The following is a 72,089-nucleotide window of genomic DNA, read 5'->3' as shown; positions in this document are numbered from 1 at the left end:
CAGAACGCTGGGAGGAAGAGGAAGTGAGCTCAGAGACTCCACAGCTCTGCTCTCCGGAGCAGATACCTCAGCAGAGACGCCATGCCCTGCTCCCGGGCAGACACACGCCATGAAGCTCCGACCCAGGATGGACTAGGATAGAATCTCCCCGGTAAGCGCACCTTGGGGTGCCATACACAGATGATTAGAAATGGGCTAAATTAATATGTGAGAATTAGCCTAGAAGAGAATGGGCCAAGCAGTGATCAAATGAATACAGTTTGTGTGTTGTTATTTCGGGGCATAAGCTAGCCGAGCAGGCAGCCGGGGTGCTGGGGATGCAGCCCCGCCGCTCCTATTACTACATTCTCCCTGCAACTTCACAACAAACCGTTTCCTTGTGAAAAATCTATTTGGTTGTCCATACATGCCTGCTCCCAGGAGAAAGCGTAGGAATGTTCTCCCTTAGGAAGTAGACATTGCAGGAGAATAGAGCATGAGGGAGGAGACCGAGTCCCGGCAATTTGTCTTTACCCTGGTTCCTTCTCCATGGAGCTGACCACCTCCTGTCTCCCTCCCTTCCATCCTTCCCTAGGCCAGTGCAGGTGTTAGCTTTCCTCCCAAACAGAAAGAATCAGGTGCCGGAGCTATCGGGTCAGGACCAACCCTTGGCCCAGCAGTGCCTCAACTGTATAAAACCAAGAGTCTTTGAAATAAGTACACACTAGCTTGTGGGACACTCTAGGAGTTAGCATTTTCTTGCCTGCAGACAACAAAGCAGCTCAGATCAAAGAAGGCGGGGAGATCCTGGCTCAGATTCCCAAATACTGGGACTAGCAATGCTGAATGGGGCCAAGACTGGCTTTAAAAAAGGACAAACTGAAAGTTTTAAATCCATGCCAGTTGTGGGTGGGGGTGCAGAATTTTTACACATCTCTTCGGCCTTCCTTCACACCGAAGACCACAGGCTGGTTCATACATTCGCATCCCACATTCCTGGCAGGAAGAACCCTGGTTTTTCTTCCTGAGCTCTATTTTAAGAAAGCATGAGAGTCTTCCTCCACACTGCTTAGAAAGATTGATTGTTTCTCCATTTACAAAACAAAATTAGGACAATTTAAATTTTTAAATTTTGCATTTGCTTTTTTATGTAGGAGGACACTCTTGCCAGCTTCTTCTATACACAATCAAGTATACAATATTACATGAAGAAAAGAACAGCTGAGCTGAAGTTAGAAAAACATCAAGTACACAGAAACCAAAGCTCCTTTACTGGGAAAAGAAGAAACGACTAGAAGGCTAGTTGTTTAGCTTCCATACGCTGCACTTACTCCTTTCTTCGTGTACAGCTGCTTCTAGACTAGTGCTCTGTGCCGTTTTGGTATATCTGAGTCCATGGTTACACAGTGTCCTTCCTTTGACTAGTTGGGTTTTTCATAAGTACCCTAGTTCATGTACATCTGAATGCTAACTAATTCTGTGTTTAAATTTCGTGTTGCAAGAACAAATGGAATAAACTTGGATTATGCTACAAAAAAAAAAAAACAAGAGGAGACTGATTGGACAATCCTTAGTGACATGTTCATGCATGGACCAATCACAGCAGCCAGAGAATGGGCTACTGTCATTGGCTCATTTGCATTAGAGAACCACCCATCAGACCACTGAGGTTAGATGTGCTTCTGCCTCTGATGAAACTACTAAAGAAAGCGGGAAACCAGGAGGAAGAGTCCCCATGAATTGTCCCTAGATACCATTGTGGTACTGGTTAACCCTAACATCAAAGAAAACTGTTAGAAAGGAACACGTTTTCGGCTGGAACCCCCAGCTCACAACTGCTTGATCCAGAAAGCCCCATTCCGCTCGCTCCAAACCCTGCCGGTTTAGAGAATCTCCAGGAAAGAAAAGGCGCCAACAAGCCCAGTTCAGCATTCTTGGCTCCTCCCCTGAGGTTGCCCATGTCCCCAGTGCTCAGCTCTTGACCTTACTTGGGCACCATCCCGGCTAGTGGTAGACAGTCAGTCACCACCCCTCACCTACCGCATCCTGCTTTCGTTCCTAGTTCTGGCGGGCATGTGACTTTTTCTGCCTCCACCTCAGGGTCTGGAGAACTCACCAGGGAGCCCTTTGCTCAAATAAACATGTTCTTTTACTTTTTCAGTTAGGCTTGATCTGGCTTACTGCGTCAGCCGAGAAACCTATTATCGTGTTACAAAAAAACCTATTAACAAGAACAAGAGGACAGTAAAGAAAATTTAAAAATAAGAAATATCTGGCATTTACATTGTTTGCAGTAATGAACCATTCTTTTTTTTTAAAGATTTATTTATTTATTGTGTACACAGTGTTCAGCCTCCTTGTATGCCTACAAGCCAGAAGAGGGTACCAGATCTCATTTCAGATGGTTGTGAGCCACCATGTGGTTGCTGGGAATTGAACTCAGGACCTCCTGAAGATCAACCAGTGTTCTTAATCTCTGAGCCATCTCTCCAGCCCAGTAATGAACCATTCTCTACCAAGTATTTCTACCAGTACTATGGGGGTGTCTTTACAAATTAGTGACCCTAGGGCCAAGATAAAGAAAGCATCCCACTTATCCAGGTTGCCGAATTAACAAGTAACCTCACTGCAACTCTGGGCATGCCAACTTCATTATCCCACCACCTCCTGTGGTTTACTTAAGACACTACACAAGGGCTGAGAAACCCACCACGGCCATTCTGAGCCCCACCACTCAGACGCTTAGCTTTCCATTACTGTAACAAACACCTGAGGGGGAAAATCAACTTAAAATGAAGAAAGGTTTACACGGGATGAACATTTTGACCATTTCAGTCCATGACTGATTGGACCCGTTGCTATGGTCCTACAACAGGAAATCACAGCATGGGTTTGTAGTGGAGGAAGCTGCTCACTTCACAACAGACAGGAAATGAAAAGTAGAGTAGTTAGTGTCCCACGATCCCCTTCTAGAGAAATCTAAATCTCCCAGAAGGCTCCACCTCTTAAAGGTTCCAGAACCCCCCAACAGCACAGAGCTAGAAATAAATTTAACATGTGAGAGTCCATGTGGGAGGATCCCCAGGCCCTCCACATACAGTAGTGGCCGCACGTACAGCGCCCGCACTTACGGCGTCCCCACATACAGCGTCTCCACGTACAGCATCCCCACATACAGCGTCCCCACGTACAGCGCCCCCACACAGAGCAGAGCACTCGTGAACTGCAATGGAAACACGGCCCCTGTAGTTAGTCAGCTCCCATTTATAGTGGTTTAAGACAATATAAAGAGGGAAAGTGTGAGGTTTTCTCTCCACTCAAGTAGAAAAGAAGTCTTGTGAGTAGTGTGTCAGTCCCCAGAAAAGGACAACAAACACCATGTTCTGCTCTTAGTAACTTCCCAAAATCACTGGACAAGAGAAAAGCCAACCCCTGCTCTTCCGACTTTGGCCTTCCAGTATTTTTTCTCTCTGCTCAGATTTCTTCGCAGCATATTTTGGAATACCGATGCGTTCTTCTCTAGCATCTCTCTTCCCATATCCCTGTGCTCGTGGGATGCTGCCATGCTTGAGGACGTGTTTCTTACCTCCACTGTTGCTGCCCCGCGGCTTTCAGCACTAGGGCTCCGCCAACACTCCCCTTCCCTCATCACACAGGAGTTCTGTTATTCTCTGTGTGCCTAGTTCCAGCGCAGCTGAAAACATGGCTGTGAGCGCCCCAGACTCTTGCTTATTTATCAAGGCTTTCTGTTCCGAGCAGGGCCTTTGCCCTTTCCACCTGCATAGATTTCTCACAGCCCATGCAATATACATAGCCTTACATAAGTAATTCATAGAGAGAGAAATTCCGTTGCCTCTGAATATGAACACAGCCATAAAGATTCTGCATGTAGGCGTGCATGTAAGAGCACACACACTCCACTCCCTGATCCCTCTTTTTCTTAAGCTGTAGCTTTAACCTTTTCAGGATATTTGTGAGTGTGAATTTGGGAGAAAGAAGAGCTTTTAGATGTGCATGCGTCAGTGAGGAACAGGGAAAAGGGAGATACACCCACAGGGTGTACCAAATAGACAGTCTTTAAATAGAGCGACAGGGGACCTACAGGTCCCAGACCAGAAATGTCATCTCGGCAGTCTTTGGAAGCAGGCAAAACAGATCATGATGGATACAGGAAGTTCATTGTGGCTCCTTCCTGTGAACAAAAGTGTTCCCTCCTGGATGGAAGTGAGAGCGCCTAAGACTCCCAAATCTGGGGAAGCTCACAAACTCAGGAAGCCATAAGCATCCATAGCCCCCTTCCTGGGGCTAGTATATAAGCCGTGAACATCATTCTGAGGGAGAAGGGAGTCTCCAGGGGAGCTGCCTGCAGGCTGGGCAGAAAACCCAGGGGTGTAGCTTTTGTGAGTCGTCAGGCATGTCTAAAAGGGTGGAAGGGGGATTCTCCGGGATACAGCTCCCTTTGGGTCACCTGTGCTCTCGTAAGTAAACCCAATAAACTCATTGGGTTACAAAGCTAGGCTCAGATAGAACCTTTTCTTCGGCCTGTCACAGGTATACCACTGTGCTTCTTTGTGCATCTCTTCCCAGGTCACATGATAGAGGGCAAAGGAAGGTGCTGGACATTTGTTCCTATAAAGATGATACTGCAGGTTATTATTGTGTCTTATAAGCAAAATGCACAGCAAATTATGAAAAGTCATTACCCACAGGAAATGGGATGATGGACATTTAACTTTTGAGATTTTATATTTTATAATACTTTAAGATATTTGTATAGGAATGTGTCAATATTTTTTCTAATATGTTCCATCAAGCTCAGAGTCCACTGAGGCCTCAACCAGAAAAGAAGGAAGGATAAAGAAAGAAGGAGAGTAACAGGAGGAGGAGAAGGGGAGATGGAGGTAGAGGAACAAAGAAGCAGGCACCACCCTTCCTTAGAGAATCTTTATTTCCCAGGACCCATCTGATAGGAGAGAATTGTCTCCCACCAGTTGTCCTACAGCCTCCGTATGTACACTGTGGTACATGCATTAGCATGCACACTCGTGTATCACATACACACTATGTATACTCGCACACAAACCACACACGCACACACACAATGATGGCATTTGGGTCCTGGGGATCAAACTCAGGTTGTCAGGTTTGGTCTCAAGTCCCTTAACCTGCTGAGTCATCTTACCAACTATGATGTGTGTGTCATTTTTAACTTGAAAACGTTAGTCTTTGGTTGCTTTAGTTTAATTACTTAATTTCTCTCTGTAGCACAGGCTAGCCTCAAACTCACTCTCCTACCTCAGTCTCCAAGTGTTTGACTAATGCAGCTTATGCGGGTAGTTGGCCATATCCTTCAGGGGTTCAAAGTGCTTAGAGTTCTGGGTTGGACCAGGATATAGCTCAGAGGCTTAGCATGTGATAGAAGAAAATTAATTACCGAAGGTAACTTTTTCACAAACTGAACTATATCAAAGCCCTGAAGTAAACAGCCTTCACTCCTGGGCTCCATGGGAGCCACATCCCTGGTACAGCCTCGCCAACCTGCAGCACAAGGACCATGAGCATCACCTGTGCACATCACAGACCACTACTCTGAGCCCCTCTGACTCAATACAGCTCATCTCTCTTTGGAACTTGCATCCCCTAGGAATGACAGCGAACTCTCCTGCTCCTGCGGCCCTGCTACTGGCTCCTAAGTCCCATACTGGGCTCCAAGCATTTAAACTCACATGGAAATGTCCTTCGTGGAACCTTTTTTTGTTTGTTTTGGGGGTTTTGGGGGGTTGGGTTTTCTTTTCTGTTTTAACTTTTTTGTTTTGTTCTGTTTGCTACAAATGAATTATCCTTTAATGCCCCTCACGCCACCGGACCCCATCCATCCTGGCTTCACCTTGAGCTGCTGCCATCTCCAGCCACAATCTCCTTGCGGCCATTTGTTTGTCACGTTTTCAGACAGGGCAGAATGTTTTCATTTCATGTGGACTCTTTATTTGCCGCCGCAAATTAGCTCCCGGCTCCGCTCATCCAGGTCCCCGCTGTGTTATTGCTCTGACATGTGCATCCCTCCGGTTGAAGGTGGCATTTCATGGTTTTCTTAGAAACCTTGGTTTGCTACAATTTACGCCTTGATTAAAAATGTGCTGTCGGGTGAAACACCCCATCCAGGGGAGAGATATTTGTTAATTAGTAAAACAAATCAGGTCAAATGCTTCTCATAAAAGATTTTGCGCATTTGCAATCCTGGAATGGCTTAAATTTGGCTTCCTAAGTGATTTTGTTTGACAGAGAATAAAGCCAAGAGGAAATCTACATTGTTATAGGAAAGTTCTAGAAGTAGCAAGAGAGACATTTTTTTTTTCCTGGCACTTAAGTTTTTTTCATAAAATCATAATATAAGGTCTAAATGATGACAATTCTGACGCTACAGACTTTGGTTAAATTTACAGTAACAGAAACCCAGAGAGTGGGTTTGTGACCAACACTTTTCCTTCGGTAGCATTTATTTCTCTGAGACAGGCCATCCAAGACGCAATCAAATGAGGGTTATTCTCCAAAGTATGCCCCTCAAGCCCAGGTCAACTCTGTGGATATGATGCCCCTCTGCCTGTTCCCAATATCAATGGGCAAGTTCTTCATCTCCCTCATTCACCCTGAGTGAGGACAAAGATTGAGGTTCTTTCTTCTAAAAGGCAGGACAAGACTCAGAAAGCTAAGGAAACTTACAAGGTACAGAAAGCTCCAAGACTCACAAGGCCCTGCACTGAGATTAGAGAAGTAAGCATTTGGGACAGGAGAGAGGGCTCAGCAGGTAAGAGAAAGTGTGTAATACCTGAGTTTGGGTCCTGAGTTCTCACAACAGCCTGTAACTCCAGCTCCTAGGAATCCAGACACCCTGTTCTGGCCTCTTACACACACACACAAAAAAAAAAAAACACAACACACACATGCATACAACACACACACAACACACACAACATGCACACACAACACACACATACACACAACACACATACACACATACACACAACACACACAAAACACACAACATGCACACACACATACACACAACACACGCACATATACATATAACACATAACACACACGCGCACACATGCATACACACACGCACACACAATACACACATACACGTTCACACACATAACACACGTACGCGCAAACATGCGTATACAGACACACGCACACACACACACACACACAATGGTGCTTTTTCAGCAGTGGGACAGGGAGCTCTGTTGTTATCCATGTTGGGGCAGGGCTTTATGGCAAAGCAACTGCCTCCAAGTTCCCCATTCTCCAGTAAAGTCACCAAAATAAACCCAGTGCTTCCCCAATCTGGAATTGGGTGAAATGATATCTTAGGTCTGTCACCGATGCTGGAGTAAACAGACATTTGTTTACATCTCCCCAAGAAAAGACACCAAACAGAGGTCTCCCTATTTCTGGTCCCGAGAGCTTTCCAACACGCTCCCAGAACAGCCCCTGTGAAGCATGGGCTGTGTTAAGGAACTAACCCTGTATGATTTCAGGTATAGTCACCTCTTGCTCTTGGTGGCTCTTTAAGCCAATGATGGCTCCTACTAACCCTGAGGAACCACAGGGTCATGATATCTTATTCCTCTTCTGATTCCTAGAATCAGAGAGCAGCCCTTAATACTTTCTTTTAAAATTTTCCCAACTTCCGTCTGCATGGCAAGCATATGGAATCACAAAGAAAAGAAGAAAGCAGGCTTACATCCTGCCATCATCCTGCATGTATTAATAGTAACTGATAAAAATAAGCACAACTTGAACGTTCCACGTGGACCATTCCTTCGCTGCTTTTCTATCCTCTCGACAGTTCTGTGGCTGCACTGGAGATCGAACCTTGGTCCTCACCTGTGTCAGGAAAACATACCCTACTGCTGAGCTTCAGTCATAGCCCAGTGCAACAGACCTGTGAGGTTGGGTTTCTATTTCTATTGTACAAGTGAGGAACCTGAGGCTCTGAGGGATTTGGGGACTTATGCCTTGCTCATAGCAGAAAAAGGTCAGAGCAAAGTGGAGACCTGGGAAGTCAGACACGGTAACTGTTCAACAAGTCTACAGTTCTCTGTGACAGACACAGGAAGCCAGCTTGGAGTGGCCGTGGAAACAAAGGAACCAGGGGCTCCTCACAGGGAGAAATTGTGGGATGCATCGTGGCTAGACCCAGCTGCTCCCACAGTGTCAGTAGCCTGGTCCCCAAGTCTAGGGTCTGCTGTCCTCCGGGTGCCTTGCCAGGTGGGCATCTGCTCTGACCATGCCACAGATGTCCCCAGCTCCAGGAACACACGGAACAGCTTGGCACCTTCTGCCAAAACCCAAGGCATCACAGCCAGGAACTCCAGCCAAGTCTTGAGCCCACCCCCCACCCTTGTGCCAAGCCCTGTGTGTCTGCCCCGACGGTCCACTGTGCCTGTCCCAGCTGCTGAGAAGAGAGCTGTGGGGAAGCCACACTGGCTCCAAGAGTGGAACAGGCATGACCTCAGAGGACGGGCTGTGCCAACCATGACCATCGCCTTTGTTCGTCACCCCTCTCAGCACAAGAAAATAATAACATAAAGCCAAAATCAAATGCAGATTTCAATTAATAAAAGGAATCGAATTACAAATTAAATGGCAAAAAATTAAATTGCACCCATTTGAAATAAGCAAACTATACAAATGTAAATTTTAAATAAATAAAAAAAAATTGGTAAGAGACAAGAGCATCTTTGGGGTTGCGCAGCTCTGAGATGGATGGGGAAAGGAGAGAAGGCTGCTAGAAATTTTTCCTTTGTCCAGGAAAACAAAGGGAGAAGCATGGGTGGACGCCGGCTGTGCTCTGGAAGACCCCCACATCTTCTTAAACAGCCGGGGGTTGGGAAGTTAAGCCCCAAGTCTGTACAAATGAGACCCTAAAACAATAACTTGACAGCATGCATAGTGTTGAGATATTTATTTTATTTGTTCCTTGAGGATTTCACGCATGCATTCGATATTTTGATGATATTTATCCCTGTTTTCCCCTGGGACTCCTCTAAGGCCCCCTCCCCACTGTGTCCCCCTCTCCAACTTCTTGTCCTCTTTGGTTTTTTTTTATATGCAACTCACTGAGTCCTATTAGCTCTGCCCATGGGTTTGGAGCCACCCACTAGAGCATGGGCAACCTACCATGGGCCACACCCCTGAAGAAAACTGACTCTTTCTCACCCAGGAGCCATCAACTGCCAATCATTCCTCAGCTTGGGGTAGGGGAGCTTTGTGGCCCTTCCTCCCCGTTCACGCTGGAAATTTGGCCACTTGACCTCCTCTTGGTCATGTGCAAGCAGCCACAGATGCCATGGATTCATGAGCATGGTGACTACCGTGGTCCAGAAGACACAGTATCACCCAAAGTCTGTCCACCCCCTCTTCCTCAATGCTCCCCGAGCCTTGGGAAGGGAGAGTGTGGTAGAGAGGTGAGGACCTCCAGTCACTAGTTCTCTGCACTTAGACCAGACAAGTATCTTATTAAGCACTCATGCGTAGAATTTTTGAGTTAACTCTTTTCAAAAGATTTGGGACCTACAGGACAATTTCTCCACAGGACAGAGCTGAGCAATCCCTTATTATAAGCATCTGACATTATCACTGTGAACTTCTCAAGAGCAAGCTGGTATTGGCCAATCTTATTCATTAAATTCCAGACTCCCTTTGAATTTCCCTAGTACTTTTTTTCCTGGTGGTATTGGGACTCTAACCACTGATCTTCTAGGTTTTTGAGGCAGGGTAACCCTATGTAACCCAGGCCAACCCTAAACTCAAGTTCCTCCCACTTCCGCCTCCCAGAGGGATTATAGGCCCAGACCACCGTGCCTGGCTAAATTCACCATTTTTTTTATTAATGCCCTTCTTGTAGCATGTCCTTCCTAGCACATGCACTCAGCTTCCGTGTCCACCTCCCTGAGTCTCCTATGCACTGTGAGAGTTCCCCCCATCACTCTTCTTCTTCAAGATCTTGACAGCACTCAGAGTACTAGCCAGGTACACTGTAAACTCTCCCACACAGTAGGCTTGACTAATGCATTCCTTGTACTACACTGCATCATACACAGACCAATGAATTTTCACTTACAGTGAACAGAAGTGCCAGTACTAGCCAACATCTTGATGAATGGGTCCCCTAATTGATGGTAACTAGTGCCCTTAAGGATGAGTCCCCTAGTTGATAGTAACCAGCACCTTTGGGGATGGGTCCCCTAGTTGATGGTAACCAGTGTTTATAAGGATGGGTCCCCTAGTTGATGGTAACCAGTGTTTATAAGGATGGGTCCCCTAGTTGATGGTAACCAGTGTCTATAAGGATGGGTCCCTAGCTGATGGTAACCAGTGCCTTTGGGGATGGGTCCCCTAGTTGATGGTAACCAGTGTCTTTGGGAATGAGTCCCCAAGGTGATGGTAACCAGCACCTCTGGAGATGGATCCCATAGTTGAAGCTGTTCATCATATTTATTGCATAAACCATACCCATAAAATACCACCTGGGAATTGTGAAATCAAATTCTCAGAAGAGGCAATATATATTAGGAATGTTTTGGGTTTCAAGTATCAATGGCTTAAGTGATATAAATATTTAACTTGTAAATCCAATAGACAGATACTTCTACCTCAGTGCTTTGTATCTGCGACATTGCAGAAGACCCAAGCATGTCTCTCTTACATCAGCAGAGGATCTGTAGCTTTGTGGTGACAAAATGGTTGCTGAGTCTCCAGTTGCCACATCTACTCTCAAGACTGGGAGGAGGTAGCATGTCTGTAACTTAACACAACAATTTTTCTCATAACTGTTCCCTGTGCCCACAGGACTTTGACCTGTCGTCGGCAAAAACTGGATCACAGGTACAGCCACCTCTGCAGAAAGCAGGCAATGCAACCTAGGTGCTTTCCAAAGCCCAGAGCAAAGGCAGATGAGGAAGGAGTGAGAGACAGGTGGCAAGATGCCCAGACAACACAATCCACCAAAGGAGACAGAACCTAAAAGCATTTCCAGGCACGTGAGTGCAGAGCTCTAAAGGTCCTTAAGTGCTCGTCTTCACTGTCTGAGAAATGACCACGTTTGTATTTGTATCTAATTAGACACCCTTCACTTCACCCTCTCATCCACTCAGTTGACTTTATTTGAAATGAGTAGGTTTGAGCACAGGCCAGGACACTCTCAGCAACTTCTTCGCTCATCCTTGAGCAGCACAGGAAGCAGGGATTGCAGCGCATACTCGGTGGATCTCTGACGTCCCAGTGTTCAGTGCTTTGCTGAGGACTATACCACAGAGAGCCTGAGCATCACTCTGGATCAACCAGGAAAGCAACGATCAAAAACAACTGATCTTGCCAGGCAGTAGTGGTGTATGCCTTTAATCCCAGCACTCGGGAGGTAGAGGCAGATGGATCTCTGTGAGTTCGAGGTCAGCCTGGCCTACAAGAGCTAGTTCCAGGACAGGCATCAAGGCTACACAGAGAAACCCTGTCGAGACAAAGGGAAAAAAAAAGAAAAAGAAACAATAAATAAATAAATAAACTCTGTCAGAAGTTAGAGCAATGCCTTTAATCCCAGCAGTCAGGAGGCAGAGGCAGGTGGATCTTTGTGAGTTTGAGGCCAGCCTGGTCTACAAGAGCTAGTTCCAGGACAAGCTCCAAAGGTACAGAGAAACCCTGTCTCAAAAAACCAAAAAAAAAGAAAAAGAGGAAGAGGAGGAGGAGGAGGAGGAGGAGGAGGAGGAGGAGGAAGAGGAGGAGGAAGAGGAGGAGGAGGAGGAGAAGGAGGAGAAGAGGAAGAGGAAGAGGAAGAAGAGGAAGAAGAAAAGAAGAAGAAGAAGTTGTTAGAGCAAAACTGAGCCACTCTTTCCTGATAAGGGATGGGGTGTGATGTCCTACAGGATTCTCGAAGGTGGAGAGCAGGGAGTGGATTGGGACTGCTGGGCACTCATGCACACAGCAGATGGTACAGCCAGGGTGCCCACATCTGCTGAGCTGCCCAGTGCCCGGCTTGAGGGCTCACACAAACCACAACTGCTGTGCCAGAGGGCTCTCTGACGCCTTAATGGGAGCATCAAGACTCTCCCTCTACCCTAGATGAGCCCTCCATGGATGACAGCAGAGTTTGGGACTAGACGCTCAGTCCTTGGCCGCCTAGTGAGACATTGGGAGATGCGCCCAGCAGGTCCCCAGGAATGGGAGCTGGATAACCCAATCAGCTGGGCTCTGTCCCTTTCTGAATCTTACCTCCCAAGATGATTCTTCAGGATTGCTTCCCAAATAAACTTGAGGCAAATCCCTACCAAAGGGTCTACTTCTGAGAAACACTAAATTAAGACAAAATATCATCAGTGACACTTGTGGATGCTACTGACACTTTCAATATGGACCTGGACAGGTACCAGAGGATAACACGCGACCGCACTCCTCTCCGCTAGGAGAGAGGTACTGCTACCGATTACAAGCCTGAGGCTCAAAGAGCCTGGGAAAGTCGCTCAACCACACACAGTGAAAAACGTCAGATGTGAACAAGAGAATGGACAGATTATGCTGCCTGTGTCTATGAGTGTGTGGTACTGTGGGCTGAACCCAGGACCTCACATCCGCTAGGAAGTGCTCTCCCACTGAGCCACACCCTAGCTCTGTAGAGGCCCCATCTAAAGCGCCAAGGACCTTCAGCTCCTAAAGCAGGGTGCTGCGGTCTTTGGACACTTTAGAGATCACAATGTGCAATGGTACCTTAAAGGTCATGAGAAGGCCTGCGGCACGAAGCCTGTGTGAGGTTAGCAGAACACAGCAGCTCTGCAGCCAGCGTCTCTGAGTTCAAATCCTGAACCAGCACAAGCTGTGTGACTGCAGAGAACTTAGGCGTGTTCTCTGGTGCTTCTTTTGTTTCTTCACTCAAATAAGGACTAATTAGGTTTATGGAAATGCGACAGGAATCCAGTGGATCAATCAACTAAATATATAATTTAATATATGATACATTGTACATACATAGTATATTATATGTATATATAATATATATTATATATATATACACATGCCCTCAGCGCTTACCAAATAAATGTTAGATGCATATTACAGTTTATAAAGGTCTTCATTGGTTTAATACAACATATTACAGAACTTAAATTCTGATCACAATTTTATATGTGTTTAGAGCATATGCATGTGTTCCTATGTATGTGCTTGCTGAGCCCAGAGGTCAACATCAGATGTCTTCTTCAATCTCCCCCTGACTTATTTTGGGGGCCTGGATCTCACGGAGCCTCCCAATCCAGCTAGACTGACCGGCCAGCAAGCTCCAGCAGTACTCCCATCTCTACCTCCCCAACGGCTGGGATTATAGACACACAGCACCATGCCTGGCTTTCGTATGGACACTGGGGATCGAACTCAGATCCTCATGCTTGCACAGAGAGCAGTTTACCAGCTGAGCCAGGTCTGTAGCCTCTGAGGGAAAAGTAGGAAACTAACACACACTCCCTTTGTCTTAATGCTGAAAGGGGAAAGATGAGCTTTTCTTCGTCAACAAAACATCACAGCTGCCTGTCCCTTTAACCACCTCCTGGAGAGTAGGCAGCGTGATTGTACCCCTAACTGCAGCTGGAGCCCTTCACCTACAGACCCATTCTTCCATCTTCTGAGCTGACTCCTCTGCATACAGAGTCCCTTGGAAATGGTCCCCAAATGATGTGTAATGGAGACTTTGAATCTAACTCCTTAGGCCAAATATGACATCAGACCCTTGTTTTAATGGCTGCTGGATAATCCATGATACTAAGAAATCAGAATTCAGCTGGCCAGTTCCTGGTCGTGGACAGCTGAGCGGCCCGCCCCGGCACAACATCAGGGATGGACATGGTTTACCCGGCAGCAGCCTCCACTGCCACCTCACCTGGCCCACTTCTCTATGGTGTGACCACCCCAAAGGCCTGGCCTGCCCTTGAACCGAGGTCGGTCAGAGCTCGGCAGGTTAAACAAGATGTAGGGCTTGAAGGGCCGAGGCTGCCGGTGCCAGCTTCTACCAGGGCCCAGAGCAGATGGAGGAAGCCAGAGGGAGATTATAATAAAGAGGGAGCTGGCAGCTGGGCCTTCCTTTGGGAACCAGGGAGGCCAGCAAGGATGAATTAAATGCTTCTTCTTTTTTTTTTTTTTGAGAAAAAAAAAAGGTGACAGGAGCTGGAATCCAGCCACGGGCTTGTCTTGTGTCTGACAGCAACCGCACATACGCCGGGCAGAGACGGACTCATGGGCAGGCAATTTGGGGAGCCCATGGGATGACATGAGGGACACCAGTCCTCAAAGCGCAGTCTCGTGTGCCTGGTTTTGTTGAGGGTTTTTTTTCTCACATAGTTCGCCCACCCAGCCCATTTCAGGGCCTTTGCACAGGCTGGATTCTGCTTCAGGGAAGCTCTTCCCATGGAGGAAACGGTCTCCTTGGGCATAGTTTAGCCAACCCCTCTCCTCGATGCAGCCCTAGACACCCTCTGAAGGCAGCCTTTCTCCCCGGCACCCACTATACTGCCTGTCCAAGCCCCTATGTGATTCTCTTACACAGCCCTCCAAAGTCTCGGAGCTGGGTATAGCTCAGCTGTGCTGTGCTTGCCCAGGGTGATAGCTAATACAGCCAGCCTGATGGACCTAGAAGCCTCAGGACAAGAGAGCCTGTGAGGGATGGGTTAACAGAGGGGAGGACTCGTGTAAATGTGGGCAGCATCCTTTGGGCTGGGGTCCTAGACTCAATAAAAAGAAGGGAATGAGCTACGTGCCAGCATTGATGGTTCTCTGCTTGCTGACTGAGGATGCAGTGTGATCAGCCGCTTCATGACCCAGCTTCTGTGACTTCCCAGTCCTGATGAACTGGACCTCAAGAGTGAAACACATCTTCCCTTTAAGTCACTTCCTTTCCGTTTGTTTGTTTGTTTGTTTGTTGAGACAGGGTCTCCCTTTGTAGCTCTGGCTCTCCTGAAACTCTGTATGTAGCCCAGGCTGGCCTCGAACTCACAGAGATCTGCCTGCCTCTGCCTCCCGAGCTGGGATTAAAGGCGTGCGCCACCACCGCCATGCTGAAAGCCTTGCTCCAGACAGGTTCAATGACCAGAGATGGATGTGTGACAGTGGCACCATTGTGACCACCTGTTATCCAAACAAGTGACCTGCAACCGCCTGGGCTGTTTTTATTCATGCAATTTCAATAACAGTTCTTCATCCGTTGTTTTTTTAAGTTTCTAAAAATGGTTATAATAATTGCCACTTTGTTCCTCTGCCTCTTTCCCCTTCCATCCCCCAACTCTCCCGCTGGTAACCATTACCTATTTGATCACCATTTGAAGCATAAGCGGTGTCACGAGCCACAAAGGGAGTTTTCTAACTAGGCTCACCTACTCGTCGAAGAGTGCGCCCAGGTGGCGCATTTGCGGTTACAGCATCACACAAGGTGAGAAACACTTTTGTCTCTCGTGGTTCATATTTGCATCCGCTAGGGGCTGGGTTCTCATGATGAACTCACCGAAGCTGGACCAATTCATTCTCCATCTGGACCACTCCATCTCCTCTGGGGATATTCCAGGTTTTTCCTTTGATCGATAAGCACCACAACTTGAAAACCTATACTTGCTTGCTGGCATTGTTTAACCCCTGTTCTCGCAGCTTTCTCCCTTAAGTTCTTGGGGTATGGGCGCAGCTATTCCATATGAGGGAACTGTGGGTTTCTACGATTTTGCTTCATCCCATTCCCAGACTGTTCCCGTTCACTCCTGATATCTATTTAGTAGCATTTCTCCAAGACTCTTCTGGCTAAAGTCATTCTTCCCAGGACAGTTATGCAAATATGTAATATTAAACCTTATGACCGACTATGACTCATCCAAGCCAGCAGTGTGGCTACCATGGTAAAAACAAGGAGAGCAGGTAGCACACAGGCTGCCAGGGTCACACAGCGGACTGTCCCACAGGTCTTTGCCAACTGGGTCAGTGTCTCCAGGGTCTTGCCACAAGGAGAGCCGTTCGTGCTATTCTCAGGGCTTGTCCCCTATAGAAGTCACTTGACTCCCGCCACTTCCCAGCCTTTAAGCTACTTTCATTGGGTATTCTGTCACACCAACAGAAGGGTAACTATACACCAACCGAGTGCAAGGCCACAGAAAAGTCCCTTTTGCTTACTTTTTTATTTATTTATGTCATGTAGGAGTGCTCTACCTGCATGTGTGCCTTTATGCAGAAGAGGGCATCAGATCCCACTATAGAAACGAACTCGGGACCTCTGGAAGAGCAGCCAGTGCTCTTAACCACTGAGCCATCTCTCCAGCACCCTCTCACTTTCTTAACACTGACCCTGACTATAGTATAAACTCCATGAAGACAGGGATTTTTTTTCTTTCCTTGTCCCTGCCTTGCCCCATCCCCACCTTATTTATTGCATAGAACAGAGATGGAGCCACGGTGCACAAGGATCAAACCAGAGCTCTGGCACTAAAAAACCTGAGCAAAAAAAAATTCAGCTGTTCTACACCCATTCCTTTCTCTAAAAAGGAGAATGAGGACTTGAGCCGTGGCTCCATGGATACTGGATGCTCTTGCAGTTCCCAGCAACTGCAGGAAGAGTTTTGGATGTTAACACCAGGTCCAAGGAATCTGGTGCTCTCTTCTGGCATCAGTGGGTACCGCACCCTTGTAGAGCAGTTCCGTACATAAAGAAAAAGCTCATACATATAAAATAAGAATCTCAATTAAAAATAAGTAGATAGTGGGAATGGTAAAACCTCTCGCCTTGCCAAAATATCACAAACCTTAAGCAGCACCCTTGAACACTCTATGCAGTGTGCAAGATCCCATAAGTCTCTCCAAAGGAGTCCCAACAATGGCAGGCACCGCTGCCCCCTTCAGTCCTTCCCGGATTTCCAAACCCATAATTCTATCCTGAAAGATCCGGCCCAGATCCCTTTACTGCTGCTGCAGGCCGCTAAAGATAACTATCACACGAGTTCTGGGGACCAAAATGTTATTAATCCGCACTTCTTTACAGCCCAGCTCAAAGGTCAGTTCTTAACAATTAAGGTGTCTGGGGGGCAGATTCTGACTTACTCATTAAGGTAGAAAACCAGCCTCTAGCCACTGTCCACTTAGAGTTTTAAATGCCAGTGATTACAGCTTGCACGGTCCACACCCACCTGCTGACCAGCGGTATTAATTATTTAAAGAACGACACTAGTGGCCGCGTCTCTCCTTGAATTCTCAAATTCCCTGCAACAATCTCTGCTTGTATCGCTCATTAGCGGCTCCGCATAGCAACAACCTGCTTCGGAGGGTTGGGGGTTGGGGGGCGCTTGCTACAAAACAGGTTTCCCTTTGCCAGGAAATTGAGGAAAATCCAGGCGGTTTTCAAAGCATCGTGCTCCCTCTCGTGGCCATAGTGTGAACTGCAATGCCAGGATCCAGGGACTCAGGATGCCGCAACTGGCTTTGGAGACATGCAGATGAACTTTAACCCGACGAGGGTTAACCCGACACATGACTTTTATTAAGTTCTTTGTGGGAAGGGGGTAATGTGCATAAACTCTTAAAATAACAAGAATTAGGGTTTGTGCCAAAATAAGGCTACACCTAAACCCTTTCCCTTGGATTTCAAAGCCAACTTGTGCCTCCAGGGGAAGGGGAGGTAGTGGGGGAGTATTGGGGTTTGTTTACGCTGGGGAAGAAAGGTTTTCCTGCTGTAGCAGACCGGATCTAAGCTCCGAGCCTCCTCTGGCTGCCAACATTTTCTTAAGCAACCTCCTTTGATGAGGCTGCCGCCAATTAATGGAAACACACGGAACACACGGGGGTGATTTCCAGAGAAATCCACCAGGCCTGAGAACCAAGGGAAGCTTGGCGCTTGGGGCAGAAAACAGAGGCTGCCAAGTTGAAGAGAGACAGCCTCAGTTCCATGTGTGCGTGGGCAACCACCTAGGGCCGGGGGTCATTAGGAAGGAAGAGGCTCCTAGGGAGACCCACTAAATTTGAGACCCTCCACAACTTTTTCAATGAACCTGTGTCCCACCGAAACGCCGCCCCTCCCATCTTCCTTGCTAACGTTGTTTCCAAGACTTAAAATTCCCCAGCTCTCTTTGGGAGCAGCAGCTGGGTTCCTGGGTTCAACTCTCTGGCGTCCCTTACAGTGCAAAGGGACACCCTGCTGACACTAAGTAGCGGTAAAACCAGCAGTGAGCAGAGTGAGCAGAGTGAGCAGAGTGAGTGGAGAAGAGTGTAAGGACAGGCCACACCACAGCCTGGAGGAATGGCCATGGGTACAATGGAGGGTGGGGAGGAGGAAATGGAATTGTGGGAGGACTCCCCAATCCCCTCTTCCATCATTCCACTCCCACAAGTGGGTATTTGGTTTGTAATATAAACACAAAGAGAAACGTTCACTCGAACAGTTAATAGTCGCTGCTTCAGGAGGCTGGTGGGGAAGCTTGGCGCTTTCTCCTCCCACTTGTAGGTTAAGAAGTTGGGACGGGTGGCTGAGCACCCTGCAATCTCACAGGAGTGTGAGCAGCGTTTGTTCTCTTGTGTGCTGTGATTCAGAGAAGCTTTGTCTGTCCTGGGCCCTGCCTGTTGCTTCGGGGAAAATGGCTGCCTCTTTTAGCCCCTCTGAGAAATGTGAGCCCGGAACAGGAAGGCTGATCATTGGAGCCACTAAATGGGGTGCCAGATCCTCTTCATGACTGAGTCACCTTTGCCTGGAAATACCTAAAATTGTTAAGTGTATATTCATTTATTCAAGGAATAGTTACTCAGAGACCACTGTCATTGTCTGTCTTCCCAACATTAAGTCCTCCAATCCTGGATATTAAACTTCATCTGTTCTGACTGCCAAAAAAAAAAAAAGAAGTTGGGACGGTAGCTCAGTGGTGGAGCCCTTGTCTAGTGGGCTCAAAGTCCTGGTTTTGATGCCCAGAACCGCCACAATGAATTAATTAATTAATCAATAACTGCAAGAAGAGGCAGTCCTTGTGTGGGGCGCCTTCTGGAAGCCACTCTCTCTTCCCTGTGTTTAGCCCCATAGCTTGGTCACTAGTGTGGATGACGCTCAGCTCTTACTCGTTCCTAGATTTTGACCCCATGTAAGGAAGGAAGACATGTCTGTAGTTGCTAGACTCTCTTAGAAGCTCAGAAATAGGGGGATTCACTTCCCCAAGGATCGAAGGACAAATTCCTCACAGCCGGAAACGGGAAGTGAAGGAACAGTTCAAACTCCAGGTGAATGGAAGGGTTCCGTGTACAGAACAGAAACGGCAGCACAGCAATAGCTTCTCACACCGTGGCCAACAGCAGGCGCCTCTGGAGGGCTTGTTAATCACAGGACACAGGGCCGCCGGGGATGGCTTACTCAGTGGGGCTTCACTGGGACCTAGGAAAAGGGGTCTCACATCCTGTAGGCACCTACAGGATGAAGCTGAAGATAACATTTCCATTCTGGAACTACACACTGGACCAGTCACCACTGATTCTGCAGTACCTACTGCACTTCAGATAAAGGAGGAAACTGAACACGGAAGAGAGATGGGTTCAATAGATCCCAGACTGTTGGGAGCTGTGAACCCCCCAGATCCTGAATTTCTGGTAAACAACTTGTAATGCTTTCAGCTGCTCTGAGCATGAGACTCTCAGGAGTTCCTGATGGCAGGGGAGTGGTTTCTGGTGCTTTTGGCTGGGGCGTGGCTATCAGTTAAGGTTCCCTATATAAGCTGCCCCTGGCCACAATAAAGAGGGCATCCTGACATCAAGGATGACCCGTGTCTCTGTCTGTGAGTCTTTGTGTGTTTCAATCTCCAGCCCCTTGCCCGGTTCACGAACTGTATGGTAGCGCACAGAGCACAGCCGGGCGTGGTGCCCTACACCAGACCATGCGCCCTGATTGTTAGGATGTGGGTTCCCAGCCGGGTGGTGGTGGCCCTCACCTTAAATCCCAGGACTCAGCAGGCAGAGGCAGGCGGGTCTCTGTGAGTTCGAGGCCAGCCTGGGCTGTGCAGTAAGAGTCTATCTTAAAACTAAAGGGGGCGGGGTGCAGTAGAAAGCCCAGTGGCCAGTCAGCTTAAAAAGCTGCTCAAGGTTAAGAGCGCCCTCTGGCGGAAGGGACACGAGCCCACTGTAGCATGGGGCTCTGGCAGGCCTTGCCCTTCTCCCCCATTTTCCCTGCCTTGCTAAAAACATTCCTAAAGCCAGCCACCAAGGTCTGCTCCCTTATTTGGCCACTTCCTCCTCCTGAGGCTGACTACCAAAGTCCAACAGCCAAAATTCCCCTTTGGCTCACCTAATTAACACACCCAATTAAAATTAAACACCTCACCCTAACACAGGGTTTCTCCCTTTACCTTTATAAACCGCCATTTTCCTGTGGGCCACATCTGTCCCCCGTTTATCCAGAGCTGCCCTTTGTCCCTCTGAGACAAATATCCCTGCCACCTTTCCTTTGTCCCCTTCTTCCTGGTCCCCTATCTCCTTTACCACCACATCCTAGCGTATTCTCACACAGACCTCCCCTTTTTCTCTCTCTCTCTTTTTTTTTTTTTTTTGTTTTTTGTTTTTTGTTTTGTTTTGTTTTGTTTTTTTGAGACAGGGTTTCTCTGTGGCTTTGGAGCCTGTCCTAGAACTAGCTCTGTAGACCAGGCCCTTTTTCTCTTCTTAAGAATGACACCACAAGGTCCTTTGCTGCTGGTTTTCTGCCTAAGTCAGAAATCAGCCACTTCAACTTTTCTTCCCCTCTTCATAAAGGGTCTCTCCATGCAAACAGGGTGTGGTTTGTGCCATCTGGGATCTGGAAGGGAGCCCCAAGCTAAGCCGGAGTCCACTTTGTCTGCTGCTCTTCCTGATACCTGGGTTCAGTCACCAGCACCCACATAACAGCTAGCTCACAGCAGTCTATTAACTCACTTATAGAGGATGCAGCACACGCCTCTGGTGTCCTTGGGCACTGCATGTTATCATTCATAACCCTGTGACCCGAGGCCTTGCGTAAGAGACAGACAGATACACCATGCAGAGACAGCTTGAGTATAATGTTTATTTAGTGGGTAATGGCGGGGAGCAGGGGAAGGGAGGAAGAGAGAGGCAGACGCTGCCTCTCCAGAAGAAGGGTGTGGGGGGAGAGCAAGGGAGATTTTCTTGCCTGGGGTGAGGGGCTTGGGGGAGGCTTGGCTTGTCTCTTAAAAGGGACAGGATACCCAGGTGACAAGCCAAGCCAGCAGATTGCAACACTGAATTCATACGCTGTCACAGAATCCTGTAGGCAAAACACTTGTGTATTTTTGTTTTTGATTTTTTTTTGGTTTTCTTTTTTTTTTATTTTTAAAAATTAAAATTTTAATATAAAAATTGTATTTTAATGTAACATAATTAAATATAGTTTGTAATAAAATTAGTATTTTTTTAATTTATTTATTTATTAAGGATTTCTGCCTCCTCCCTGCAACCGCTTCCCATTTCCCTCCCCCTTCCCCTTCAAGTCCCCCTCCCTCATCTGCTCGAAGAGCAATCAGGGTTCCCTGACCTGTGGGAAGCCCAAGGACTGCCCACCTCTATCCAGGTCTCATCAGGTGAGCATCCAAACTGCCTAGGCTCCCACATAGCCAGTACGTGCAGTAGGATCGAAAACCCACTGCGATTGTTCTTGAATTCTCAGTATTCCTCATTGTCCGCTATGTTCAGCTAGTCCGGATTTATCCCATGCTTTTTCAGACCTAGGCCAGCTGGCCTTGGTGAGTTCCCGATAGAACATCCCCATTGTCTTAGTGTGTGGGTGCACCCCTCGTGGTCCTGAGTTCCTTGCTCGTGCTCCGTCTCCTTCTGCTCCTGATTTGGACCTTGAGATTTCTGTCCGGTGCTCCCATGTGGGTCTCTGTCTCTGTCTCCTTTCATCGCCTGATGAAGGTTAATATTCATGAGGATGCCTATGTGTTTGTCTTTGGATTCACCTTCTTATTTAGCTTCTCTAGGAACATGAATTATAAGCTCAATGTCCTTTATTTATGGCTAGAGACCAAATATGAGTGAGTACATCCCATGTTCCTCTTTTTTTGGTTTTCTAAGACAAGGTTTCTCTATGTAGCCCTGGTTTTCCTAGAACTCGCTCTGTAGACCATACTGTCTTAAACTCACAGAAATCTGCCTGCCTCTGCCTCCTGAGTGCTGGGATAAAAGGCAACACTCTTAAAACATAAAATTAAATAAATATTTAGAGGCTGGGGAAATGGCTCAGCGCTGGCAGCTCTTTCTAAGGTCCTGAATTCAATGCCCAGCACCCTCATGGTGGCTCACAACCATCTGTAATGAGATCTGGTGCCCTCTTCTGGTGTGCAGGGATACATGCAGGCAGAACACTGTATACATAATAAATAAATCTTTTAAATAAATGATCAAATATTTAAAGAGCTGCTCAAATGTTTAAAAAAAAACCTGGATTTCCCCCAGAGTGAGATAGAAAACAATTTCCAAAAACAATTGCTCAATCCCGGCCACTACAGGTTACTCACGAGCGCCTCTGGGACACTCACAGGGGAATGTCCTAATCCGGTAGTTCCTAGAGGGCCTCTCCCTCACCCACACGTGGTCCTCGCACCGTTTCTGGACCTGCCTCTGCCTGCCCCCACCAGCTTCCTCAATACTCCTGTGCTGATGGCACTAACAACCCACCTGGTGTGTCATTCCACCACCATGAGAAAGCGCTCCTCCCTGGGGAAAAAGAAGCTTGGGACAGCTTACAAGGTAACAGCAAGTGGCAGAGCCACAAGGGAACTCCGGGCCACGAGGCACAGATTGCCCCTCACACCAACCACACTGGGTCTCACAGCCCAGGACAGCCTGGAGCTCACAGTCTAATCCAGACTAGCCTCAAACTCTCCATCCTCCTGCTCCAGACGGCCGCTGTATAAGAACTCCACTTTCTCCTCTGTACTGGAAACAGCGCCTATGAGAGTAGAGCTTCAGACCCAGCTTGGGCCCTTCCTCCTGAGAACAGGAGCTCTTCTGCCATGTCCAGTCCCTGTTGGCGCAAATGCAAATGCGGGCTGTGGATGGACCCCCACACAGCACTGTGGGTTCACGATCCCCGCATGCTTCAAACTCTCGAGGGACGCCATCACCCCCGCTTGGCAACGTGCAAGCGATCAGGAGCTACTGGCCCTGCCCGGGTCATGCCCAGTGAAGATGTCAGTGAAGATGTTTTCCCGCTGAGGTCTCCAGGCCTTCTGAAACAAAAGCTGGGATTTCACCCCTGATGTAACTCCAGATCTGGAGTTACCCTGCTCCACATGCTAAGAGTGAAATCCCTGAAGGTTCCACTTTATTAACAAAGTCTGTTCTGCCGCTGTGGGGACAGCCATGAGCAGGTATATGTGGAGCCCATGGCCAAAGGAACCTGGGCAGGAGCTGTGCCTTCCCACCGGGCAGCCGCTCAAACTCCTGGGAAGCCGCCTCTGTGCCCAGGTGTGTTGGCTGAAGGCGTGAGAAAGCAGAAGGCAGATTGGCACAGCAGGCGGGGGAACTCATCCACAGACCTTCAGAAAGCTCCAGGCAGGCCCAGCACACGCCTAGCTAGGGTCGCCTGACTGAAGCACACTTTCTCGTACCTGGGCACAGGATACTGAGGAAAATCCAAAGTTCATACAGATAAGGTGTTGGTTCGGTTTTGTGTTTTGTTTGCTTGATTTTGTCTTTTTAAACAGGGTTTCTCTGTGTAAACCCTGGCAATCCTGGAACTAGCTGTGTAAACCAGGCAAGGTTAACTCCTCACTTAACGTCCTTCACATTCCAATACTCGGTCGCTCACATCAATCATCTTAGGGTCGGGGATGGCTCAGTGGTTAAGAACACTTACTACTCTTGCAGAGGACCTGGGCCTGGTTCCCAGCACCCACTAGACTGCCTACAACTGTCTATAACTCCAGTTCCAGGGCATCCACCCTTTCCTGACACTCCTGCATTGCTGGTGAGAATGCAAGCTGGTACAGCCCCTTTGGATGTCAGTGTGGCAATTTTTCACAAAGTTAGGAAACAACCTTCATCAAGACCCAGTAATGCCACTTTTTGGTATATATCCAAAGGATGCTCAATTGTGCCACAAGGACATGTGCTCAACTATGTTCATAGCAGCTTTGTTTGTCATACCCAGAACCTGGAAACAACCTAAATGCCCCTCAACCGAAGAATGGATAAGGAAAATGTGGTCCATTTACACAATGGAGTACTACACAGCAGAAAATATAACGACAGCTTGAATTTTGCAGGTAAATGGATGGAACTAGAAAACATCATTTTGAGTGAGGTAACACAGACACAGAAGGACAATTATCACATGTACTCACTCATAGGTGGTTTTTAAACATAAAGCAAAGAAAACCAGCCTACAAATCACAATCCCAGAGAACCTAGACAATAATTAGGACACTAAGAGAGACATACATAGATCTAATCTACATGGGAAGTAGGCAAGATTTCCTGAGTAAATTGGGAGCATGGGGACTTTGGGAGAGGGTTGAAGGGAAGGGAGAGGCAGGGAGGGGAGCAGAGAAAATGTAGAGCTCAATAAAAATCAATATAAATAAATAAATGAATGAATGAAATAATACTCTTTCCTGGCCTCCTCAGGCACCACGCACACATATATTCAGGTACACGTAATTTTTTTTCTTAATTTAATATGTCTTCATTATGGTCACGGCTGGGAGTACGACTCTGTTGGTAGAGAGCTTGCTTGCCCAGCATGTAAGAAGCCCTGGAAGTCTTCACTGTATAAACCTTAGACATGCTGGTACATGCCTGTCACCTCAGCACTAATAGAGAGAGGTTCAGGAGTTTGGACCCATCCTAGACTACATAGTGAATTTGAAGCCAACCAGGGCTACATGAGACCCAAAACAACAACACCAAAAAATGGGGCCACCTTGATTCATTGTTCCCTCGTGGTCCATCACCATGGGGGCTTGAATGGACTCACCTCTTCTGTGGAGACCTCTCCTCTCCCACTCTACCCATCAGTAACTCCACCCATTGTCACCGCTTCGGTGTGCCCGATCATCTCCACGGCATGTGCCCTCCTGAAACTGTCATTATTCTCTGTGTTTTGCCTACCTGTGTCCCGCTCCCTTTGACATCGGCTCCCTGTGGCAGCAGAGGCCCTGTGCGCTGTCTCCACCTCCCCTCTGGCGCCCCGGGTCCAGGCTCGCACAGGTTCTCACAGGGGAACACAGGATTTACCCAGCTTCCCTTCCCTGGCTCATCGTTGCCTTTCAAAATGTTTTGGCATCTCCCGCTGTCAGGCCGGTGGAGGAGGCCGAGGAATGTGTCCACATTTCATGCAATGGTTACTTTACATTTTGATGGATTGTGTTGTTTTGGCAGCACTGACACATCTTCAAACGTGCTAACTGAAAACGTGTGCTGGTCCTCGGTTCCCTCCCTCCCTCTTTCCTTCCTTCCTTCCTTCCTTCCATCCTTCCTTCCTTCCCTCCTTCTTTCCTTCCCTCCTTCCTTCCCTCCTTCCTTCCTTCCTCCCTTCCTTCCTTCCTTCCATCCTTCCTTCCTTCCCTCCTCTCTCCTCTCTCCTCTTTCTCTCTCTCTCTTTCAGAAAAACAGCCACCACCCACTTGCAAATAAGCTTATGACCACAAGGGGGCACCGCCAGGCCGTGCGTCTGCTCCATCTGAGCAATGTGGTCTGGCCAACAGGCGATTTTTAAAGTCATTTCAGTCTGAGACTCGAAGTGGGAACATATCTATATGGAGAGGCAAGCCAGGAAGTTACATTCGGGGCAGTGATAATAATAACAAAGATGTATGATTTTTTTTTCTGGTGGCTGAGGCTCTGTGAAGACTATTCTTTGTCCTAAGTTTTTAAAGTCACAGTTGGATGAGCAACAGCAGTGCACAGCAGTTGAAGAAACCGAACATCTTGTTACCTATGGCCCCCAGAAGGTCTTTCTTCATAACAGGGTCTTCAGGAGTCTGAAGGCGGGCTGTGCTCATGTGTGCTTGAGCATTGGTAAACACCCACGGGGAAAGCACAGCACCTGAGATGAGATCCCCAGCACCTCAGTAAACACAGGCGCGGCACCTGTCATGCCAGCTCTGGGACCAGGCAGAGAGAGGAAAATCCCTGGGTTTGACTTCAAGGCATCGCAGCAAGCGCCAGGTACTGAGAGAGAGACAGAGACGACAGAGACAGAGACAGACAGAGGAGTGGAGAGACATCGAAACTCCACCCACTTTTACATACTGATTACTTCCAAGGGGATTTCGCTTAATGCCGTCAGTTGAATGAATTTAGCAGTAAGGAAAAAAGACTGGAAAGGAATTGTAATGACCATGTCATTGCTACAAATATCCCTTGTACAGACAAGGGGAATTAGGCAAAAGGGAAAATTGAGCCTTTGACATAAAAATCCTATTCAGTGTTCACACAGCTGTGTCATTAAAGAACTGAACCAACCTCTCTGGTTGTCTTTTTGGGGATTTTTTTTCTTTTGGTTTCTTTTTTGTTGTTGTTGTTTCGTTTTGTTTTGTTTTTCGAGGCAGTCGCTTTAGAGCCTGTCTTGGAACTCACTCTATAGACCAGGCTGGCCTCAAACTCTCAGAGATAGGCTTGCCTCAGCCTCCCGAGTCCTGGGATTAAAGGCGTGCGCCACCACCACCTCCATCTGCTGTTGTCTTTCTTATCTCTGCAATAGAGACAAGAGACACTGGCATCTACTTCCTGAAGCTGAGGCGGTGAGGTGTAGGAAATGGTTGCCTCACCCTGCTCCTGCAAAATAGCTGCTGTGTGACCTTTCTTTCAGGCTCCGTGACTTGCTGTCAGTTATAAAAGTGAGATGACCCCCTGTCTGTGGACTATAAAAGGTCCTTTCATATTCCTCAAAAGATGCTGGGAAAACTTGCAGATGTTTTGCTACCTTTGTGACGGGGTCTCCCTACAGAGCCCAGGCTGACCTCGAACTATCAACCTTCCTGCCTCAGCCTCCCAAGTTCTGGATTTCCACACCCAGTTTTAACAGAACATTTATCATTCGTTATTGCTGCTGGTCAGTCCAGGCCTTTTTCCCCCGGGGGTGGATTTAAGAATCAACTCTGGCCTGGTGGTGGTGGTAGACACCTTTATTCCCAAGATTTGGCAGGCAGAGGCAGCTGGATCTCTAAATTCAAGGCCAGCCTGGTTTACAGAGCTAGTTCCAGGACAGCTAGGGCTGATGCTACACAAAGAAACCTGAGGAGGTGTGTGTGTGGGGGGGGTCCATGCCTACCCAGAGAAACCCTGTCTCAAAACAAACAAAACAAAAAAAGGGAATGAAGGAAAAGAAAAAAGAAAAGAAAATAGTCTTCACCTGGAAGAAAACAGACTTCACGTCCTGATTGGTGAAATGGCAGGTTACTCCCCACCAGAGAAAGCCCAGCTGTGCCCTGGTTGATAAGTTTTGAATCCCTCGTTATTGGATATCCACTGCAGCTGATATAATAAGCCAATCAAACTGAATTAATAAATCCAGGGTTAATGAACAGAGCAAAGTGACCCAGGAGACTCTCACGGGGGCAGGAGAGGAATCACAGGGCAAATATGGCAGCCATATCTTAAGTCACCTATAGGTGTGGTCTTGAGCATCCCCTGGGAGAGGAGCTAACCCTTGGTGGGCTTTCTGAGGGGGTGGGGCTTGGAATGGGAGGCGTGAGACCTGAGCATAGAATGGGGCCCAACATCCCAACTTCTTTGGGACTCTGGTCGGGCTTCCATCTAAACACTGGTGGTGGGAGCCCTCTCAGATCCCCACCTTCTCCTCTCGTCTTTGTCAGGTTCTGGATTTGGGGGTTCAAGGTAGACATGAGCGGCTTCACATTTCATGAACAGAACATTTTACATTTTTTAAAACTTATGTATGTAAGTGCTCTAGATGGATGTACAACTTTAAGCCAGAAGAGGGCATCAGATCTCATCAGATGGTTGTGAGCCACCATGTGGTTGCTGGGAATTGAACTCAGAACCTCTGGAAGAGCAGCCAGTGCTCTTAACCACTGAGTGTTCGCAAATTGAGACAACCATTGCTTAATGAGTATGGCTGTGTTCGAAAATTAAAAAAAAAAACACTTAATGGGGCTGGTGAGATGGCTCAGCAGTTAAGAACACTGGCTGCCTTTACAGAGGACCCGGGTTCAAGTCCCACCACCTACAACTATCTGTGACTCCAGTTTCAGGGGATCCAGTGGCCTCTTCTGGCTTCTACAGGCACATGCACAGATACACACATAGACCAAACACTGATACACATAAAAATAAATATCAAAAAATGTTTTTAATTACTTTAATATAGATGCTGACTTTTGAGCATCAAATAATTTTCCACCTGTTGCAAAGTCCTGCTTTTCTTTGGATCTTTTTTTCCCAACCATTAAAATGTAAAACCTTCCTTTTCCCTCGTGAATATCTGAAGAAGTGATGGGTTTGTCACCTAGATGCTCTGCTGGCATCACCCTGACAGTCTTAATTAGCCATTGTCCTGACTGCTTCTAGCATCCTCTGGTCCTGGTGCGAATTTGTGAATGAGAAGGACTAGGAGAGAGCTGTGTCTGCAGAAACGGTCAGCTGGTTTGGATGCCGTTCTGTGGAGAGGTTGGGATGCTGGGGGTGTAGAACCTGATTGCCTTAGTTCAGGCTAGTTCTGGCCCCTGGAACAGCCATTTATTACCAACCTTGGCATCAGAGCTAACATTTCTCTGTAGCTTTGGAGCCTGTACTGGAACTAATTCTTGTAGACCAGGCTGACCTCGAACTCACAGAGATCCGCCTGCCTCTGCCTCCCAAGTGATGGGATTAAAGGCATGTGCCACCACCACCCGGTGAGAACTAACATCTTGTGACTAATGGATAAAACCTTTTTGTGGTGCACACCTTTAATTGCAACACTTGGGAGGCAGAGGATCTGAGTTCAAGGCCAGGCTGATTGCTCTACAGAGTAGACCAAGACAGCCAAGACTACATAGAGAAACCCTGTATTGAAAAATTAGAATTAAAAAAACACACACAAAAAAACTTTTGGAATCTATTAATTGACCAGACCAGAAGCTTCCACCAACTCAAAAGCAAGAATGTCATCAGATAATATGAAGACCTGTAGAACTCCCCATCTCATAGTGCTATGTGCGCCTCTCTGTAGAACTCCCCCAATCTCCTAATGCTGTGTCTGCCTGATATAACCACCAACTTGCCTTGATTTATGTCTTTCTATGATCTATATGACTTTAAGACCACACGAAATTGCTTCCATGTTGGAACATAGAATTTGGGGTAACCTAAAATCTCTGTTCACAGGTTATGGTCACTCAAAATGGCTTCAGAATAAACTCTCTCTTGTTCCCTGTGGTTTTCACAGTTTAATCAGCCAGACCCCATCAATTACTCTGTAGCCCTGGACCTGCCTCTGTCTGCAGCTCAGTGCCCCTCCCAGCTGGCTCTCAACTGCTGGGATAAGGTCTCTCAGAAGCAGAATGTTAATAGGTTAGTATATTTGTTTATTAAAAAAAGTATGTGTTTCGCTGGGTGTTTTGTTTTGTTGTTTTGGAAGCTGAGGCCCTCGGTGGAGGACGATCACACACTTCGCTCTGGCACCAATTCAGAAGCAGCACACGAAAGGACACCCTCCCTACTGCTCTACTTCGCCAGTGAGGTTCAAGCACTTGCAGCCACTTCACATAGATCTGATCTCCTTCGGCTTCCACTAACTGCTGCATGTTCAGCGGGGGCATATCCTAAGTCCCTCAGGATGGAGTTAGCAACAAACCAGTGTGTTTCACACTGATCGGCAGCTCTTCCAGGGAAGTCTGAGTCCCACGCCTCAATTCAGAAATCCAGACACCTCTCTTATCTTGTGGCTGCTATCACCCAGAGGAAGCCCAGAGCTCACACTGGAGCCGCTCTAGCCAAGGTGTGGTCACTCTCGCTAGTGGAGCATGTCCTGACCGCCTCTGAGACTCACCAGACCATGTCTTCAAGAAGACTCCCCACAGAAACAAGAATTAGAACAGTTTCCAAGAGCCACGAACGGCAGCAGAGAGGCACAGTGCCACAGGCAAAGCAGGTCTTGTCTTTGTGCAAATGAAGCTGTTTTTGTAACAAGCAGCAGGCATGGGTTTGCAGAACCCACAAACAAGCACAGCTGGTTTCCTTCACTATAGTGTCACACACACACACACACACACACACCCAGAAGACAAACCACCGCAGGAGGTGGAGAAAGGACAGGAGTCCTCAGGAGAGACTGGACTGTCAAGCTAACAAAGACCAACGTGGTGAGCTAGGGATGGTGATGAGCTGGAGGTGTTTGCAAGAGTGTCATGAAGGCAAGTGGCCATCTTCAGCAGGCAGCGACTATTCTTATTGTGATGGCTAGTCTTATCAACTTGACATCCTGCGGAAGTGATCCCTAACTAAAGAATTATCTCCATTGCACCGGCCTGCAAACAAATCTGGAGTATTTTTAGAAATTGCTAATTGATGAGGAGAGTCTGGCTCACTGTGGGCAATGCCATCTCTATACAGTTGGGTCTAAGCTGTATAACAAATTGGCTGAACAGGCTGGGGCAGCAGGAGCCAGTCAGCAGTGTTCCTTCCTGTTCTCTGCTTCAGTTCCTCCTTGGCTTCCCTTGATGATGGACTGTTACCTGTAAACAGAATAAATCCTCCCCTCTCACATGCTACTTTTAACTAGTTGGGTTTTTTGTGTGTGAGAGCCTGTACAGGAACTAGTTCTTGTAGACCAGGCTGGCCTCAAACTAATGGAGATCCGCCTGCCTCTGCCTCCCAAGTGCTGGGATTAGTTAGTGTTTCATCATAGCAATAGAGAAGCAAACTAGGACAAGATGTAGGAAATCCTACAGCCAGTAGCCTTTAAGTACCCGCCCACTTGGGCGTGGCCTCCCATTCTATAAATGCTAATGTAAAGGCGCATCTGGACTCTCTGGGCTGCGGGATTCCTTTACAGTTCCCAGGTTGGGTAGAGGACTGAAATCTGTGAGTCTACCCCTAAATAAATATACATCTATTATACTCAATTCTGAGCTAGCGTGGCATTTAAGCTTCAAGGACATATACACTTAAATACAGGTGTTTATGACTTGAAATAGAACATGGGTTTATCATCCTCCTTCCCTCCTCCACCACAGACCCAGCGATAACTACCACGCCCTGCCTAACCATTTTTTAAGTAATTTAAGTTTACTAGCTTGTTCAGTTTTCCAGGAAATGAGGGGACTGGTTTGAACTATTAAGCTGCTTCAACTGGCAAGTTGAAATACCACAAAGCCACTTATAGGACACCGTGTATATGAGAAAGCTAAAGCTAATAAGACAGGGGAGGCAGCTTATCAATTCAGAAACTTCACAAAGATCTGCTTAGTAAACGGGGGGGGGGGGGGTCTCAACGTGTGAGCCACATTCACTATGCTGAGTGCCTTGTGTTTGCAAAGATGCAACTTTATCTGTGGACACAGGACAAAGCTGCACAGTACTGGGGCCTGACCCCGTGTGCATGTAAGCAACTAACACCTACCAGAGCCTGTTGTGGTTCCTAACAGATTGTCCTCTTGTTTTGCAACAAGTGGCAGTTAGGATTCAAACCCAAGGAATCAGATATCCTTTCCAATGGTGCTGCGCTCCATGGGAAAGGGCACTAGCTGAAGGGGAAGGGTGTGAGTGATGTGGAGACAAGAGCAGTGGGCAGAAACAGTGCCCTAATTTGTGCTTTTGCTGGGTGTAAGTGATCTTTTCCCACTTTGGGGTGTTTGCTGTTCAGAACTGGAGGATGAGAGAGGCACAAAATCCACACCACACACCTGGAAACCTGGGCAGGACAGGTTTGCCTGACCTCATCACCAGAAATCCAATTATTTAAAGTCTGCCTTTTTATGTGCTTAGATGTTTTTGCCTGTGAGAACATCTCTCCACCACATGCCTGTAGTACCCAAGGAGGCCAAAAGAGGAAGTCAGATACCTTGGGAATACAGTTACAGACAACTACCACGTGGGTGTTGAGAATCAAACCCAGGATTAAATTGAATAATAAACACTCAAAAATATACTTTACTAATTTCTGAGTAGTGATGAACCCAAAGACCATAAACTCTAAACTAAAGCCTGTTTCACTATCTACACCTTATCCAGAAAAATAGCCAGAGAAGCCCGGTCCTGGTAGTACACTCAACTCTATATGTATTGGCTGCATTTAGCAGCTAAATTTTAGTGACTAGTAATCCTGAATCACTCATCCCACAAAACAAAGGAACTGTAAACCCCCTCTCCAGACAATCACACTTACCATGCAGGTGCCTCAAGGTAGGGTTTCTCACATGGTATCAACATGCAGATCAATGCATGCAGACTAATGGCAAATCATGCCAACAGAATCTGCAGACCTGACAAGACCCCGCTGTCCATGCAACTCTGTATTCTCCTGCTGGCACCCTCAAGCTCAGGTACTTAAGACATGCATTAAGCTCTTACCCTGTGCATCCTCTCAACTGAGGAAAAATGCGGAAGAGGCAGGGGTGCTAGGATAGTAAATAAAGTAATTCCACACACAAAGACATTCTTCTATTTTACATTTTATTGCATTATGAAAATAATACATTTATTTGGCAAAGTGATCTAGGCTTCAAGTTGAAATAAAGGAGAATTCTGGTGTCCGGATTAATTTTTAAATGTGAAATATATGTATTCTAGCCAATACATACTAGCATCCTTGTTAGGCCAATAACCCAGTCAAGCTAATTTTCATAATTCCATATGAAATTACAAGGTGTTTTTGCATCCATTCATCTTATGGTTAGCATAAAACTCAAGAACTGACCTTCATTTTTGTCAAAACCAATAGACCTCCGAAACTCCTGCTCAGAAGACAATTTGAAACACTACTCAAAATAATTTGCTTTGGCTCTGCAGGTACATTTCCGTCCTCAGTACAGTTTTCACATTCAGCCATTGCAGCAGCTTTAGGCTCTGCCCAAGTACCATTAAGTAAACTAGTACATTACACACAGTATTTGAAAGTTGATTTTACAAATGCATAAATACATGCCTATCTACACTGCAAAATAAAACACTGGAACCTCAATGCTCTAACAGGCAAGCCAGACTTTGATCCAGACTTCTGGGACAGCTTTCCCAAGCCAGGGTATAGCTCCCTAATTCCATTGCCCTGGCCACATGTGGGAAAGGCTGTAGTTGTGACAAGCAGTGAGTTTAATCAAAACTCAAAATGTATTTTGACTACTCCTGTTTTGCCACATTCTCAGAACTGAAAAGACATTTTTCAAAAATGTTCACTTTTTAAAAGGGGAAAAAGGCAAAAACAAGTCACATGTATACTGTTTCCTCATTGACATCACCCAATTACTGTCAAGGTTGGGAATGGAGAAATGGATTATCAGAGGGCCAGCTACTTCAGTCATCAAAGCCTTGATGCTCCTGGATCTTCCCATAGGACTCTGCTGGGTATATCAAGGAAATATGCCTAAAACTTGCCTTTTGAACATACAAATGACTCAGTTCATGTTAGAACTGATGCTTTCTTTGCACCTAACACTTGTGAAAATGGGCTTCCAAGGGGCAATGCATCTGCAGCCTGCTGAATGGCTTCCCAATGTACTGAGTACTGCAGCTGCCCGAGACCCTCCACCAGTATCCTACATGAATCTGTATAAACAGCAACAACTTTCATCTATGATCAACATAGGCATCGCTAATAAATATTAAAACTATTAAACTATAGGTTAAAATGCAGACCTCTCATAGAATTGAGTGATGTGATTTTGGTACATTCACCATTATTGTACTTTATTTAATAAAGAAATACATTTTCCCTTGCAAAGATAGCAATTGCAAGTTTACAAATAAAACCACAGACCTCCACTCATGATGCTAAATCTTCAACTTTTAACCAGCAGCAAACTGATTTGTTTACAAATGGTCCGTGGCACCACAAAGAAAGACTATCAAAGGTCACAGGAGCTTAGAGAACAGGTTTATTGACAACAATCTCATAAATACCCTAAGGAAAAAAAATCTCAAAGTTTCTAAACCTAAAATATTTAAAATATGCTCTTACTGACAATCCCTCAACACAATAGAGTAACAGGTCACTACACAGAAATGTCACATTCAAAATTTGCTTCATTTTAACATTTTTGCCAATTTTTTAAAAATTACACTTGACTTTTTACCCCTTTTGGGTGCAATTAAATCAACATTCAATTTTATTACAGATCCATAAATATATTGTCTAACTGTTGTGAACTTGTAGGCTGTCAGTCAGTAGTATATTACTCTATGAACAAACTGAGCCAAATATCTTTATTTTTAGGCATAGTAATGTCTAAGTAGTCAAAATGCAAACGTCGTGGTTTCCCTCCAAATCCCCAAAGCTTATGATACAGTGTGAGAAATTGTTTGCATCTACTACAAGTCCATCTGTGTACCTCAGGTGTCTGAAACTAAAAAAGGGTTCTTTAGTATTTTGATAAAAATGTACTCGAATATTTCATAACATTAATATTTATTGCTTTATATGAATACTGTATTGAAAGCCCAAGCATTCAGTTTACACACGAAATTATACAATTATACCGCTTCACAAAGGCAGTGAACACATTACAGTCTACAAAATCTACTTTACAGAAATTTAAAAATTCTAAATATCAAAAGGTACAGCTGAAGAAACAGGTATAAATTTGGCAGCCAGTAATTTTGACAGGGAGTTGCAGCTTGCATGACTTTAAATACGTGACTTTGAAAATAGTGAGTTTAGAGTAATAACCATTGTGCTTTGTGTTGATCTGAAAAATAGAACACTGGCTGTCGAAGAAGCATGTTCAAAAATATTAATTCACTTCAAAATGTTATACAAATCATGGTGGTTTCTGTGTATCCCTAAAGCTCTCGTCATTTTAGCTCAGGTATATTACTGAAATAATCCAAGAATTCTTCCAGTACAGTGCTGTTTCACACCAGTGCCGTGTGCATATAAGGTAATTTAGAAAGAAAGGCGTAATGTTCACAATGTTCAGAAAAGCAAGTGAAACGTTACAGGACCTGTGGGCTCTTTTGAGATGGTTTCCTGTCAGACTCCTAAGCATTCGTTCAACCAAATGGTGAGCTAATGCTCCTACACAACTCCCAAGATAAAGCACATTTTCTCATACATAACCAAGTCTTTTTTTTTTCCAGGCACCGTAGAAGTATACAAAAGAATTTTAGTTTGCACAGATCTCTTGGAATGTGTTTAACCTGGTATTTCAGACTTAAAGATTCCCAGGGTTTTCCAGGGGCCAGATTTTATCTCAATTACTCAGAAGAAAAGAAAATGTCTTCTTAAAGAAGTGAACTCAGTCATTACCAATAAAAAAGTATCCACTGTATTCATCTCTTATAGAAACAGAAAAATATAACATCCCCCTTAGAATAATCTATATATGTATATATGACTTAAAGTCCCACTGTACAGTTGAACAATAAAATCTGAAACCACATGAAACCCTCTAATTCACATGTTAACATGTTCAAACTATTACTGAAATATGGAAACCGCTAGAGACAAGACAAAATCTTCCTTGCGCATGTATAAACCAAATGTGATCATCTTTAAAGTTTTCAAAATTATAATTATCTTCCAGTTTAAAAACTTTAATTCTAAATTAAAAAAAAAATCTATACACAAACCACTGATTTGAGTACACCAGGAAAAAAACAAACAAAAACCCAACAAAAACAAGAAAATCAGCAATAAGCAGGACCCAGAGGAGCCAGTATTCACAGCTCTTCCACGCACAACTGTCAGGGTTTATTCTTAAGGTTCTTTATTTTACAGCCTGTTTCTCTTGTAAAACTAAAGGTCCATTTATTACTTAAAAGTTCTCTACAGTGTAAAACCAGAACTGTATGTAAAATACTGCCTCTAAGTGTTTCTAAGTAGTTAAGTCTTGTTCCATTGGTTCGTCTGTGACGTCTGTGGTTTCGTCACTCTCCATGGATGACACGGAGACATTTTCTCCCGTTTTCCTGGAAGTGGACCCTCCTGACTCTTCTGTCTCAAGGCAGTCAGAACCACTACTCACAGCCCCTGCACTGTCACTCCGTTCTGAGCGAGGATCTCTCTGAGCTGCAGACCCGTCAGAGTCCTCCATGTGAGTACCCTCCTCTGAAAGCTCTTCATTCACAGCTAAAGCATCATCAGATTCTCTTTCTTGATTTTTTCTTTCTGGGACCATTTCTCGTGGTGTCATAAAAGATTCTAGAAATAAGCAAATGTTATAGTTAAAATTTACTTTCAAATTACACGCAGTTGTTTTATAAAATCAGTTATCTACGGCTTGTAACTTCTCAAACTTAGTAACACACAGGTGGTACAAGAGCCCAGTATCACTGCACATACTGGCTTTGTGGGAGCCTAGGCTGTTTGGATGTTCACCTTACTAGACCTGGAAGGAGGTGGGAGGTCCTTGGACTTCTCACAGGGCAGGGAGCCTGGTCTGCTCTTCAGGCTGATGAAAGAGGGGGAGTTGATTGGGGGAGGGGGAGGGATATGGGAGGCGGTGGCGGGGAAGAGACAGAAATCATAGATAGATAGATTAGATAGATAGATGGATGGATGGATGGATGGATGGATGGACGGACGGACGGACGGACGAATCGGGGACTCTTTCCTCTCACCTTCTTCCTCCTCTTCCTCCTCGTCCTCGTCGTCTTCTGTACAATGTTGCCTGCTGCGATTTTCTCTGTCCTTCTCCGGAGGGGAAGATGCTGTTTCAGCTTCCTCTGCTCTAACTGAGCCTTCACTGGACACCGTCTGGCTAGCTGTCTCTCGGACATCACCTTCTTCGTCAAACCGTAGCCTTTTCACTTCATGCTCCTCGGCTTCCACAGTATCATCATCTGGATATTTATTTTTAACAGGGCTCAGTGAAGAAACTTCTGATTCGGAAGCTGGAGAATCACTGCCAATGGTTTTTAAAGTGTTATTAATAAAATTATTTCCCTTGTAATCTACATTCTCATCTGTAAATTGAAATACTTAAACTGTGCTGTCAAATTAAAAGGAAGTACCGGTGCTGAGAAAAAAACAGAAGAACAACCCTAAAGCAATCTGAACCGGTTTATGGTTGTTCCCACTGGGACCTACTTGACAAGTTCTACCTTTCTAGGAAATTCTAGAAAAGCTTGTCTACATTCACCATCATTTGGGCTGAAGAGAAGTCATAGCTCCTACAGCCACATTAAGGCCTGTTCTGTCCCTCAGAACAGTAAACAGTGTTCCAGGACCTGTGGGACATGAAGATCCAAAGACCTCAAGCTGCACGTATGAAAAGCACAGGATGTGCACAGAGCCTCCTGCCACTAGGTGACATAACACCCAAGGCATGTAAACACCATGGGCACAGGGGACAATGCTGATACCTAACCAGTACAAAAGCAACCTTTTTCTCAATTACTTTTGATCTTTACTGGTTGAATCTACCAAATCCAGAGACGGAACCCAAGACATAAAAGGTCCATATACCTTGTAAATAGTAAATAGTGCTAAAATAACAGCAACAATCGTTAAATTTCTACGCGCATCTTCCTGTCTCTTTAAGAATAAAACACAAACCTGTGGGCTTTCTCTTCATTTGAATGCAGGTCTGACTCTTTGCTATCTGCACTCTCAGGCAAACCATTTGTTGTCAAGGAGGTTGACAAAGAAAGCTTTGGTCGATTAAGTGGCCTTGGTGTTCCAGGTCCATTTATATTAGACCTATAATGAGATAAACAAACATTATTTTCCACTTTTGGAAAAATTATATACCTCTATACATATCACCCGTTCCAAAGTATACATCACAAGTATGTGCACTACTTCTGGTTTTCAAAGTCTTGTCCTAATTAGCAAATGTAGTCTGGTAGAACCTACAACATAAATCTTGTATCTTCCCCATAAAATGTTCAATTAAAAAAAAAGTATACTGAGCCTGCTACCTCAAGCACTACCAAGAAACTTGGAACATTCTGGATGGTTTACAAAAAACAAACCACAATATTCTCACCTGTCAGTATAGTTTGGTGAGTTTCCAGGAAACATTACACCATTCATTCGGTTTAAGCTATTAGAACTGTTCTTCCTGTAATAAAAGAGAACACTTCAGCTGGGCATGGTGGCACACGACTTTAACCCCAACACTGGGAGGCAGAGGCAAGTAGAGATCTGTGTGTTCAAGGCCAGCACTGACAACCCGGCAAGTTCTAGGCCAGCCAGAGTCAAGAGTGAAATCCTGTCTCAAAATAGAAGAAATACTTCTTGCCAGGTGGTGGTGGCTCACACCTTTAATCCCAGCACTCAGGAGGCAGAGGCAGGCAAATCTCTGTGAGTTTGAGACCAGCCTGGTCTACAAGAGCTAGTTCCAGGACAGGCTCCAAAGCTACAGAAAAAACCCTGTCTTGGGGAAAAGAAAAGAAAAGAAAAGAAAAGAAAAGAAAAGGCAAGAAAAAGAAAGGAAAAGAAAAGAAAGACTTCTTTAATTTTGGGACTAATCTGAGTGCAGGACTGGGGAGATGACTTAACAGCTAAGACCACAGGCTGCTCTTCCAAGACCTGGATTCTGTTCCCAGCACTTGCACATTGGCTCACAGGCATCCGTAACTCCAATTTCAAAGAACTGATGCCCCTTTCTGAGCTCCATGGCGTGTACAAGGTATACATTATATCCAGGCAAAAACACAGATAGGAAGCAAAATAACACATTTAAAAGAAGAACCTGTGTTTTTTTTGTCTTTGTTTTTTTAAAGCCGTTTTATAACAGGGTTGTCAAATTCAAACACAGATAATGGGGAAATTAGCATGCACATACACACAAGTATGGGGAAAAACTATTAGTGACACGTGCTTTCGAACATCTTGGAATGTTCTTCAAATATTCATATTCATCAAAAAGCAAAACATTAAATTCAAAAGGAAATCAATTCAGCATCACATTTCAGCATCACATTTAACCAAGAAGCAAAGGATTATCTCACTATCTGATTTAGCAAGAAAAAGTTAAAAACTCTAAAAACAAAATTGTCTAAGAAATAAATGGCACTTAGGATTAAGTCATCGGATCCTCCTTTTCCCCACCCTTCACACACCCGAGGGTACTGTGTGTGCGCCTGAGTGCATGCATGGGCTCTCGTGCAATTTCCATGACATCCACACATAACAAAGAATTATATACATGGTCTAAATGGTAACAGTGCCATGCCTGTACAGATGCCTGGAACCAAATCTTTAATTTAGTCTAGAAATCCTGACAACCAGCAGCAATACTTGTCCATCCTGAAGAACCACCGAAGTATCTTATTCCAAAACTAACTGGCAGCCCTGGAAAAGCATCTAGGTGGCCATAATTCAGCAGTTAACCCACCTCTAGTCCACATCTCTCTACTGGAAACACTTGCACAGCATTCTGGCAACTTTCCTCCTCAGGGACCAGGTGGCAGATTTCATAATGTATAGAAGTATGTTTAGGTACATATAAAATAAATGTACTACTTTACCAAAATGGTGAAACAATTAGAATATAGTAACTGATATCAAAAGCAGAAAAACATTGTATACTTACTCTGAAGAAGGACAAACACAGCTAACAACCATCACATTCTGAAATAACAAGAAATGATGACTTGAGTGAGAGAAAGGCACAGCAACACAACTATTAGTAACCTGTCTGAGACTCTCACAATCACCCACACGGGTTAAGCGTCCAATTATTCCAACTGAAAGCAACTGGATAAAAACAAAATAAAACAACAAAAAAAACTAAGAGCAGTAAGATTTCAGGAGGGTCTGACTGCACGCTCACTGGCTTGCTTTAATATTTATCCTGTATGTCTGTGTGTCTGAGTTCAAGTCAGAGGAACCCTCCACCACACGGGTCTCAGGATCAGGCCTGGGAGATGGGTGATTTGATGAGCTGAGCCACCTCAAAGGGTCTGACCCCTACGTCCACTCCCCACCCGACCTCCTTCCTTTAAAGCCCTGGCTGGTCTGGAACTCACTATGTAGACCAGGCTGGCCAAGAACTCAAGAGAAGAACTTGCCTCTGATTCCCAAATGCTAAGATTAATGGCCTGTACTACCATGAGAGCCTGAAGTGTTTTCTTTTCTTAATTCCAATAGTTCTGATAATTTAAATCTGATAAATGGTATTACAATTCCTGGAAACTCACCAAGCTATACTGTGGTGAGAATGTTGGTTCACTTTTAATTTCTTCTCACTCTTTTTTTTTTTAAACCATACTGGAACCCAGGCACTGGCGTATATGTAAAAGTAGGGCCTGTTTTCCATTTTCCTGTGCATGCAAGCACTAATATATGCAGGACCCAAATGCTTTTTTTCAAAAAAGATTTATTTATTCATTTCTTGTGTATACAGTATTCTGCCTGCGTGTACATCTGCAGGACAGAAGAGGGCACCAGATCTCATTACAGATGGTTGTGAGCCACCATGGGAATTGAACTCAGGACCTCTGGAAGAACAGCCATCTCTCCAGCCCTGATCGGAATCTCTTACACCTCATTCAGTAAGACAGAATCAGTTAAACCCAGAGCTGGATAGCCAGCTTGCTCTGTGGATTCCCTGTCTCTATCTTTCAAAGCTGAAATTCATTACAAGCATGACAATGAACTGAAATGTGATGGCTTGTATGTGCCAAATCCCCATTCTCTCTTCTAGAACCATTTTGAAATTCAAATATTTAGTCCAAGTGTATCTATAAAGCAATATTCAACCCAAGGAGAGACCAAACCCATTCTTTGGAAATTATACAAGAGTACTTTTAAGGAAGGTCACTCCAATTCCAGAGAAAACATCTTGTTTAAATCCCTTGCTCACAGCACTGAGTTGGCAAACGCAGGCAGTGATAACCTGTCTGTCCATCAAAAACTTCCAAAACACAATTACTAAGGGTCCTTAAGTTGCAGTACTGACGAACCCTGCAGCTTCCTTCCCTTCTGAATCTCACTAAACAGACAACATAAAGGATCAGCAAAATATAAGACCCAAGAACTATACCAAAAATTCCAGTTAATGGTCTTGGACTCTGTTCCCAGAGTAAACAGAGTGATTTTAAAACAAAAAAATTGTAATATTTACTATGCTTTAGGATCAACTACCCTAAGAATTCACCATCTGTCCAAATATAGTTGATCCAATTACTTGTCTAGCGGTGATTTAACGTTTTGATCATGTAAACACTTTTGACACTTTTGTGTATTACTTCATTCTCCAGAATGTTTTTTCTTTAGTAGCAGTACCCCACCAACCACAATGTGGATTAGATCTTTCTACTCAACATATCACTAACACGTTTTTACACACACGTTTATAAGGTCGTGTGCCTCTGAATTCCAGTGACATTTACAACGTACTGCTAACATCTTTCTGGTGGGTTCTTGTTGTTTTGTTTCTAAATGCTTAACAACAACAGAATGTTTGCAAATAAAAGTAAAAGCCAGGAAGTGGTGGCACAAGCCTTAAATTCCAACACTCATGAGGCAGAGGCAGATCTCTAGGTTTGAGGTCTGCCTGGTCTACAGAATGAGTTCCAAGCCAGCCAGGGCTGCACAGAGAAACCCTGTCTCAGGAAGAAATTTCCAATTTCCCTTGGAGGAAGCTCTCATCCGGACTATGACATTACCTTACAAGAGGCAGGCCTCTGTCCTCAAGAGACTGTCTTTGTACAGGAAAGAAATTAACACCATGACCTGACCTCTCTCAGCTTACCCCTTCTTCTTCCCTTTTCCTGTGAGATACCATGTCCCTAAGTATGCATTTTGGCTCATATGACTATAGAGCCAAAGCTGGACAAGCAAGTCACCTGCCTTTCCTTTATTTCTTTCTGTCACCTGCAATTAGTGTCTCTCCTGCTTCTCTTTCCCTCTGTGATTTTCTTCTTTGTCTCACTTTTTTTCTTATCACATGTGACCAAATGAAAGGGTAAAGATAAGGATAAGATCTCTCCCAGTACTGGCAGCAGGAAAAAAAAAAACAAACAAAAATAATAAATTAGTTAATTTAAATATTTTAATGGAAAAATGAAATTGGCAAAGCAGCTTCCCTGAAACTTAAAATAATGGCTGTCTGGGGCTGGAGGGATAGCTCAGTGGTTAAAAGCATTGCCTGCTCTTCCAAAGGTCCTGAGTTCAATTCCCAACAACCACATGGTAGCTCACAGCCATTTGTAATGAAGCCTGGTGCCCTCTTCTGGCCTGCAGGCACACATATGGACAGAATACTGTATACATAATAAATAAATAAATATTTAAAAAAATAAAAATAATGGCTGTCTGGGGCCTCTTGGGCCTTTTTTCTGGCCCTGACTATAAATTTCTCTCTGAAACATTGAATGTAATTTAGAAAACAATCTAGTAAACAGTCTATGAAACAATTCTTGTAACACTTTAATTCTTGTGATAGAATACATACCTTTTCTACTCCTCTGAGAAATTTGTCTGTTCCTGTATAATTTCTTCTTGGATCTGTTAGCAATTCACATAGTCGTTGAATAGTAAAAGGGATACTGCAAAAAAATAATTTTATAGTTGAGGTCATAAGTGTAAGAAGCTAGGAGCTGTACTTCACAGTGAAAGCTTTATGGAGAGAGTCACCCTGTGTCAAGCCACAAAGAATAAATTCAGGAGTCACTTAAAGCAATACCAAGGAACACCGAAAACAATGTGTCAAAACTCATTCCGGAAAAAATTTAGTGCAATATTCTAAATTCTGACTGCTCAATTTGTACTTTACCAGAGGTAACACAATAATGCTTGTCCGTTTATTTACAAACAAGATGTTTCTTCAAGCATTCTAATGCACCCAAACATTTTACTAAATATCATAAACGACTGTTACTGAGATCAAGTATGACAAATTAGTCTAACACTAAAGTATTTTAAATATGACTCTGCTCCCTTACCACTTTAAATAGAACCTATAAATTTAGTCAAACTTATATTATTTTGGTAAGGATATTGGGGTTAACTATACCAAACACTTTTTACCAGAATGTAGTTTTCTTTTAATCACAGCAAATACAAAAGAGTAAAAATCTTGGAATAGTAATCAAAGAGTTTTGAAGAAACCAGAAAGATGGTTCAACAGTTAAGAGCACTGGCTGCTCTTCCAGGACTCAGGTTTGATTCCCAGGACCTGATCCAAGACCATCATCTGGTCTCTATGGGAACCAGGCACATGGGGTACATAAAGACATGAATGCAGGTAAAACAACCATACATAAAAAAGAATTTCTTTAAAGAAGGGTTTTGGCTCAGAGTAGTTAGCAATCATCAGAATTACAGCTCAGTGTAATGTTGTAAGCACTAGATGTGACAAATGCTGAGAAAAAAAACACATGGAGTGAGTCTTTGGATATCAGTGTTTTCCATTAAAATCTACTTAATGCAGCTTATGAAGAGAACTACAAAGCCTCAGATTCACATAGAATATCACAGGGCCTTCATTTTCATACAATAGTCTACCCTACAGCAATGTATGTAGCACACATATCTGATGGAAATCACAGTAGTTCTTACTGGATAAACTACATTTAAAGCAGACTTTTTTTTATTTGTTTGTTTTGTTTTTGTTCTCCATAGCTTTGGGGCCACTGGAACTCACTCTGTAGACTAAGCTGACCTTGAATTCAAGGAGATCCACCTGTCTCTGCCTCCCAAGCACCTGGCTTAAATCTCACTTTTTAAAAAAAGAAGACAAGGTCTCATTTTTGTAGACCACAATAACCTCAAAGCTACTTCTTCCTATCATCACAAAGCAAAGTAAGGAAATAGTGTAAGGAAGAATAAGTACCAGATGATATACCAAGTCTCAACTAATTATACTCTGGAAAAGGGGAGAGAAGAATATAAGCACATTTTAACAAATAGATTCAATGGGCTAGAGATGGCTCAGCAGTTAACAGCACTTGCTGCTCTTGCAAAGGACCTGGGTTTGGTCCAACACCCATATGATGATGGTTCAAAACCATCTGTTAACTCCAATTCCAGGGAATCCGACCCTCTTCAAATCTCCATAGGCGCCAGGTGAAGATACATACATGCAGAAAAACACTTTTCACATAATCTAATCTTTAGAACAAAAACAAAACCCTCTCAGTCACATGAAAACCAGAATTAATGATAAAGCAAACAAGCCTATTTTAAAGCTATATGTAATCCACAAAGGATAAAAACCAAATAAATGCTCTTTTACAAAAGTACAAACTAGTGCCTCAAATACAGACAGAAGTGACGCACATGTGCAGCACACACACAAAAACCACCACCCAGGTTCTCAGTGCACATCTGAAAACCTATCCGATTAGATGTCTTCCTCAGTCTTTTATAGCCTCATTTAAGAAAGTCAGTTATCCCTAGAACCTAACCGTTCAGGTAATCAAAAAACCAAAACACAAATCACACACACAAATGAAATCAAAAAACACCCCAAAACAAGTAAAAAATATTATTTTAATTTAAAGAAAATGAAAAAGTGAGTGGACACCTTGCAATTCAAAGAGCAAACAAAAAACCAAAATGAAACAAACAGGGAGGGAAGAGAGGAAAATATGGAAAGAGATAAAAACTTAAGAGCCATGAGGGGTTCTATGAAAACCCATAAAATAGAAGCTTAAAATATACACATATATGTAACTCTAAATGAAATCACAAAACAATGGGGGAGAAAAAAGCCCCAATTAGACATCTCGACACCAAATGAAGCCCCCAATTCTAGGGATAGGTTACATCTAATCAAGTTGTTGGCTAAAGAAGCCCCATGGTCACCCCCAAACAGCCAGGCCATTGGTTGCTCTCCACAAAACAATGCTAAGACCCTATTGCAGAAAACAACACATATACTAATCACTGAACAAAGAAGTTGAACTGGCACTATCCAGACCCTTCACCCTTCAAAGAGCAAAAAAATACATACTCAAAACTTATTAAAATAATTTAGAAAATAATTCTGTGTTAAGATACTACAAAGCATTCGACTTACTGCCTTTAAAAAGCACAATGCTGGGTGGTGGTGGCGCACACCTTTAATCCCAGCACTTGGGAGGAGGGGCAAGAAAATCTCAGTGAGTTCAAGGCCAGCCCGGTCTACAAAGGACAGCCAGGACTGTAACAGAAACCCTGTCTCAAAAAACCAAAAGATAAATAAAAACTAAACTAAAAGCACAGAAAAGCAATAAAACAAACAGAACAAGGATGGAGAAATGGCTCAGGAGTTAAGAGCACTGGCTGCTACTCTTGCAGATGACCTGAGTCTAATTTCAAGCACATACATGGCAGCACATAAACACCCATTAACTCCAGTCCTAGGGGATCTGATGCCTTACCCTGGCTTTTAAGGACAGACACTATGCATGCACGTAGTGTACAGACACACATGCAGACAAAATACCCATACACAAAAGAAAAAAAAGTTGGCAAAAACACAAGAAAAGCAAAAAGCAATTTAAAAGGGGGCTAATGACACAAAAAAAAATGCCATTTTCTTTTACAAAAGTACAAGCTGGAACCTCAAATGTAGACCAAAGAGATGTACACAAAACCCTGAAAACCATACACAGTAATACAAAACTACAGTAGCTATAGTTATTACAGAGGGTTTTGTAATAGGGCTAGGATGTAGCTGAGTGGTAAAGTGCAGACTTAGAATTTGCAAGGCTTCAATTCAATCTCCAGCAACACACACACATGCAAGCACGCGTGCGTGCGTACACACTCACGGAAAGAGAAAAATGGTTAACAACCTGTTCAAGTATGATATGCTCTTAGCAACAAAAGATGGTTTGTACAATACACACTACAAACAAGCATGGCTCAATGCACTGTATACAACTCCACTTAAAAACAACAAAAAAATCTATGCAGGGTGGTGGTGGCACACACATTTAATCCCAGCACTCAGGAAACAGAGAAAAGCAGATCTTTGTGAGTTCAAGGGCAGCCTGGTCTACAGAGGGAATTTCAGGACAGGCTCCAAAGCTACAGAGATACCTTGTCTCAGAAAACAATACATACATGCATGCATGCATACATACATACATACATAAACATTGAATGAAAATGAGATGAGTATACTAATGAGAAGACCCTCAACTGGTGAACAGAGCTGGGGAGATAACTCATAAAGCATTTGCTGTACCCCAGCACACAGACCTGAATCTAAATGCCTAGCATCCTTATAAAAGCTTGAATAAAACAGCACACATCTGTATCCCAAATGCTGGGAGGCAGAGACAAGTGTATCCCTGAGACTCGAACACTGGCTAGCCAATCTAGTCAATTAATGAACTCCAGGGCCAAGAAGCAATGGAAGAAGACAGTATGACAGAACGTATGGTTACCACGGGCACTGCACAGATGAGCATGTGACACATACTACACACAAAATGCAATTAAAAAAAAACTTAATGGAAAGCAAAAAGTATGATTTAAAAAAAGTATGATAAAAAACCAACAAAATCTTTATTCAGAACTTGAAAACAAAGACTGTCATGTTTCAAATCAGCATATATAATAATAGAGCAAAAAGGAAGATATAAAATGAGAATACATAATGTATCATTAATTAAATTTCAATTCTGCCTAATTAGAGTAAATAATCCAAACAGCCATTCTGAACTGGAATTGAAATACTTATGGCTCAAAGATGAAAAACACCTTAAGAGCAATTATGTTTAAGTGTGCTTAGGCATTTAATGACTGTTCAAATCATTTAAAGGAGATGAACACACGTTTTAGCAGGTTAAGAAATTATAAATACTAACTTTATCTAATAACCTACTTATCTGATATCTAGTTTAGTAGAATTAATTATGAATATTTGTTCTTACTAATTTATAAACTAGCTCAATATTTAATATGCAGTGGCATAAATCCTTTTAACTTCTATACATTTGGAATATCTACTCCGTGTGTGTGTATACTATATACAAGTATTCTACAAAGGAAATCTGTTTATGCTGCATACATCCAGTTCATAAATAAATTTTATGCAACATATAACACGTGGCTTTTTTCCCATATGTGCTATTAAAGAGCCCTTGCTGGGTGGTGGTGGCATACACCTTTAATCCTAGCACTTGGGAGGCAGACACAGGTGGATCTCTGTGAATTTGAGGCCAATCTAGTCTACAGAGTGAGTTCCAGGAAAGGCTCCAAAGGTACAAAGAGAAATCCTGTCTCGAAAAACAAAACAAAACGAAATAAAAAAGAAGCCTCGACTAAACTCATAATGAACAAGCATATGGTTAAATAACTAACGGAACAACAAAGTATCTTCCCAGACAAAAGTTTCAGTAACAGACCTAACGCCAGAGCATAAACTTCTGATTATTGTAGGCAAATTCCTAAGCTTAAAATGAGAATAATACGTTGAGAATGGTGGTGCACACATTTAACACCAACAGGAACCAAGAGGCAGGGGATCTCTGTGCATTCAAGGCCAGCCAGGGCTACATAGTAAGACCCTGTTTCAAACTGCAGCCCCCCCCCCCAAAGAATATGGTTTATGGCATAAAAGAATACAATTAGGGTTAGAGGGATGGCTCAGCAGTTAAGAGCACTGACTACCCTTCCAGAGGACCAAGGTTCAATGGCAGCTCACAACTGTCTGTAATTAAGATCCAACACCCTCACAGACGTACATGCAGGCAAAATGCTAATACACATTAAAAAACCAAAACAACAAAAAAACATACAATTAAAACCTCTTCACTCGGTTCGATGGTGGTGGCTCAGGCCTTTAATCTAATCCTAGCACTCTAGGCAGAAGAAGGTGGGTCTCTGTGAGTTCAAGGCCAGAGTGGTCTACAAAAGCTAGTTCCAGGACAGGACAGGCTCCAAAGCAGTAAAACCCTGTCTCGAAAAACCAAAACACCCTCTTCACTTAACACCTACCATTAAACAGGAATCTTATTACTAGAAACCCAATTCACTGTATTTCATAATTCTGCCTCATTCCTAGTGCCAAATGCAATATTCAACAAGTCAATTTCACAAACGCATCACTCCTTCAGTAAATATAAAGTTCTAAATTAGAACTTAATGACTAATAGGAAGCAAGCAACATTTTTAAAGTAACACATTTATTTAGTGTTCCTGGTGTTTTCAATGATTTACAAGAGATTAAGAATGTTTAGTTACTGGGGGAAAGGCAGGTTCAAACTCTAAAATATATAAAACCTCTTACATATATAATTAAGTCTTCAACAAATATCAAAAACAAAAAAACAAATATTTTCTGATAAATGAATGTTGCTGCTACCTTAATAAATGCATGTATAAAGTATGAATACCCCTGAAACTCATAAAACCAATTCAACTTTTTTTAACGAAGACTATAAACATTTAAAAATAACTACAAGCCAAAAATTGGCAAGTATAGCAAGGCAGGCGACGGTAGCTCATGCCTTTAATCCCAGAACTCAGAAAGCAGAGGCAGGTAAATCTCTGTGAGTTCAAGGTCAGCCTGGTCTACAAATGGAGTTCCATGACAGCCAGAGCTGTTACACAGAGAAACTTTGGGGGGGGGAGGGGCACAGGCAGGCAAGCACTAGAGATACAGGAGTTAATTATCAACCAGACATAGCAAAACTTAAAGAAATAACATCTATGATGTTAAAATTAAACCTTTAAAATATTATTAAGTGCATACCCATTAAATCCAGTGACAATTTTCAGTATTCTTTCCTTCATTTCATCAAAGGGAATATATTCAACATTAGGATTGGGAGGACCTCTTGGTTCAGGAGCCGAAGTTCTGAAATCATCCATCACTTTCTCCAGTTTGAAAATAAAATAACCTTTAAATTGGGACCACTGAATCCTATAAAAGAAAAAAGTCAGAAAACATTAATAATTACCCTTACAATTTCTTTAAACACAAACATTATAAAAATGCCTCATAATTTCCACATTATAATGCTTATATGGACTAGGAAGTCTTTTACCATTAAAAATACAGAATAAGACAGGCAGTGGTAGTGCACACCTTTAATCCCAGCACTCAGGAGGCAGAGGCAGGAGTATCTCTGTGAGTTCGAGGTCAGTCTGGTCTACAAGAGCTAGTTCCAGGACAGGCTCCAAAGCTACAGAGAAACCCTTTAAAAAAAAAAAAAAAGAAGGAGGAGGAGGAGGAGGAGGAGGAAGGAGGATAAGAAAGAAAGACAGAAAAAAAAAGGTACAGAATAAGCCACGTTTGGTGACATATATCTTTTAATTCCAGCCCTTGGAGGACTGTGTCTTAAGGTTTCTATTGCTGTGAACAAATACCATGACCACAGCAACTCTTATAAAGACAAACATTCAATTGTAGTGGCTCACTTACAGTTCAGAGGTTTAGTCTGTAAAGGAAACAAGGCAGTTGATGCAGGCAGACAAGGTGCTGGAGAGGGAACTGAAAGTACTACAGCTTTTGCGGACAACAGAAGTGGTCTGAGTAAAGCTTGCACATCTGAGACCTCAAAGCCTGTATCCATAGTGATACACTTCCTTCAACAAGGCCTCATCTCCTAATGACGCCACTCCCTATGATCTAATGGGGGGGGGGGTGTTTACATTCAAACTACCAAACCGAGGCCAGTCCTGACTACAAAGTTCTAGGCCAATCAGGGACCACACAGTGAGATCTTGTCCCCCAAAACAAAACAAAACAAAAAGCAACACCACCGAACCCAAAAAAGCTAAGTTCTTTTCCTCCCTCCCTTTTCAGTCATTGTCATTTGAGGTATTCAGAGTACTGCTACCAGTCTATCACTCAACAAGTAAGGTGAAGAAAGAAATCATAAATTCCAACATAATCCTTTGAATACAAAAAAAACTACACATACACACAGGAATACAAACATGCACACACACAAGAAAAAATAAAGTACCCTATTTTTTATCATATTCAGTGCTGGGTAGCAATTTTCTCCAAGATACAACACTAACGAGCTCACTGCAACCCATCTTCCCCAAGCTCACAGTAAGAACTGCTGGTCTTTTTTTTTTTTTCAGTGTGTGGGTGTTTTGCCTAAATACTTGTGGCCAAAGAGGCGACAAGAGTGTGGCGTTTCAGACAGTTGTGAGTTGTAATATGGCTGTGGGAATCAAAACCCAAGTCCTGTGGAAGAACAAGTGCTCTTAACCACTGAGCCGTCCCTCCAACTCCCTCCCACTCACAGATACTTTAAAAATTACAGAAAACAGAGTATTAATTTGCTGTATAGCAGCCCTATAAACCAAGAGAGTAGTTCCCAATTGTGATTCAAGAGATCAGGTGTGAATCAGGAATCTTCACTGTGATGGCACCTGTGCTAGCAGCACTGAAAGCAATGGTAGATGGAAATAATGATAACCTAGCAGCAATCCAGAAGCAGCAACAAATCACACCAACATTACTATCAGAACTTCAGTTTGTTTTGCTCTGTGTTTTAAATCTGGAGCTAGAGATGTAACCCAATTGGTAGAATGCTCACCTAGCATAGATAGTGTGCCTTGGAGCTTGATCCCTAGCACATAAATTGGGCACAGTGATTTTGTGACTGTAATCTGAGCAGTTGTGAGATGGGACAGATCAAAATTCAACAAGGTCAGCATGGGCTAACCTGAGATAAGCCCCTCCACCCTTTTTTCATTTTAACAACCCACAACATCAAGGTCAAGAGCAATTAAAAGGTTCTGAGGAAGAATAAGTGATTGATTTCTGCTACTCAGAGGCTGACACATGGAGGACCACTTGGTCAGATTGTCTCAACATAAAATTTCCTGAAGAAACAGGAAGATCCATGATCAACAAAATTAGTTTCAAAAGACTTTGGATAGTAAATAGAAAATTCATGACCGAGATTTTTGTGTTTATATACAGAACCTTCAGGAGGATCAATGTAGGTTCAGAACTGTTGACAGGAGGAGTCCAGGACAAAGTTGGCAAAGTTGAAATAAGCTAGACCTGAAAAGGATAAAGCCAGCAGTACAAGAATAAAAATGTCAACAAAGAAAATTTTTCATACTCAGCAATGCCGGCATCATGGGTCACAGAATCATGTCTTGTGGCAAGCTGCTCTATGTGGCTGCAGCATGGCCCAACCACTATCCACATGTGCCAGGAGCACCAGCCACACTCCTCAGAAGGAACAATCAACAGTACCTCCAGACATTACCAAATGAACTGCCACTAGGTAAGAACCACAACTCTTTAATCCCTTTTGCTGAAGACTACAATAAAAAATGAAACTAGAAAACCCAGAACCTCAAACCCGATTCTCACAATGAGACATAAGGTTTACTTAAAAACAGTCTAGCACTGTGACAGAGGAGGGTAAACATCCAGGTTAGTCTTGTTAGCAGCTGTGCCTTTGGCAACACCACAAGCAATGTCACTATTTATTATGTAACCCAAAATAAATCCCTTTTCCTTCCAGTTGCCTGTGTCAGGACATTTTATCACAGTAATAAGGAGTCACCAAGATAAGCAGCACACAGGAAGATGTCTACAGGTTGAACATAATAAATATTAAGGAACTTAAACATGATTTGGTATCAGTAGGACTTCTATATCCATACCCTGAAGGCAACAAGGAATGACTATCATTTTGCAAATTCAAAGAGCTCACAAGGGTAACTGAAAGCAGCCATCCTAAGAATTGACAAAACAAATCTGTATCAAGGCACAATATAGAGAAAGTGCATTAACTGAGCAGTGGTAGTGCAAGCTTTTAATACAGTACTCAGGGAGGCAGACATAGGTGGATCTCTGCGAGTTCGGGGCCAGTCTGGTCTACACAGTAAACTCCAGGACAACCAGAGAGATACAGAGAAACCAAACCCTACCTCAAAAGACATAAATAAATAAATAAATAAATAAATAAATAAATAAATAAGCATAATCTCAGAATCAAAGAGAAATACATCAGACTTATTAAAGTCGGTGTCATAAGAGCAATAGCAAACCATCTTTAAAATCTGAAGTATGAGAATTTTTTTAGCTATATGCCCAAACTATTCATCAAGTAGGACAGCGACAGTAACACATTTTCAAACAATAAAGGCAAAATTAACCAGTTTGCTGCCAGGCCGTCCCTCACCCCATGAAATCAAGCAAACCAAGAAAGGATGGCACAGTGTTTAGAAAATAAAGATCACAAATAAATCAGAATTAGAAAGAGGAAGATCCCTCATCAAAAGAACTATGATCTTGGTGGTAAGATGTGAAGACTCCTATATTTATCATTTATAACATGGTAAAATTAAAAATCTATGGGCAATCAATTTAGAATAAACAATCAAGAATGGCTCTCTGGGCTAGCAGGACGACTCAACAGGAGAAGGAGCTTATTGCTAAACCAGATGACCTGAGTTCAATCCATGGAACCCACACTGTAGGAGAAACAAACCAAGTTGTCCTCTGACCTCCATGGGCACTGTTACACATATGTCCATCACTCCCACACAATTTAAATTTTAAGTTTCTTCATCACTGGAGGCCCCCGCCTGTAAATCTAGCAGAGGAAGTCTTGTCTCTTGAGGTATTAAAACAAAGAGTGAGAGGAGACATACTTGGCCTGTCTGGCAGGAATGAATATACTTACTCTAAGGCGGTTTTAATCTATGAGTCACAATCACTTTGGGTATCCGATAGCCCTTTCACAGAGGTCACCTTAGACCATATGAAAACACATATATTTATTACCGTATGATTCATAACAGTAGCAAAATTACAGTTATAAAGCAGCAACAAAAGTACTTTTATGGTTGGGGTCACCACAACATAAGAAATTCTATCAAAGGGTTACAGTATTAGGAAGGTTGAGGATCACTGCATTGCTCTAAGGAAAGATATATATGCACCCTTCTTTAGCTGTCAGACTATTTGACACTTGCTGTTCTTGCACTCCCATTTCTGCTCACAACCACCTGTAAATCCAGTTCTAGGAGATTTGATATGTTCTTCTGACCTCCAAGGGCCTCTTATGACTTCAGAAGTACCAGGAATGCATGTGGTGTACATATATATACATAAAGGCAAAACACCCCACATGTTACTTCCCAACTTATTTCTATTTATTTAAAAATAAAGAAAATGTGACAATCAGTATAGAAAATAAGGGGGAAAATCATCACTCAGCTTTGTCAAACTCTAGTGCGAGTTATTATTACAGTACTTGATGAGGGAAATACATTTATGTATCTCACATTCCCAAAAGTCTGACTCCCCTAGGATTTCCACTGAACTCACCCTTATTCTTCACTCTCTTCAATACAACTCTTAATGTCACATCCAATGGCCTCACTTCCTCTTTCTTTTCTAAAACTGAAGCATAGGGAAAATGCCCAGCTACTTTCTCATATTCGCCTCCTGATGAACAAGCTATATGCTCATGCTCACCTATACACAATAATGAACAATCTACATAAACATCTTCCTGGTACATTATCCCACCTCTTATTTTTCCCATCTTCATGATTTTTCTTTATTCCTCCCCTTTTCTAGATCTAACCTCATTTCTTCATTGTCCTATACAGAAAAAGTCCTAGTGATAGCTCCCAATCAGACTTTTAGTTCTATCACTAAATATAATTGTCCCTATCAAGATCATCTGTGACCTCCATGCTGCTGCGTCCAGTGGTCAACTCTTCTCACACCTTACCTTCCCCCAGGAGCATTCTGAAATGTTACCATTCTTCATTTTCAACTGCTCAATTCAGCAACTCAGAAGTTCAACCTACCTCTTCTCTATGTACAACCTGTGGTTTCACCCAGTGTCATTTTTATACCTCTGTATGTCAGTTAGATCCTAGACTCATTTATCCAACCATGTACTTCATGTTTACATTTTGCTAACAATATCCAATACTGAACTAATTTTCCCAACAAATAGTTCCTGCCAGATTTTTCCTGGCCCCTGCCAAAATATCTGTGATGTGATGAAATTCCTCCCCCACATCTTCCCATCAATAAAAAATTCTGTTGTATCTTTAATATATATACAGAATAACAGCTAGGAGCCAGGCATGATAGTGCAGGCCTTTAATCCCAGCCCTAAGAAGGCAAGGAGGAGTTCTGTGAGTTCAAGGCCAGCCTGGCCTATTATAAGATCCTGTTTCAAAAATAAAACCAAAAGCTGGGTGTAGCAGTACACACCTTTAAGCCCAGCACAGACAAACAAGACAGACAAGGCCTCCAAGAGTTTGAGGACTGAACTACACAGTGAGTTCCAAGGCATACAGTAAAATCCTGTCCCAAAATAAATTACTAGTTATTCCAAAGCACCACTATTCCTTAGCCTGAACTAAAGCTATGCCTGCATGGGGCTTAATGTGTAAGCGTGGGTTAATGGTGAAGCTGTACTTGAGTGCTGCGCTGAATTATCCATTACAATGAAGAAAAAAAAATAAGAAAAAACTGCACCCAACTCTCCCTTACAATGCCCAAAAGATTTCAGCACAGTCACCCATAGAACAATTCCACTGGCAATCTATCGTTATCTCTGCTTCAAACCTGGGTTTCACTAAGAGTAAAGACCAAAGTTTTCCAAAGGGTCAAAATGACTCACGGGGCAGATGCATCTGGTTCCGTTGTCACCTCTTCCAGTCCTTTGTCATCCTGTCATCCTACTCCAGCCCTTCCCTAGTGTGAAAATGCTATACACCCCAGTACTGTTTAAGTACCAGGAGAACGTCAAAACAAAACATCAACTAAAGGATGCACTACATTACCATGTGACGACAGAAAGGTTAAAAGGGTCCTTCTAACTCCATGGAACTCCAAATTACACAAGACTAAGGAAGTCATTAAGTGTTATAAGCACATCTAACATGGGAATGAAGATTTTTCCAGAGAGGTCTTAGAAAACTCTCTGTGACTTTAAATGTCTTTAAAGTCACCATGACGAGGGAACGTTATCTACCAGAGAACTAATGAATGAAGTAAACAGAAAAAGAGGGTCACAACTTAATCAGACATATATGTTTACAGACACTGAAACTTCATTGGGCCTTACATTCTAAATTCAACAGTAGAAGCACATGAGAATTTTCAGTATGTCTAAAGAGAGCAAATAAAACTGTAATTCATAAAAAGTCTACAATGAAATAAAAAAACAATGAGAATAGTATGTAGATAATGAACCCAGATAGAAAACTCAAAATTGTTTGAGAATCTTATAACCCCTATTCCAAGTTTACACACCACAGTAGTTTCCTGAGGAATTTTCCTAGCACTCCTGAAGTTTGCTGGATTTTGCAAGGGCAAAGCTATGATTTATCCCTCTGGTACAAAATCCTTAAGTAACCACTTCCCATCTTTCTACATTGAAACATTCCACATCTTGCCAGGGTGGCCCTCAGGACTTTAATCCCAGCACTCAGCACTCAGGAGGTAGGCGGATCTCTGTGAGTTCAAGGTCAGCATGGTCTACAAGAGCTAGTTCCAAGACAGGCTCCAAAGCTACATCAAAACCCTGTCTCAAAAAAACCCAAAAATTCCACATCTTAAGTAGTTTCTGACTCCCATAGCAACCAGTAGTCTTGACTTCCTTTGATCACTGTAGTGCCCCCCCTTCCTTGTACAACTAATAAAAACTCTAATCCCTTCCTAGGCACCTGACCTAATTTACTTATTAAAACATACTTTGTAACTCTGTTAAAGCATCAGATACCTTGATGCTAAAACGTATAAATGAGAAATTACCTTTCTTAGTTATTCCCAGTGCTGGGAAGGCAGAAAGAGAGGCTGGCAGAGCTCTGATTTCCAGGCCAGCATGGTCTACATACTGAGTTACAGAACAGCCAGAGCTATATAGTAAAACCATGTCTACAAGGAGGACGAGGGGGAAAATACCTTTCTTTTTAGGGGGTAACATCCTTGTCATGCAAACAAGTACACAACTCTAACTCAAAGATTTCTGTAGACTGAGGTACTGAATATATGTGGATGAAAGGTAGAAGCTGTTCTTCCACCCTCAGCAGAGTTGTAATTGCAGCCCACTATAGGAGTTTACTTAGTGACCAACTGCAGACTGCACGGCTTGCTGGCTACAGTGTATATATAAAGGAACTGGTTCCCTAATTCTTTTGTACTCACCACTTTTCTAGAAAGACTTTAATACAGGGATAGGCCTCTCCAGCTATTTCTATTTTCTTTTGGTAGGATGATGCCCACCAGGACCCCTCAAAAGAGTGGATTAATCCAAGTGGATCAGCAATACACTCTCCCTCCCTCAAAAACATAGAACAGAGAGGAAACTGCAAAGGAAAGCGATGAAGCCCACATAACTAATGAGCCTTTCTGCAACAGCCCAAGGAGCAGCGTCACCAATTTCGGCTGTTTAGTCTTCCACGGGTGCCTTATCCTCCTACCCAAAGACCAACATCTTTCCCAAAAATGGATCTTTTTCTTTTCTTGTTTCCTTTTGGATTTAAAGCAACATCAGTTACACAAAAGACCTTAAACATATACTTTCTAAAACCCAAACACCCTTTTAGAACGAAATCTAGAATGCATGTTTCAAACAAAAATGAGAAATAAAGGGGTCTCTTCCTAATTTCCCATTATAATTTAAATTTTTCATCATATAACTTAAATGTTATGGGACTAGTACATTAACTCAGGTCTTTGAGAACACTCCCAAAAAGCTATTTAAATATCCATCCTAGCAGATTACCCAATACTTAAAGGTTTGCTTCAGCTATACATTCCTCATAAACTAGTCACAAATTAAGATGATTTTCCCATAAGCCCTATTAATGCAAAACAGTACACACATTTTGAACACCCCTAAACAAATAAAAATGCCCTAAAATCTGAAAAATTTGACTATCTTGTCAGCTTCAGATCTTAGAGCATTTTGGGATTTGGAGTTTCACATTAAGGAAACTTAACTGGCAAAGTCCAGAAAACAACTTTTTGGACAAGGAATGTTGGATTATAACAACTATCCATTAAAATATGAAACTATTTCATACCGTTTTTGTTGATTTGTTTTTTCAAGACTGTGTAGCAGTTCTGGCTGTCCTGGAACTCACTCTGTAGACCAGGCTGGCCTCAAACTAACTAAGATCTGCCTGCCTCTGCCTCTGGAATGCCGGGATTACATCACCACAGACACTTTTTCATACTTAAAATAAGCTAAGAGCAGGGCGATGGCTCAGTAGCAAAGGCACTCACCCTAGTAAGCTGACAACCAAGTTCAATCCCCCAAGACCTACATGGTAGAACCCTCCTTGCAAGCTGCCTTCTGTGAGGTACATGATAGAGGCCTGAGAGTATGTATTGTTGACATAAGCATGGTCAGGCTCACAAAAATGTCAAAGTCTTTGGTCTTTGGCTAAAAGCAGTGTGTCCAGACCTCCTGCTGAGATTGGCTTAAGCTGCCCAGCCCACTGGGACTGTGGTAGCATGCCCATCAGAGGCTTGTAGGTATGCTTGTCTGTGGGGCTGTCCTTCTTTCATTTCTAGTCATCCCAGTCAGGTTTCCAGGACCTAGCTTTATACACACAATAAATATCCTTTAAGAGCGAATGCTCTTTTAAGCTCTAGAGCTATCAACAATACAACTAAATACACGCTTCTCCTAAACTTCAAACAGTTAGACTATTAAATGTAAGTATAGAATATAAGACTCCATTATATTAAGAAAAAAAGCTGAACCTAAAACAGCTTGGTAGGAAAGTACTATGTCTAACTTTAAGATTCTATCCTCAATCTATCTATAATTAGATCTGGAACCCTCTTCTGATTTGCAGGCATAGATACAGGCAGAAAACTAAATAATTTTTTTTTAAAATGTGGTGAATAAAGAACATACCGGAAAAAATCATTTTAGTTTTTTTCATTTCTAGTTTGCAAAAGATTCCAAAATTAAGCTATTAGTCAGGTTAAGTTTATAATTATGTTAAAATCTTAAAAAGAATTCACATAAATGTTCTTAAACACAGGAAAATTTTTCATAAAGGTAAATAAAGCTGATTTCAATTTCACATTTTTCTGTTATATATCACACGTTAAAAAAACTAGGCTAATACAGACATGACACTGAAATTTCCTTTACTCAGTGAGAATCTCCCCAGTTCCCTAAGGTACCTGGTTGCGTATCTGCAACACAAGCTTGAGGGTCAACCTACCTGGTACTCACAGACACAAAGAGACCTTGCTTCAAGGCAAGGGAAAAAAAAAGAAACATTATATGAGCCTGCATGGGCATGCATATATGCATGTGCACACACACACCCTTCCCTACACACATGAAAAGAACTACATTCTTTTAAGTAGAAATGCAAAACAAAAAGCTACATCCACTTAAGTAGACAGGCATAGTCATTTGTCAACCTAATACTGAACCCAACTGATCTTGGACTCATTTAAAAGCCTGACTACTTGAAACATTTCTCTTTAAAAATTACACTTTTAGTCAGGCCCATCCACTATTCCAGTTGCTTGAGGCTTAGGTAGGAAAATAAAGGTGTACAAAGCATCTCACATGAACAAAAAAAAAAAAACAATTTATAAAAGCTTCCTCTGGACCTAATTTTCAAAATGCAGTATATATCTGGGACAGTATAATACTGATAAAGGTTGTGACCAAAAGACTGAAGTGAAATTTAATACTTTGCTATGAAAATACTACAAATGACTGTGTACAGGTTGTCTAAAAACCTAACTAGCCACACAGGATGTACTAAATAAATCCAAGGTCCTTCTCACATCTTTAAATGCAGCTAAAAGAACAGGAATAATGTTTTCACTACTCAACGTACACTTACAAGAATCCCATCTTCAACAATGCACAATGTGGTAGTTTGAATGTAATTGGCTCCCGTAAGCTCATAAAAAGTGGCACTATTAGGAAAGTGTGGCTTTGTTGGAGGAAGTGTGTCACTGTGGGGGGTGTGGGCTTCGAGGTCTCCTTTGCTCAAGCTTGACTCAGACAGACCATTCCCTGTTGACTGTAAGATGTAGCCAGCACCATGTCTACCTGCATGATGCTATGCTCCCCACCATAATGGCCCCATGATAATAAATTGAACCTCTGAACTGTAAAAGCCACCACCTCAGTTAAATGTTTTCTTTTATAAGAGTTGCCATGGTCTGACAACTTATGCTGGAGAGGGTGTGGGGGAAAGGAACACTTCTGCATTGCTGGTGGGAATGCAACCTGGTACAACCCCTTTGGATGTCAGTGTGGCGATTTCTCAGAAAATTAGGAAAACAACCTTTCTCAAGACCCAGTAATACCACTTTTGGATATATATCCAAAGGATGCTCAATCGTGCCACAAGGACATGTGCTCAGCTATGTTCATAGCAGCTTTGTTTGTCATAGACAGAACCTGGAAACAACCTAAATGCCCCTCGACTTAAGAATGGATAAGGAAAACTTGGTAATTTACACAATGGAGTACTGCATAGCAGAAAAAAATGACATCTTGAATTTTGCAGGAAAATGAATGGAGCTAGAAAACATTATTTTGAGTGAGGTAACCCAGACACAGAAAGACAATTATCACATGTACTCACTCATAGGTGGTGTTTAAACAAAGCAAAGAAAGCCAGCCTACAAACCATAATCCCAGAGAACTTAGACAACAATACAGACAGTAAGAGAGACTTACATAGATACAATCTATATGGGAAGTAGAAAGTAGAAAAAGACAAGATCTCCTGCATAAACTGGGAGCATGGGGACCCTGGGGGGGGGGGGTTGAAGGAGGGAGGGGAGAGGAAGGGAGGGAAGCAGAGAAAAATGTAGAGCTCAATAAATATCAAAAAGAAAAAAGCTGGTCTAGATTGGAGTATATGGAACCCTGTCCAAAAAAAAAGAGGGAAAAAAAAAACAAAAAAAGGGAGAAAGAGAGGAGAGGAAAGGAAAGGAAGGAAGGAAGGAAAGAAGAAAGGAAGGAAGGGAAAAAGAGAGGGAAGAGACAGTGTTGGAGGAGATTTCTGAGTGCTTGTGAGAAAACTCCTAATCAAAAGAAAAAAAAAAGAAAAAAAAGAGTTGCCGTGGTCATGGTGTCTTTTCAGTGATAGAACCCCTAAGACACATCCATACTTCAATTTAACGAGTAAACCTGAGATTCATTTACTGCACAAATCTGTGACAAGTATCAACTCAACTTGATCTTACAATATTCATAATTTGCAAACCTCAACTTCAATGCAATGACTAGTGGAGATGGTGCCTTTCAAAGGTAATTATGGCTACATGAGGTCATTTACATGGAACCTTCATGAATAGGTTAGTGTCTAGAGACAAGAGAAGCTGACATTCTCTCAAATGTGATATGATGAAATATTAATAAGGCAGACAACAAAGTTTCACCATCGCAGGGCCTTAATGATACCTGCCATAGGAATTTAGCAGTCATTGTATTTGGGGTAAACATGAAAGTGAATAGTTGTTTTCTACAAGCACTTTGACCTTGAAGAATCATTATCTAAAACAGTGATTGCCTGTTTTCTGTAATGTGAAGAATTGTTTTTCTGAGGGTGCTTTACAGTCGTAGCATGCCTTTGGTCACAATATGATTCTGGCACACCTGAGGCGCTTGGATTATTGTGAACTATGCACAGTACACAATAAAGGAATAAAGTCACGTTGGCATTTAATCCTTTCCTTTAGAGAGACATATAAATTAGACTACAGATCTTGGTATGAGGAAATACTGTACAAAAAAAACCCCAACTTTGGATAACAATCAATAAATAAACCTTTGTACATCTGTTTGAGGTTTGGTTCAGTTCAGTTCATCAGAGGCTAGACTTTCCTGCTGCCACCTAAGCCTTAAAATTCCATCTTGGAGTAAAACTGTTTCTTTTACAACAACATAATACAGAACACCCCAACAGATAACCTCTCTTTAAGACTTCCCAGTCTGAAAAATAGGGAGAAAAGACCTGCTCAGTAAGCCACATAGTCTCTATATTATAACAGCAGCCCAAGCAAAAATAGTTAAGTCTACTATTTTGAAGAACCAATGATACAAAATGCATGATCCCAGGTAGGTGTGACAGTGCATGCCTATAATTCCAGCATTTGAGAGACAGCAACAAAAGCATCATACGTTCCAGGACAGAAACATAACAGGTGCCAGGACTGCGGGGACTACAAAACGAGTCCTCGTCCCAAATACACATGTAAATAAAGTGGGGCTGGAGAGATGGTTCAGATGTTAAGAGTGCTGCCTGCTCTTCGAGAGGTTCTAAGTTCAATTTCCAGCAACTACAGGTGGCTCACAACCATCTATAATGAGATCTGGTTCCCTCTTCTGCCATGCAGGCAGAACACTGTACACTGGATGGATGGATGGATGGATGGAGCGAATGTGGTTGCACAGGCCTATAGTATTTGGAAGCTGAAGACAGACTACAGGTGCAAAAAAGGACAAAAAGTTCAAGCTCTTCCTGGGCTAGGGACCTGTATCCAATTAAAAATTTAAAAAAACTAAGCAAAGCAGTATGTCTTTAATTCCAGCAGCACTTGTTAAGCAGAGGTAAGATCTCTTTGAGTTTCAGGCTAGTCAGAACTAGATACTCCAAAATAATAAAAACAAAGAAACAAACACACACACGCACACAGAAGACAGAGAGAGACAGATGATATGTTCAGATAACCAAAAGAGCCTGGCTTGGCATGACACCTGTTTTTAACAAAATATTCATAATGCAGAATAAAAAAATAATAGTAAAGTGAGATTTTAAAAGTCAAGATCACTGTTTTGACAATCTAAGGTCTAAATGGCAGCTATTCTGACAAATAATAGACAGATTCTGGACATACAGAAATTAAAAAGTAAACAAGACGAACTTATCTCCAAATAATTACACACACATAGTCAAGGTTCACATATTTTCTAAAGTTAAGAGTATTGTCAAAGCAGGGCGGCGGTGGTACTCGGGAGGCAGAGACAGGTAGATCTCTGTGAGTTCAAGGCTAGCCTGATCTACAGAGTGAGTTCGAGAACAGGCTCCACAGCTACTAGGAAATCCTATTTGGGGGAGGGGGATTGGAGGGTAGGGAGTTGTCTTGGGTCTGGAGAAAAATCTAGGCACGGTGATGTGTACCTGTAATCCCAGTGTTGAACAGGTGAAGACAGAATTCCTAGGATTTGTGGTCAGTAAACTAACTTAATTGGTGAGTCCAGGGTCCCAGTAAGAACTTGTCTCAAAAATCAAGGTAGCCAAGTGTAATGGCACAGACTTTTAATACCATCACTTAGAGAACCAGATAACGCTTTTTGAAATAGGTCAGCTTGGTCAACATACTGAGTTCCAGTCCAAGTTGAAGAAGAGAACCTCACTATACCTATATCTATCTACCTCTTTCCCTACCTACCTACCTACCATCCATGAATAGCTACTGAAGACCAACACCTGCCCCAACCCCTCCCCCTACCTATCTGCACTAGTATGCATATAAAATGAGTTTTTGTTGTAAATAAAAGCTTTTCCTTTTGTCTTTCAACCTAGTTCTCTGTGTGCCACAGTGGGGAGAAAGTCTAGTTCTGCCCACTCAGCTACAAAACTGAGTAAAAACAAAGCATATATAAAACATCAAAGTTTCTATGGAGAAAGACATGAAATCATGAAAATTTTGCATATGAAATATTCATTCCACAGTACATAACTATATTTTGGCCAGCAACAGAACACTAAGAGAATACAATGGAAATGAAAAACTCCTATTGCCTAGTTTGATAGCACAGCCACACCATCAAAATAACGTGCTGCAACAAACACTATGGTATGGACCTTGTGAGTATCCCAACAACCCACCACACTGTATATTTTAGAACAGAAAAGCATATGCAGTTCACAACACTTGGTATGAACATGTGACTCACTGATCTACATACATTTTACTGATGGAGAACATCTAGCTAAAGCAAAGTTGACTGTGTAACAGCAAAGTGCATGGCGCCAGCTGCAGCCTCAGACACCAAGAGGACCCACTGACTGCAATCACCAATGTTTGCAAATATCAACTTCCAACAATGTTCTCCAAAATATCCCTATCGAGTGATGTAGAAAGCCCTTTGAACAGTCTTAAATGACAAAAACTGAAATTACCCTATGAAGAAAAACGTAAAATATTATCAGCATACATTTTTAATTTTTTAAAAAAGTTTTATCAGTATAAATGGTTTTTATTTGGTTAGTTTTGTTTTGGTTTTTCCACATAGGGTTTGTCTGTGTGTAGACTTGGCTTCTATGGAACTCACTCTACAAACCAGGTTGGCCTCGAACTCAGAGATTCAACTGCTTCTTGCCTCCTGAATTCTGGGGTTAAGGGTGTACACCACCACTGCCTGACAGTATGGATATTTTATCTGCATTATGTAAGTGCACCGTGAGCATGCAGTGCCCACTGAGGTCAGAAGAGAGTGTCAGTTCCTCTGGAACTGGAGTTACACAGATGGTTTAAGCCACCATGTGGGCACTGAGAAGCAAACACAAGTCCTCTTAACCACTGAAACATCTACCCAACCCCATCAACCATGTTTTTAAAGTTGCCACACTTGGGCTGGGCCAGTGATTTCCTACAGTGAATATGACAGCAAGACCATAGACCACAGAAAAAACAAGAAAGGCAAGCAACAAGGTAGTTATGAACCTACTAAAATAAACAGGGGCAAAGACTAAAAAAGAAAAAAAAATCAAAATCTTTGAATGAAGACAGGAAAGACAACAGTCCTGTACCTACAACAGTCTTGGTATCGTCATCAGTGCCTACTCACTGACTCAGTAAATACCTCCAAATGTAGGGCTGGGTGTGGTGGCACAAACCTTTAATCTAACACTACACTGCTGAAAGCAGGAGGACCAATCAGTAGTTGAATGCCATCCTCAGCTCATATAGAGTTCAAGGCCAATCTGAGCTACAAGATACTGTCCGTCTCTTAAAAAAAAAAAAAGTGTTCACATTCTACCCATTCAATATTGCTCCATGAAGCACTGTATATAAAAACCCAAAACAATGAGAACAGTCTCCATGACAAGAACCAGTGAGATAAAGAATGCAGTAAATTCAGAAAAAAAAAAACTCTGCAAATCACTATGGAAAGAGCCCTACAACAGAACCAGAATAAAACAATCTAGAAAACAAATTTCATTTAGCATGAAAACTTTAGAGACAACTTGATAATGGATAAGACACCTTATCTTCCCAACTCAGACACTAGAATAGTGTAAAACCCAAGTATCAGTAAAACCACTCATATCCCTCAAATTTCAAATACTTCTACAATATATGCCTTTTTCATATAATAAAGAAAAGGCCAGGTTTATGTACAACAAACTAAAATTGAAGGAGCTCTATCTAGCACATTCCAGCATGGTAAACATGGCTCTGGCCAGTCTTGCCCTTCCTAATCCCCTCTTCCTAAAACCATTACATTACATTCTTAAAGCCAGCTACCAAGATCCATTCCCTTTGGAATCCATTCCATTTGGCCATTTCCTCCTCCAGAGACTGACTACCAAGGTCCAGCTATCAAAAAGTCCAGCAACCAAAATCCCCCTTTAACATGTCCAATCAAAATACACTACCGCATCCTAGCCCATTCTAACACAGACCCCCTCCCTTTTCTCTTCTTAAAAATTACACCTGCAAGGTCATTTGCTGTTTTTCAGCATAGGTCAGAAATCAGTCATTGGTCTTCCATGTTTAATAAAGGATCTCTCTGAAAAAAGGTCGTTGGGTGTGGTTTATGCCTAACTTAGGGTCCGGGAGAGAACACGCTGAGGTGTGCAGGTCCCTTCAAAAATAACATGTACTGACCACGCCCAAGTATAACTGCATCATTTACCATCTGTACACTCCTAAGCTTTCTAAGTCTTGCCCCACTTTAAACAGAATATATACTTTACAGAGAACAGTAACAAGGATTAAAGCAGGGTATGAATAGGAAATATTTGACATCTTATACAAAATATTCTCGATCTGTCTCTCCTGGGGTTTGGTGGGAGACAGTTAACAATCCAAAGCAAAAGTTCCCATGTGAGCCAGCCATATGCACATCTGCAATTTCAGTACTAAGAAGACTAAAGACGACTAAGGGCAGGCAGCCTGAGCTACAGAGCAAGATTTTATCTAAAAAAATTTTGCTAGGCAGAGGTGATGGCACATGCCTTTAATCTCACCACTTAGGAGGCAGAGGTAGGCAGATATCTGAGTTCAAAGCCAGTCTGATATACATAATTAATTCCAGGTCAGCAGACCTACATAGTAAGATCCTGCACACATAAACCTTATATTGAAGCCAAGGTGGTAGAGCACACCTTTAATCCCAGCACTCCAGAGGCAGAGGCAGGTGAACCTGAGTTCGAGACTAGCCTGGTCTACATATAAAGTTCCAGGAACAGTCAAGGCTACACAAAGAAATCCTACCTTTAAAAAAAAAAGTACTGAAATCCATCCATTATATATAAAGTAATATATGCTAGCTAATAAGAAAACCTTGGTGGGAGAGGGAGAGTCTAGGGAGATACGAAAGTAAGAGTGCTTAAGGGACCTAAATTTGAATTCTCAGCATCCACATAAAAAGCAGGGTGTGGCTTTTCATGCCTGTAACCCCAGCATTACAGGGTGGAGATAGGGGATCCTGAGAGCTCCAATCAACCCTGCTTAGCCAAAAAGGTGAGCTTCCAATTCTGGCATCCACATGCATGTGCACAGGCATGCTCCCAAAGTTCATACACACAAACAATAACACAAAAGCAGTATTACTTTAGGGGTTATAGGTACAGACAGTGAAAATTAACTAACAAAACTAAAGCTCATACAACAGACCAAGTTTCAGATGCTACACACCCTTAAAATTAAAGGAGAAATCAGCAGTAGTTAGACCTGAGGAAGGGGGAAAAAAGTCTTTAATCTGTACCTTCCACCATTAAAAAGAAAACAAAACAAATAAACAAAACACCCGGGGCTAGTAAGATGGCACACAACCTGACCTCAAGTTTGAATCTGGGGCCAATGGTGGAAGGAGATAACTCTTGCCAGGTGTCCTGACCTCCACACCTGTACCCAGACACACCAAAGTAAGAAATAAACATGTGCTCCGGGCTTCCCGGATTTTGTGAACTGACACCCATGCGGAGGTGGGCTTTGGTGATGCAACTGTCTTTGAGTCATCTCCACTCCTATAAACAACTCCTCGCTCATATCCCTCTAAGTATCCCCAATAAAACTCATTAGCTCACCAAGTTCCGTACTTTGGTCTGTCATGGGCTCCCTATCTGGGGTGAGTAGATGAGTGGAAAAAGACTACACAGCACTGGTCTAGCAATGATTTAAGTTTTTCTTTAAAAATGAAAATCAGAAAGAATGGTATTCTTGGCTTTAGGTCATTTCTCAAAGCACCATCAGACAGACTAGACAATAAAATAAAAAGCCCAAGCGAACTCCCCAAAGGGTGAGGAAAAGCTGATCACTGGGACCTACCTGTTCAAGAGGAAATAATAGTATAGAGATCAAGGCCCTAAACTAAAAATCATCACAAAAAAAAAAAAATACCACCAGGAAGCATGGCAGCACAACTTGAGAGCAGCAGTTAAAAATGAAATGCTCGCCGGGCGGTGGTAGCGCACGCACTCCCAGCACTCGGGAGGCAGAGGCAGGCGGATCTCTGGGAGTTCGAGGCCAGCCTGGTCTACAAGAGCTAGTTCTGGGACAGGCAACAAAGCTACAGAGAAACCCTGTCTCAAAAAAAGAAAGAAAGAAAGAAAGAAAGAAAGAAAGAAAGAAAGAAATGCTCTTGGCCACTGTGCCAGTGAGTGAAGATCTGAAGGGACCACTCTGCTCATACTGAGCTCCTGAATGTGGCACAACAGAGATCATGTCTAGAAACCAAAACCCCATAAGGAGACAGCTATGGCTACAAAATGAGACTCAAAACAGGGGTGAGCACTACAAATTAGGTAACTTTGTTAAAAAAAGAAAAAAAAAACTTTTTGGGGGCTGGATCTTAAGATACTTCAAGAGTTAAGGGTACTAATAGCTCTTCCAGAAGATCTGGATTCATTTCCAAACACCACAAGACAGCTCACTACAATAACTTCACACAGGCTTCTGATACTGGCAGGCATGGCATTCACACAGTGCACAGACATATATGCAGGCAAAACACCCATACACATTAAAAACTTAACATTCTTAACATTACCATCATATCCACCTTTGCGAGTGTGTAATGATAGATCCATATAATAATTTCGGGCTATACTAATCCAATAATTTCATCTCCAAAACCAGGGATTTTTCTTGTGGAAAAAAAGTTCACTAAAAAAAACTTCACATATTGGACTGGGGATGTAGATCAGGAGTGAAGCACCTACCTAGCACACAGAAAGTTCTGGATGTGATCTCTAGCACCAGGAGAACAAAGTTATCACTATCTGGTTCTGCAGCTTGACTCAATGGCTGAGCACGGTGCAAGGCCCAGGTTCTACTCTAGGACCAGGGAAAAACAAGCAAGCAAGCAAAGGCCACACCTAATTTGGGGGGGGTGGGGAATCATCCAAACTTCACCAAATGTAATAAAGAATATAAAAGCACCAATCATTTAATACAGAACATCTAAATATACAACATCCAAATGTAGTAAGCAGAAGATTCAAAATCTGGTGACCCAGTAGGAGAGGATAAGATAGAACATTAAAGTTACCTTTCAGAAACGTTCACTAGAGCAGTGTGCTTAACAAAAAGTTAAGGCAATTTGTATAGACCAGACTAATAAGCATCACAGTCTCTAAAATACTCCCCTCTTTTCCAAGAAAGGGTTTCTTTGCATAACCTTGGCTGTCCTGGAACTTACTCTGTATACCAGGCTAGCCTTAAACTCAAGAGACCTGCCTGCCTTTGCCTCTCAAATTCTGGGATTAAAAGCATGTACCACTAACACCCAGTTAAGATAATCTTGCAAGTCAAAAAAAAAAAAAAAAAAAAAACTTGAGGAAATAAAATGCTTTTCTTCTAGTAATACAGAAATAGCTTAGTCCTGTCAACAACATAAGCAAAAGAGGCAATGATATTTTAGGGAGTAATTTATTTTTAAAAGATGGCACCTAGTCATTTTTAGGCTTTCCTAAATAAGTAAAACTAGTGACTTGCATCCATTTTGGGTGTTCTGCCTACATATAATGTACACATAACATATAAATGTGCACCACAGGACTGTGCCAATGGAAGCATTAGAGGCCATCAGCTCCCCTGGACCTGGAGTTACAGAGAGTTGTGAGCCTACAAGTGGGTACAGGAAATCAGCACTGAGTCCTCTGGAACCACTGAGGTATCTATCTCTCTGGCACAGCAAATGATTTTTGTTTTTTAAGAAAGGGACTCACTGTGTAGCCTTGGCTGTCCTGGAACTGATTATGTATACCAAGCTATTCTCCAACTCAGAGATCTGCCTGTCTCTGCCGTTAACCCTCTTCTGGGCCCTACCATGCCTGGCAAAGATTCCATTCTTAGCCCTGAACTCACAGAGATCCACCTGCCTCTGCCTCTGTGCTGGGATTAAAGACGTGCACCACCACTGCCACCTGACTGTTTTCGTTTTTTGTTTTTTGTTTTTTAAGACAGACTATCCAAAAACTCACACTGGATCAGGCTGGCCTTGAACACGGAGATCCACCAACCTCCCAAATCCTGGGATTAAAGGTGTGTGCCACTTACCTCCTGGCCATGATGGATGTATTTTAATAGACCACTGAAGAGGTTCTGCTTGTATAACTACTAAATAATGCACTACATCAGATATTTTTTCTTCCTGAAATACAGCTACTTACTAGAAAGTTAAACTACAGTCATAAGCAAATCTTGTAAGAAATGAACACTTGTTAACCAAGACAGAGCTGAGCATGTTGGGGCCTGCATATAATCCCAGCACTACAGAGATGAAAGCAGAAAAGAACCTAAATTTAGAGTCAGTGTAGGTACCTTAAAGAGACATTAGCGCAAAATTTTTAAGGGAGCAGAGAATGTGGCTCAGTGGAAGAGCTCTTGTCTAGTACAATACTAGGTTCCAGCTCCAGTGCCAATAGTAATAATAACAACAATATGACGTCAACAAGGAGGAAAGCTGAGGGTAGGAGCTCCCATGTGTAACTCCAGTACTTGGTGGCTGAGATAGGACTGTGTAGAGTTTGAGGTCAGTCTAGGCTACCTAATAATTCAGAGCTATCTAGCTGGAGCTTGAACCTGCCTTAAAAAATAAAAATAAAAACTGCCTGGCACAGCTGCCCAAAACTTTAATCCTGAAAGGCAGGGACAATAAGAATTACTGAGTTCAAATTCAACCAGGGCTACAGAATGAGACCATGTCTGAAAAATGATAATGGCAGACAAGATACATAATTCCTTGCTGAATGTTATACTAAAACTAAGCAGAGCTCACAACACTGAACCCAAAATACCGTTTCCTCTTGCCTGCTCCTCACCCGACCGTCCTCAATTTACAAAGACAGGCTGTCTTACACAACGTACCTGAGCCAGAGAGTGAAAGCAACTTCTATTACACCAACTACAGAACAATAAACCACATTTTTCCTTTTGAAAAATACAGTATAAGTTCAGATTAACAACACTTGGAAACAAGCCTAGTAAGATATTGGGTGTATGTAGTAAGTTAGCTAACTTAGATTCTGTCAGGACAGAGACAGCTTCATCTGGTATGTGTCATATAATCACCCTCATAAATACAAGTTAGACTTCAAGCAACCACAAGTGTCGGTATGACAACAAAAGACTGGATACAGGACAGCACAAAAAAAAAAAATGCCAACAACGCTCTAAAAGTATCAAAGCCACAAAACTGTGGGAATAAACCTGTTTTCAATAATCAAGAACACCATATTGAAACATTCTTTTCTATGGTTCTTTCAAGCTAGCAGGTTCTCCCCGTGCCAAAGCAGATATTCAGAAAACTGATAGATTCTTAACAATTGTTAGGCTACACACCAGGAGTCTTGCCTTCACTGTGATCTTTAACTAAGGCATCTCCAATTTTTCTTACTAAACTTATTGATTTATTCTTATGTATAAGTTCGAAGACAACTCCTCAGAGTCAGTTCTTGCCTTCCATTAAGTGGGACTCCCTAAGTGGAATTTCAGACCTGGTAGTAAACACCTTAACCAGTTGGACTGTCTCACCTACCCCCAGGGTCACCTATTATGTGAGCGTTCTGAAATCCTCTTTTCCCACCTTCTTAAACAACTCTAAACATGAACCCATCCATGCTTCTACTTACATGGTTTCTCCAGTCTTGGCTACGTGACAGAGAAACTGATCCAGGACAGGACAAACTTCCTTTTTCCCCCTCTTCTCAAAATCTAGGTAAGGGAAAGAAGAGAAAGGTTATCAGCACGTCCTCTCCAAGAAAACTTTATTCACAAAGTCTTTCTCTACATTAGAAAACGATTAAGAAAATTGGTCTCAGCTGGGAGTGGAGGTGCACGCCTTTAATCCTAGTATTCAGGAGGCAGAGGCAGGCGGATCTGAGTTCGAACCCAACCCGGTCGATAGCGTGAGCTCCAGCACAGCCAAGTGTACAGAGAGAAACCTTGTCTCGAAAAACAAAAACAAAACAAAAACGAAAGAAAATCTGCCTCTCATCCGAATACCTCCGTGTCACCCTTTTCCACCGACAGCGCGAATTCTCCTAAAGGGGGCACTCCACCTCACTAAACCATCCTTCAGTGTTTCCCCAAGAGCGGTGCAGGGGAGCCCCAGCATCCGATCCCAGCCCCGATCCCCGCAGCGTACTCCCAGGTCAACCCACTAAAGCCACCATCCCCCAAATGCTCCTGGATGTCAAAAGGGGGTTCTCAGGACGCCAGGACCCCGCAGTTCCAAGTTTGGGAAGCAGTGTTCTCGAGCCTGTTGCTCGCCAAGCCTTGGTCCCGGCGTGGTGAGGGCGAGCGGGGCTCCCCAGGCCCAGAGGCCGCCGCCGCCGCACGACGAGGCCGCGCCGGTGTCAGGCGCTCCCCTCCCCCCAACCCCGCGGCCCACACAAAGCCCGGCGCGGGGGCCGCGGGGAGACGCGGGCGGCCTCCGCCCGAGCGCGCGGCCGGCAGCGCGGCGACCCCCACCTTTCAGCGCCTCCTGCAGCCTCTCGACGTCCATGGCGCCGCGGAGTCCCTCGCCGCCGGCGCCTCCCTCGGCCGCCGTCCCGGGGGCCGCGGCGCCCGCCCCCGCCCCCCCGACGCCCGCCCCCGCCCTCGCACACACTCCGCCACACGCCGGCGACCGGGCAGGGGGGGTCCCGGAGGGAGCCGGGGGGGAAGCGAGAGACGGAGCGAGACCGACAGAGCGAGAACCTCCCCGAGCCGCTACCACCAGCCCTCCAACATGGCGCCCGGCACGTCAGCGCGCGCACGCTCCCCCGCCCCCCCCCAGCTGTCGTCCTCGCTCCCGCAACGCCCGCGCGCGCACTCGTACACGCCCGTGTGTGCGCGCGCTCTGCCCGGCCCAGTGCGCGTGCGCTGAGGGAGGCGCGAGTTCGGAGCCCGCGGCTTCCTGGGCGCTGTGAAGAAGTCGCTGAAGCGATAGAGTGCCTGTGATGTGTCACTTTGCCTCTCTGAACCTCGGTTTCCCCATTCATACACTGACGGCACTGGTGCCGATCACTGTGTACTGCTACAATGATCGCTGGAGCTCAGAGAATACATTTTTCCAATTTTGGGTTGTTTTTTTTTGTTGGTGGTGGTAGTGGGAGAAGTGGTTTTTCAAGACAGGGTTTTTTTGTGCTGCCCTGGCTGTCCTGGAACTCGCTCTGTAGACCAGGCTGGCCACGAACTCAGAGATCCTCCTACCTCTGCCTTCCAAGTGCTGGGATTAAAGACATGGGCCATCACTGCCAGCCTTCATTGTGTTTTGTTTTTATTACCAAGGATCTTATGTTTCCCAAACTAGAAGATGACCTTATGCTATTCATTCTTTTGACTTCCTCCCAAGTGTTAGGGGAATAGAGGTGTGCCACCATTCCTGGTTTTATGGGTGCTAGGATACAA

At 43.4% G+C, this 72,089-nt stretch overlaps 1 protein-coding gene across 1 annotated transcript; it reads right to left on the bottom strand.

Annotated features, from left to right (window-relative positions):
* Positions 1-34,576: 34,576 nt before the first annotated feature.
* Ppp4r2 (protein phosphatase 4 regulatory subunit 2) lies at positions 34,577-71,433 on the bottom strand. Its single transcript, XM_041633554.1, has 9 exons — positions 71,169-71,433; positions 70,328-70,409; positions 48,756-48,926; positions 42,519-42,612; positions 39,654-39,691; positions 38,103-38,177; positions 37,670-37,813; positions 36,733-37,016; positions 34,577-36,313 (listed from the first exon to the last, which is right to left on the bottom strand). Exons 1-9 carry the CDS (start codon positions 71,200-71,202, stop codon positions 35,988-35,990), a joined length of 1,248 nt encoding a protein of 415 aa, XP_041489488.1. The 5' UTR covers positions 71,203-71,433; the 3' UTR covers positions 34,577-35,987.
* Positions 71,434-72,089: the final 656 nt, after the last annotated feature.

The sequence above is a fragment of the Microtus oregoni genome, unplaced genomic scaffold (assembly GCF_018167655.1).
Source record: "Microtus oregoni isolate MIOR12 unplaced genomic scaffold, Mior012 000002F_ref0000024, whole genome shotgun sequence".
NCBI classification, from domain to species: domain Eukaryota; kingdom Metazoa; phylum Chordata; class Mammalia; order Rodentia; family Cricetidae; genus Microtus; species Microtus oregoni.
Note: the sequence above shows the minus strand (reverse complement) of the source record. Positions and strands in the feature narration are given on the sequence as shown.

What these genes read in the sequence shown, in the direction of transcription:
- Ppp4r2 (XM_041633554.1), bottom strand. Translation starts at nt 71,202, where the DNA reads ATGGACGTCGAGAGGCTGCAGGAGGCGCTGAAAG. An exon ending in TTCTCAGAGGAGTAGAAAAG is followed by an intron (nt 39,692 to 42,518) that starts GTATGTATTCTA and finishes TTGTTATTTCAG; the next exon opens with AATGTGATGGTTGTTAGCTG. An exon ending in GGAGGAAGAGGAGGAAGAAG is followed by an intron (nt 36,314 to 36,732) that starts GTGAGAGGAAAG and finishes GCTTATTTCTAG; the next exon opens with AATCTTTTATGACACCACGA.